Source organism: Manihot esculenta, chromosome 5 (genome assembly GCF_001659605.2).
Source record: "Manihot esculenta cultivar AM560-2 chromosome 5, M.esculenta_v8, whole genome shotgun sequence".
NCBI lineage: Eukaryota > Viridiplantae > Streptophyta > Magnoliopsida > Malpighiales > Euphorbiaceae > Manihot > Manihot esculenta.
In genome coordinates, this window is record NC_035165.2 from 11,825,039 (window position 1) to 11,885,986 (window position 60,948).

The 60,948-nt window shown below is 35.6% G+C and overlaps 2 protein-coding genes across 4 annotated transcripts; one reads left to right on the forward strand and one right to left on the reverse strand.

The window, feature by feature from the left end:
* The first annotated feature begins 29,919 nt into the window (after positions 1–29,919).
* On the forward strand, positions 29,920–37,445 carry LOC110615785 (ceramide synthase 1 LOH3). Of its 3 annotated transcripts, none has more exons than XM_021757882.2 (6): positions 29,920–30,295; positions 30,826–31,055; positions 31,184–31,339; positions 31,676–31,861; positions 35,166–35,350; positions 35,832–36,625. In XM_021757882.2, exons 1-6 carry the CDS (start codon positions 30,158–30,160, stop codon positions 35,846–35,848), a joined length of 912 nt encoding a protein of 303 aa, XP_021613574.1. In that variant the 5' UTR covers positions 29,920–30,157; the 3' UTR covers positions 35,849–36,625. The 3 variants fall into 3 exon arrangements, with proteins under 3 accessions (XP_021613574.1, XP_021613575.1, XP_021613573.1); XM_021757881.2 differs by lacking the exon at positions 35,832–36,625 and adding an exon at positions 37,231–37,445 and having other exon boundaries at positions 29,924–30,295; XM_021757883.2 differs by lacking the exons at positions 35,166–35,350; positions 35,832–36,625 and adding an exon at positions 37,231–37,445.
* A 1,028-nt stretch (positions 37,446–38,473) lies between these two features.
* On the reverse strand, positions 38,474–43,905 carry LOC110615775 (serine/threonine-protein kinase 16). The gene is made up of 6 exons (XM_021757870.2): positions 43,528–43,905; positions 43,140–43,282; positions 42,324–42,467; positions 41,737–41,922; positions 41,252–41,376; positions 38,474–39,063 (listed from the first exon to the last, which is right to left on the reverse strand). The coding sequence occupies exons 1-6, from the start codon at positions 43,748–43,750 to the stop codon at positions 38,838–38,840; spliced, it is 1,047 nt and encodes a 348-aa protein (XP_021613562.1). The 5' UTR covers positions 43,751–43,905; the 3' UTR covers positions 38,474–38,837.
* Positions 43,906–60,948: the final 17,043 nt, after the last annotated feature.

A 60,948-nucleotide genomic window follows, 5' to 3' on the forward strand; every position in this document is an offset into this window, starting at 1 on the left:
GGCATGGAAACTCTCCCTCTCTGCTGACTGTATTAAAGAGGAATACCTGGAGTGCAGCCTCATAATATATCTACTTGACTTCTTTTGATCTGTGTCCAAATTCTGTCCAGCATATGGCAACAACTCCAGGAACCTGTCTGTGTACTCCTCCACACTCATCTGTTCAGTCTGCCTCAACTGTTCGAATTCTATTATCTTCTGCTCTCTAGAGCTCTCAGGGAAAGCCCATCCTGCAAACTCATTTGCGAACTCCTCCCAGGACATACTGTCCGCTCTCGGGTTCACATAGTTCTTGAACCAACCACGTGCCTTCTTGCACTCCAGTGTGAACCCAGCCATCTGAATGGCTCTACTGTCATCAGCCCCTATCTCATCTGTAATAGTCTTGACCCTGCTCAGATACTCAAATGGGTCATCACCTGCTCTGTACTGAGGAGCACCCAACTTCATGTAATCGGTAATCTTGACCTTGCTCCCTCCAGATGAGGTAGGTTTGGGTACTTGTGTTTCCGGGACAGTAGGTACTGGTGGTGGTGGAGGTGCAACTTCCCCTGGGGTAGGGTTTGCTGTACTGGTATAGGGAGGTGGAGGTGGGTACATGGGGTACTGAGAGTATGGTGGGTAGTAAGGTGGGTATGGCATATGTGGAGGATAAGGGCTAAAACTGGGGTAATCCGATGTACCTCCCATCGAATACCCTGGATGGTGCGAATAGGGTGGGTAGTGATGTGGCTGGACATAACTCGAGGCCTGAATGCCTCCTTCTGATTCTCCCATGCCTTCTTCCGGCATGCTCACACCGAGATTGCCATCCCTCCTCTGATCTACTTCCATATCCTCAGACATTCCTCCCTGCACCGTTCCCCTTACTGATCTGCTTCTACCCAGATCCAAATCCCATCGAATACCCTGGATGGTGCGAATAGGGTGGGTAGTGATGTGGCTGGACATAACTCGAGGCCTGAATGCCTCCTTCTGATTCTCCCATGCCTTCTTCCGGCATGCTCACACCGAGACTGCCATCCCTCCTCTGATCTACTTCCATATCCTCAGACATTCCTCCCTGCACTGTTCCCCTTACTGATCTGCTTCTACCCAGATCCAAAGATCTTCTAGGGTCTCTAGCTACTCTGTCTCTGTTGGACCTACTGGACATTGCCCTAGGCAATGCTGGAGGACGGGCATCAGCGCCCTCGTCCTGAGGTGGCACTCCAGTCAATCGTGCAGATCGACGAGTTCCTCTCATACTATCTTCTGAAAAACAGCACATAGTATAAGCAATCATTAGCATCATATGGTTCATGTGGGCACACATGAACCCTCATCACATACATAGCATCACATCATAGCATTTATGCACATGCATATCATCATGGCATATCATATCATCATATAGACAGGACTCTACATCCTATCCTAGTGGACATGATTTTCCTAGTGTGCTTGACCTTCTAGAACATCTATGAGCCCGACACTCTAGGTCCAACCATATGAACCTAGAGCTCTGATACCACTCTGTAACGACCCGGAAATCCGACCCGTTACCGGCGCTAGGATCCAGATCGGCTTAAGGCCGCCGGGACCCGTAGCAAGCCTACATACCTCCTGTAAACCTGTGGAATCCCATACATAACAACATATACATGATCTGTAAAAAAAATTTTTCTTTTCTCTTATCCAAGCAAAACCTGTGCATGCACAAAATCATACATAAACCCCACACTGGAGTCCTCATCAAATACTCCAATGGGGTATCATCATCATACATATCAGCTTGGATAATCATGGTCATTAACATCATTACTCATTAAACACTCTGTACATAATGGGGATTCACACACCTCTAGGTCAAGCACTACTATAATCCTCAATACATCATCAAATCATTCATTACATTACATGGTCATAAATACTCATTACATCATGTTCATGTCCACTACTATCTATTACAACATACATGACTTAACTTCACTCTAGCCGACTTCCCGATCTATCCTTACCTGCAACTCTGGGGATAAAGGGAGTGGGGTGAGCTACTAGAGCCCAGTGAGCAGAATAATAAAACATCAACTTAAATCATGCTTTCATGTATGCGCCATAACACAAACATTTCACAACAAGGATGAACTTGTCACCATTTAGCCCCTACCTTTCTTACTTATACATGCCGGGGGCGTAGAGCCGTAGCAGGCACACCCGGACTTCCATAATCAGTCATAGGGCCAAGGGCGTAGAGCCGTAGCAGGCACACCTGGACTCACATAGGCTATCATGACATACAAGGGCTAATGGATCATTCAACATTCATCCACATCAACAACAAAGTATGCAATGCAACATATTCGTGAATTCTAATGCAAACAACCTAATATATCTCATGGCATTCATGATGCGTGAATCATGCTAAAACATTTCATTAATTTTGCTTTAAAACTTAAAGTTTATTCCACTCACCTCTGGCTAGCTCTGAAGAGACTCTGAAGCAGCTGGCTCACTGCTGGGGGTCTCGGTTCCTCGGGTCCGAACCTACACAGGTGGACTCAAATGAGGGACCAAACATACATGAACATGACTCTAAAATACTCCCCAAAAACCCCCTAAAACATCCTGAAAACATCACATGAAAACATGCAAGGAATGGCTGAACAGGGCACTTTCGGCGGCAGGTTCGGCGGCCGAAAGTCCTTCTGCAGCCGAAAGTCATGCAGGTTCGGCGGCACTTTCGGCGGCCGAACCTCCCAGACAGAGACGAAACTTGAGTTTCGGGGGCAGGCTTCGGCAGCCGAAACTGCCTCCACAAGGGGGTTCGGCGGCCGAAAGTCACTTCGGCGGCCGAACCTGAGTTTCTGCCGAAGGGCAGAAACTTGGCTCCCTTGTGTCCACAGCCTCCAAAACGCCTCAAAACAGGCATAAACTTGTTTCTACACATGCATACACGTCATACATCACACCTAGGGGTCTCAAACTATAATATACCCCAACTACAACACTTCAAACAACACATTTCCAACATACATTGTTCAAATCACAACATAAACCCATAAACCTAACAACAAGCCTAAACATGCATTCTACCCCATCAACTTGCATAAAACTTTCATAAAACATAAAAGAAGCATAGATCGAAGCTTACCTCTTGAAGATCGAGAGGAAGAACGACCCTAGCTCGGAAAATGGAGGGATTTAGCTCCAAGACTTCCAAGCTCCAAACTTGCTTAAAAATACTCAAAAACTTTTGTGGAACCTTAAAACCCAAAGAAAATGGTGGGGATTGAAGGAAAAATACAAGATTTGGGAGAGGGAGGTCGGAAGCTCGCTGTGGTCGAAAATGGGAGAAAACTCTCCCATTTCGGCTAAGTGCCCCTTTTATAGGTGGCTGGCCAGGCCACGTTCGGGGGCCGAAGGTGCCTCCGCATGCATGCAAGGTTCGGCGGCCGAACTTGGAGTTAGGCGGCCGAACCTGCATTTCCCTCACTCAAAATTTTCGGGCGCCTAAAGTCCCTCCGAAAGCATGCATGTTCGGCGGCCGAACCTCAAAGTTCGGCGGCCGAACCTGGGTTTTCCTCCAAAGATTGTTCCTGCAAAAACTTATTTAATTCTTACTTAAAAACATGAAATACATTAAAACATTTCATAAAATCATAGTTTTACCCTTCTAGAGGTTTCCGACATCCGAGGTCCCACCGGACGGTAGGGATTCCGATACCGGAGTCTAGCCGGGTATTACATCTAATATGATTTAACATTGCAAACTTATTCCATGTAAGTGATCATTTGAATTAAAATCAATAAATAATCTTATATATGAATTTTTATATTTTAATTAGGGTTGTAAATGAACCAAACTATTCGTGAGCTACTCGAGACTCAGCTCGATAAAAGCTCGACCGAGTTTGGCTCGTTTTTTAAACGAACCGAGCTCGAACTCAATTTTGAGACTCGTCACCTAAACGAGCCGAGTTTGAGCTCAATAGTATTCAGTTCATTAAGACTCGAGAGCTTGCTCATTTTTAGACTCTCGAGCTGGCTCGTTGAGCAGGCTCGAGAGTAGGCTCGCAAGCAGACTCGTTAAATAGACTTGTGACTAATATTGTTTAAATAAACTGGTGAACTAATTCGTTAAGTAAATTCATGAACAAGTTAATACATTATTAAAAAAATAAAAATAACTATAAGGTTATAAAATTTAAACTAGTATAAATACTTAAAAACTATACTATTGAAAATTACAAATAACTAAGATTAATTATTATAATAAGTATTCCTTAAAGAGTTGTGAAAATTATATACTTTTTAAAATTAAAGTATAACTATAAAAAAAATTTATATAATTAAGCATACAATATAAAAGATGATAATAATTATCAAAGTATATTAATAATAATTAATTAAGTAAGCAATGTATATTAATCAAGCATTATTAGTTAAAAGTTTTAACTAATTATTGGTTAAAGTATCAAAGCATTATTGGTTAAAATTAATAATTATCGACAAGAGTTTTCGATTTCTAACATTTCGTTTTTAAATTTCGTCATAACCAAATATTATTGGTTAAAAGTTTTAAGTTAAAAGAATCTAATAAGTCCTATATCAATACTATAAATAATTAAAAATTATATTTTTAAAAAATTACAAATAATAATAAGTATTCTTTAATATTATTATTCAAGTAGTATTACCTCATAAATTGAGTTGTAAAACTAGATACTTTTTAAAATTAAAGTATAATTATAAAAATCTTTTTAAACTAGATACTACTATAAATATTTAATTAATCATTATTAATATATTTATATAATTATTACTAAAAATTTATAATTTTAATTAAAATAATGTAATTTTAAATGAAATACTCTAATTATATAAAAAAATATTTTTATAACCCATTAATTAAATTATGTAATTAATTAATTATAAATAAATACATTTTCATTAAAAATTTGATAGTTTTAATCAAAACTACATAATTTTGTGTAACTAATAATAACCTAACTAATCATATAACCTAATAATATTAGTTTTAATCAAAACTAATATTATTATTTAATCAATTCAAACCTCTGCTGCAGCATGCCAACACCATCCCACCACTCACCTTCTGCTGTTGCCGCATGCCAGCATTGCACCATTCACCATCGCCTTCTAAAACCCATCACATCGTTGGAGGACATCATTGAATTCATAGCTCCACCGCCAATCGAGCATTTCGACGATGCTCCGCCATCACTGTGAGCCACGCCCCACTATTCCGCCGATCGGGTCTAATGTAAATATAATTTATTATCTTTATTGTTACAATTTGTATTTGATTTTTTTAATTTATGACCGTTACTATTAGTATCTGACTTTTTAATTTCCTATAACTTTAAAATAACATACTAATCACAATATAATAAAAACTTTTAATAAATAATCTCTATACTTTTACCCTGTTAGGATAGGAGCTCCTATAACAATAAAATAAGCAGTGGATTCAACATATATGAAGTTAGGTTAGCCTTACTATCAGAACAGATATGAAGTTAGTCTCAAGACCCTTTTTTTTTATACAAAAGATAGCAAATCTATTAGAAAAATGTTTTCTTAATGCCATGTAGGAAGAGAGAGATTGAAATGCTCTATAGCAACTTTTCCTAAAATTGAAAATTTTGGGTAGGTTTGTTTCTTTTTTAGTTGTATTAATTATCCTGAACAAGGCTCACTGGCATGTGTTTTTTTATATTATATATATTAAAGTATTTTATTTTCAAGATTCCTACTATCCTTTTATTAACTTGTTTGTATACCATTGGATAAAATTATTTTTATTAATTTGAATCATCTATATTTGTTGTATGTTCATTAATTATGAATACATGATTGATATGATATATTATTGTAAAATGGGCTTGTGTATTTAATAAAATTAACATGTAGTTTGTTTTAACAGAATGTCAAACGCAAATTCGAATGAATTAAGTACTCTTATTAATCAAGTGCCTTCTGTTTTTTTTTCTTTCTACTCAAGATTCATCTACAAATCCAGTCATGGATGATGCCACTACAAATATTGATGAATCAAATCAAAATAAAGAAAAAGATGATGAGGAAAATTCATTTTGTCCGAAGAAAAGGAAGCAGACTTCGAAAGTGTGGACTGAGTTTAAGTAAATTTCCTTTTCTGATGGAACAGTGAAGGAAAAATGTATTCATTGCAAGCACCAACTTGGAGTGTGCAAAACTGGTGCCACAACACACTTGCTTAGACATTTAAATAGTTGCCTAAAAAGAAAGGTGAATTTGAAAGGGCAACAACAACACAACATCACAACAACCATAGCTGAGACAGAAAGTGTGACTTCTGTGCAAAATTTTAAATATGACCATGCAAAAGTAAGAGAAGTCATTACTCATATGATTCTTGTTCATGAGTTGTCATTTAGCTTTGTAGAGTATGAGGTCTTCAATTTGTTAATGAGAGCTGCAACTCCATATTATCAGAAGGTTAGTCATGCAACTGCAAGGAAAGATTATTTTTCTGCGTATGAAATTGAGAAGAAGAAAGTGAAAGCATTACTGAAGGACACTGACAAGGTTAGTGTGACCACGGATTTATGGAAGTCTGGGCAGCACATTTCATACATGGTTGTTACTACCCATTTTATGGACTCTGAATGGAAGTTACAAAAATATACTTTGAATTTTTGTGATGTCCCACCACCTCATACAGGTGTTGTTATATGTGATGTGCTACAAAAATGCTTAGTTGAATGGGGCATCGAAGATAAGGTATGGACTATTAGTGTTGATAATGTCAGTTATAATGATGTTGCTGTTAGGATGTTGAAGTATAATCCTGCTTACAATAATAGTCTTGCACTTCATGGTAAATTATTTCATGTGAGATGTTGTGCACATATTTTGAATTTATTGGTACAAGATAGTTTGTCTGAGATTGTAGATATAATTAAAAATGTGCATGAAAGTGTAAAACATCTTGTTGCTTCTGAGTCTCACCGTTTAATTTTTAGTGAAATTGCAAAACAATTGAAATTACCTTCCAAAAAGCTTCTTTTAGATTGTGGCACAAGGTGGAATGCAACTATTTCATGCTATCAGCTGCTTTGGAGTTTAAAGATGTATTTCCTCAATATCAGCAAAGAGATTCAAGTTATACATATTTGCTTAGTGAGGATGATTGGCAAAAGATTAAGGAAGTGTGCTCTTTTCTTGAAGAATTTAATGAAGTTACCAATGTCATTTCAGGTACTGAATAAGCACATGAAAATGGAAATATTTATATGAAAGCCATGGTTGGTAAAATGAAATGTAAATTTGATAAGTATTGGTATGATTGTAATTTGTTGATTTCTCTAGCAGCTATATTAGATCCAAGGAATAAGATGAAATTGATTAAATGGAGTTTTCCAAAAATATATTATGAATTTGATTCTGATGAGCATATTACAACTGTGATGGAGACATTGCGCATGCTTTATAATGAGTACGTAGATGCTCATAAAATAAAAAGTATTGGATCAGAAATTAGTAGTGGTGAAACTCAAAAAGAAGGATCTAGTTGTACTATAAGTGGAAAAGGGAAAATCAGAGGAGGAGCACAATTTTATAGCTATATTAGGAACGTTGATTGTGTGATTGAGCAAGCAAAGTTTGAATTAGATGTGTATTTGGAAGAAGGTGTTCATATTTGTCAAGATGATTCTAACTTTGATGTCCTAGAATGGTGGAAGATGAACAACATGAAATTTATGATATTATCAAAGATTGGTCGTGACATACTATCAATTCCTATAACAACTGTTGATTCAGAATCTGCTTTTAGTGCTGGAGTTAAAATTATTGATCCACATAGAGCATCATTGGGAGCAGAAACTGTTCAAGTTTTAACTTGTAGAGCTAATTGGTTGCGAGCCTTTTATAGCATCAAGAGAAAAAAGAAGGTAAGTTCAATAACACATTATTGTTTTTATTTCCAAATAATAATATGTAATTAACTTTTTTTATTCTTTTATTATTATTAAAGGATAAAGAGGATATTCAAGATGTCATACTACCTAAGAGGTTGGATCCTTAACATTCAACTTTATTGTTATAATTATTTTTCAGATACAAATTAATTTATTTTTTTATTTTTTTAATTTATAGTACTAATTAGATAATGACATATTTGTTTATGTTGCTAATAGAGTTTTTTTTTTGGTGTTATTTTGAAGGTTATATGGACGTTGAAGTTGAAATTCAAGTTAACTAGTTGAACAAACGTGAAAATGATTAAATTATATTAGCTTGTTTCAACCGTTGGAAGTTGGAATCAACTTTATTCGTTTGATATTAAACTTTGTGTGCAATTTTATTATGTCATTGAATTTGTATTTATTTGTGTTATTTTAGTTATGAATTGTGTTATGTGATTTTTTTTTATATGCACTCTTTTTTTATATTATTTATATTAATGATGATTAAAAATTGATTAAAGTGTAATTATTAATTCGAGCTCGAGCCTGAACTAGAGCTCGAGCTGAATTCGAGCTTGAGTCTGAACTTTAGCTCAAACCGAGTTTTTTAATTTCGAGCTCCGTCTCGAGCTTTCTTAACGAGTTTTTTAATCAAACTTTTCGAGTTCGAGCTCGAGTTTTATTAACGAGCTTCTTAATCGAGCTTTTCGAACTCGAGCTGGAATTAGACTCGTTATTAAATTGAATGAGCCAACGAGCCTTTCATGAGTCGAGCTCGAATCGAGCTCGATTATAATATTTAATTCTCGAGCCGAGCTCGAATCAAATATTAGAGCTCGAGTCGATCTCGAGCTTCCAAACTTTTTTAATAAATGAGCCTGAGCTTTACAAAGCTCAGCTCAGCTCAGTTCGATTACACCCCTAATTTTAATTCATTTTATACATTACTTAGTTTATGGGTAATAAATGAGGATGAATTTGATATATTAGGAACTGTATCAAGATATTTATGTGATTGAGATATGACTCATCATCTTAGATTAAATTAGAAAATATCTCATTTGTTCTCTACTAGCATTGATCGTGAAATCTTTGCGCATGGTGAAATGAAATTAGCAAATGAGATTTGAAATTCTATTCAATCGGTCAATGGCTAACAGATGAGATCTAATATGATTTAAGATTGTAGGCACATTTCATGTATTAAATATTAAATCAAAACATTTGTGATGAAAGAATATTAATTACATTGGGAAATCATGCATTGAAAAGTTAAGTCAATCAATTTTTGATATTTCGAACATTTAGTCTTGATATGTTACTAGACAATATTCTTGATTTTTAAATTAATTAATTATATTTACAGCCAATGCATTTGAAATCTAATAGATCATACAATTAAAGAATTGTATGAGAAAATAAAATGAGTAATTAAATCAAATAGGATTTTATTGCATATAAATTGATATTGAGATAAAATTATAATTTAAAAAAATTATGATTTTGATCTAATTAATTAAGTAGGGATTTAATTAAAATTATTTAAAATTTATAGTGTCTTTTTATTAAAGTTTTAGATTATAATTATAATTTATTTATTTAATTAAATAAATAAATATTATTATACTAAAATTCTAAACTTTTAAGTATAAAAAGATCTCTTATGAAATCGCAAGTGATATTTTTTAAAATTTTTAGAATTTATAAAAAAAAATAAAGAATTAATACTTAAAATATCTCTTATTTTTTAAATTCTAAAACGAATTTAAAATATTTCAATCATAATTCTGTCTTAAATATTATTAAAAATTAAATATTTAAACGGATTGTGATTTGCAACAGTTTAAAAAATAATCCTATATTTTTATTATAAAAAATTAATGTTTCACTTTAATATTATTTTTTTATTTAAATATAATTTATAATAATAAAAAATTTTATTTTTCTATTTTTTCTACAACATTCAATCGGATTAAAATTTAACTTTAACGCCCTGAGTACTCAAGGTATAAAGTGGTTAAACAGTGTCAAAACTTACTGATTGAATATTGATGTGACACTAACGTCAATGTTATTATTTATTTTAGAATATAAATATAAAAGATTAAAAGTACTTATATTGAATTTAAAATAATAATAATAAGAAAGAACTCGACCATTTAAATGCTAAAATTTAAAAGCATGTGACAATTAAGAATATTTTTCTTTGAAAAATAAATCCTTAAAAATTATAATTATTGATAGTCCATTTGTCCCCTCTCCCTCCCGCTCTATCTTTCCATTTGCCTCTTTTTATCTCTATCTATCTCCTCATTTTTATAATTCTTTCTTCTCTATTTCTATCATTATCCCTCTCATCTTCACTATCGTTATCTCTTTCTTTAGGGCACGTGAATTAAATTATTTATAAATTATTTAAAATTTAAATCGATAAAAATTTAATTAAATTGGACTCGATTTTTAAATGAATAAAATTCAAATTTAATTATTAATTTCGTTCAAATAAACGATTCAAATTTAAATTCTATAATATCCGACTCGTTAAATTTTATAAATTCAATTCGTTTCTCATTTTATAAATAAATTTATAAATAATTTTTTAAACATAAGTCTTAAACTTACTTGTTCAGTAAGACGAGATTAATATCATAAGAGAACTAAACTCAAATTTTATATAAATTTTCATAAGCTAACTCAATGTTTTTCAAAATTCAATTCTACACAATTTAATTACAATTTGAGTTTATAAATATTAGAATAGTAAAGATTTAAGAATTTATTTTTTATAAATTTACGAGCTAACTTATATTATATTTATTTAACTAAAATTACTTAATTTTAAATTTATTAATTTTAAAATAAAATTCATTATATCGTAAATAAATTAAATTATTTATAAATTATTTGAAACTAAATTAAATAAAAAGCGAAACTCATCTAAATTTATTTTTTAAATGAAATAAACTTAAACTTATCAATTTTTTAGTCGAGTTCGAAATGAATAAAATTTAAATTTTGTTAAATTCAAAAAAATTTTAACAAACTAAACGTAAATTTTTTAAATTTCAGCTCGACTCGAGTAGTTTATCTCCGCTCTTTTTTATCTCATAAAATTTCTAAAATGTATTTCCAAATTCAATATAAGTTTTACAATTCACAAATCCAAAAACAATAAGGGTAAATATAAGCAAAATTATTATGTAATATTGAATTTTAGGATGTTAAGTTAGCCATAAGGCGTTTAGGTAGTGGGTGGTAGAAATGATCAATCTCAAATTGAAAGGGTAAAGTAAAATATATAAATATATATATATATATTCATAAGGACATGTGACAATATCATGTTTGTGCTAATTACAGAATTTTCTCTTTTCGTATTTGCCTTCTATAACTTGATAAGTCTTACTATAATTCTTCATGTATACTTGTTAATTTATTAATATTGTTGAACCTCATATTTTACAATAAACACTTGGCAGGAAAAGAAAAAAAGAAGCCTATTGCAATGGTATAAGAATTTATTTTTAATGATAATAAATATTTGATAAAATATATATTTATACAGCTATATTTTAATATTTTTAATTATCAAATATTTTAATTTTAATCATATTTTAATAAATATCTAAAATTTAAAAATATTATTTTAAACAACTAAATATTAAAAAAAAATCTATTTTTAAATATAATTTTATAATCATGAATTTGAAAAAAATTATAAGTTTAATTACGCCAATTGTATTTTTACTCAATTGGCAAATAGATTCAATTTAAAATTTTGAACCAATTAAACTTTTATTTTATTACTCAATGGTCAAATAAGTTAATATAATATTATTTTTTTAATAGTAAAAATATTTTTTATATGATAAAACTTTATTTTTTTAATTTTAAAAATTATTTATTATATGTGTATATTTTTAAATTTTTATGATAATTAAAATACTAAATTTTTAAAATTTTAAATTATAAAAAATATTTTATTATTAAAAAATTATATTTATTATTAAAAATAATATTATATTATATTAGTACTTATTTCACTCTTAACAAAAGTACATAAATTTAATTAATTTTAAATTTTAAATTAAATTTATTTGACCTTTTTCTCAAAAAGCACATAGCCTAATTTCACTTATTTTCATTTGAAAAAATATTTTTAAATATAATTTTAAAATTATGAATTAAAAAATTAATTTTAAACACAATTTTAAAACCATAAATGTGACAAAATTGTATTTAAAACTTAAAAGTACTTCCTCTGTCATATATAAATATATATATATATGAAAACAATATATATATAAATATAAATACTTGATTTTTTTTATAAACTGTAATATTTAAATAATAAAACCAATAATTACTCAAATATAAATTTAGATATTATGAGTATTTTTGTTGCTAAAAAGATATTTTATAAATTAAATTAATTTTTTTAATTAAAAAGTTCATAGAACGAATTAAGTTAATGAACAATTTAAAAAATAAAGATAATACTATGTTTTATAGTTTAGCAATAATAAATTAGCAAAGATTGTGAAATTTTTATTTTAATATAATATTATTAAGGTAATAATTTAATAACAATTTAAAGTTGTTGTAAAAAAATAATTTTTTTACTATATAAGATATTTTAATAAATGATTTACTCCAAAAATTAATGAGATTATAATTTTAGCAAAGTTTATAGAATAAACTATTACTATTTGATGATCTGAGATCCAATAGAATAGGGTTTTACAAGGGTTTTGTATTACTGAATAAGGCCTAAGCTTTCTGAGGAGGGGACTCCTCTTTTATACATTATCTTGCTTGCTGGTGACGTGTAAAGGTCTCTCCAGGATTGGGCCACGCGTCTCTGCCATGCGGATTCGGAGGTACTAGGGTATCAGCCGCCTGCTCCATGCATAACGGCCTCTGATTCTCCTCGTGCGTACGTTCGAGCGGATCTGCCAAGCTGTCTAGTGAATATTATTCTGGATCCTGGACTGGGCTGAGAGTTGGGCCGGATGCTAAGCCTGAGTGGAGAGGGCCTGCTTCGTGCGGGCCGGGCTGGCTTGAGTGAGGAAGATGGGTCGAGCCCGGCTTTGAAGGTTGGATGAGCCAGGCTTGTTATATATATCAGGTATGTGTGGGCCTCTACGTCATGGGCCTTGGGCTGTGGTCAAGCCCCTGGTCCGGGGTGAAGGAATTCAGCAGTCATCAATTGCCCCTTCACCTTCTCGGCAGTTATTGCTCCAACTGCCGAGGGGGTGAATACCAAGAACTATTATGATCGCGTCTGTTCGGGTTCAGGTGCCTTAATAACATCCTTTCATCTTTCAGTCGTTGCGCAGTTTCTGAATTCTATCTGTTCTTTCCTCTTTCTGTCTTTTCTCTATTCTCCTTGTCCTCTGCCGCCTTTACTTTCTTGTCATCATTATCTGGACATCTCCTTTCTTTCCTTTTCCGTGAATATCTTTTAAGAATCTGATATCGCTGGCTTAGAGTCTAGTGTAGTTCTGCCCCGTACTAAGTCCACAGGCTCCGAGTATATATCAGCGCCAGCTTTTCTTCATTCTTGAGCCTTCTGTTGAAATGAGAAATTCTTGTTTTATCTGTGGCAGGTCTATTCGACACCTTCTTCGAACAGATTGCCTTGTGCCCCAGAGGTTTGCTTTGATTTTGCTCTTATCATCCTAAGGGAGAATTGTTTCTGACTTGTCTCTTTTTTGAAATTTTTTGCAGTTCCTGAAATAAAAATGGGTCAGTATAAAATTCTTGCAAATTTGATGTTACCTCTAAGGCGTCTGGATGGTGCATCGGAGATCCTTCTGGTATGGCAGCCGAAGGATGGGACCATTCGGGAAGCTGCTGAAACTGCTTTACCCAGGTCGTCTGGCCGGCCTCCTCCTCTGCTTGTTGTCCGGGCTCCAGAGAAGTTCTGGGCTGTTGAGGGGTTCGCTCTAACTTCGCCCTTTTCCGCAGAGAAAAAGGGGATTTCCTTGATGCCCCTGTTGTCCTCTTTTGAGATAAATGGGAGTGGCGCCGGCGCTCAGCTCGTTGTTCCTTTTGGTGTGAAGTACCAGTATTATTATTCCCTTTGGTGTGAAGTACCAGTATTACATGAGGCTGGGATCTGCTGCATTCAGTCAGGTCTCCAGCGATTTTTTCGAATGTGTACTTCACGATCTCTTCGGGGCCATAGCCTCGAAGACTTATGTTTTTCAAGCGTGGTGCCCGGTCGGCATACCATATCTGAGCTTGTTCGAATGTACCGTGCATCACATTTGGGTAACCGGATGTTCGCCCAGGGGAACAGTGAGAAATGCTTATGGGAATCAACTTGTTCAGTTCCCCTGTGATAGCGAGACAGATCTTGGCCTTTTCTGAGAAACTCTCATTCCGAGCTACGAGAAGTCCTTCGAGCTGAAGACTAGAATAATAGGATAGGTGATAGTCACAGATGAGGAAGTATCTGGATATGTAAATTCTTTAAGGATAGTCTTTCATCCCGTAGTGTAGGCCTTTGTAACGTGCTGTAATGTGCTTTTCTTTTAATGAAGTTCTTGTTTTGCTCTCATGCTTAAGCTGTTCTCTTTTTATCATGTGTGAAATACTTCAGATTGCTCGCCTTATAATTTTAACCAACTGAGCTCTGTCCTGCTTTTTCCCGAGCTAATCTAACCTATCTGCGAGCTCTGATGGGTTGAACTCCGGATCCACTTAGTCAACTGGGCTTTCAAGTTTTCGAACTGGACCGTCTGACCGACCTGTGAGGTCGGTCTTTATTTCGATGAATTGAGCTTTGAGTCTCCTTCATCCGTCCGGGCTCTTCAGGTTATGTTGTCCGAGCGGAATTGACCGACCTGAGAGTTCTGTCCTTGCTTAGTGAAATGAGCTCGGAGTTTCCTTTAGCTGGCCGAGCTCTCAAGTCGTGCTGTCCGGGCTGGACTAATCCGACCTCTGAGCTCGGCTTCTGATGAGTTAAACTCTAAGCTCTCAGCTTTGTATGACTCCGAGGTGCTTTTGGCGCTCCGTTCCGATCTCCCACCCTTTGTTTAATAGCGGTAAATCAAATCTTGTAATTTTTTAAGTGATGCACAAATCTGACCTTTATCATGCTCCCATTTGCTTGTACTTTTGAGTCTTTTCATAACTTGCCCCTCTGTGTCCTCGGCATTTACCATAGGGATGGTGAAGTAGTAGGCTAAGTTGCTCTGACTGATGGGTTGGGCCAGTATTATGTGGGTGGCAAATGGGCTCTTAAATGATGGACTGTCATCATATACTTGGCCTTTGATAAATGTAAAGAAGCCCAGCGATCATCCTTTTTCCCCTTTACCGTCTCGCCGGTTGTTACCTAACCGTCGAGAGGGTAAACTTCGAGAACAATTAATGATCGCACTGCTCCAAGACAAAACTGTTCAGTATCGACGCTTTGCCTCATAATAGCCTTTCTTTCTTTCTTTTCGAATTCCTTCTGTCCTTTGAAGAACTAGCGCTTGGTTGCTCTCTGTCTCCCTGCAACTCCTTCTACGTTTCTTCTTTCATCCCATCGTGTTCTCAGGTACGCTTCCTTGTTCTTCTATGGCAAGTTTAAAGCTTCCTGATGTTTTTGACCTTGAGTCGCATATTACCCCTTCCAACATAACTAATCACATTTCCCGGAGGCTTTTAGATACTCCGTTGTATCTTATCCGAGCACCTCTTCCAAATGAGAGGATAGTTCTTCCTTACCCTCGCCCTCCTGGTTTAGTAGATCCCCAAGAGGTTCGTAGTATAGTGTTTTTCCTGAAGCAGAGAGAATTTGGTCTACCGCTTCCTTTTACTCCTTTCTTTGTTGAGGTTTTTGAATACTTTTGGGTAACTCCTCGAATGTTGTCTCCAAATTCCATTTTATTCATGTCCTGTTTCGAGTCTATCTGTCTGGGTTGGGGTTTTGCTCCTACGGCCTGTCTGTTTGTCACCTTTTTCCGCCTGGTCAGGGCGAAGCAAAACTTCTATTACTTGTCCCCCCGTAATGGGCTGTCTATTCTTACGGGCTACAAGGATTCTATAAAGGGATGGGTAGAGAATTTCCTTATGGCGGAGTTGAAATTAGGGTCCTGCCGATCGTGGGATGTGGATCTGAGGTGGGGGGAGATCTTTCCGGGCTGCAACGATCTGCCCAAATTGAGTCTTATTGAGCAGGTCGGGTTGCTTCGACTGACTTCCGTTGAGAGGAAGTATGATGTCGAGAAGTGTATGTCTGCGTCAAACCTTAGGGATATCCAGGACACGGGTATAGTGCTTTGTTCGGTTATTCTATTTTTTTCTTTGCCCATGATATTAGGAAGTATGCTGACTCTTTATAACTTCTTGTTTCTCGCAGCTTCCGAGGTTAGAATGGATAGCATCAAATTCCCCAAGAATTTTGAACTGTCTCGAGAGAACATGCATGCGATTTTTGACGCCTTTGGGGATGGGCGCTCTGTAACTGAGGTTGCTGCAGAGCTGGCTCAGGCCGCTTCTTCCAAGAAGATCAGCCGATCTCTTGTCAAAGCCTCTGCTCGGGCTTCCAAGCCGAGCTCTCGCAGCATTAAATCAGCTCGGACATCTGGCCAAGGTGGGTCGAGCTCAACCTCAGAGGTCGTGAGGGAAACTTCCCTAGCTGTTACTGAACAAGGGGGGCAGGGTGCCGTCCATTCTGCTGAGGAAGTGTTAGGGGGGAAACTTAAGTCCCCTGTTGACGAGAAGGAGGCCTCTGGGACAGGGATGGAGGTCATCCTCCTAGAGGATCAAAGCCCAGAGGTTTCTGGTGAAGGTGCCCCTGCCTCTGCGAGGACTGAGCCTGAGGGATCTGAAGGTGTCCCCTCAAGGACTGGGTGCAAGCGTCCGACCTCGTCTGGAACGCCTGTCCCATCTCCTGCTCGGAAAAAATCCCGGACTGCTGTGGGTCCTTCCCCACCTCTTCCTCCCATTGGGAAAGGGAAGGGCGTTTCTGCTGTTCCTTCGTCGTCCCCTACTGACAACATTCTGGACCTGTCAAGCATTTCCTCGGAGTCTCCGGCCTCCGCTGTTGCCGCACTTCTCCGGGAACGGATGTTCGGCGGGATAACAGAGGCTTCGGATCCTCGTCTGCTGGCCCTGACTGGTCAGTTGGCCAGTTCTACCAAGGAACAGGTGTCCTTCCAATCTCGCTCTCGTGAGGAGCTCGGAACCACAATTGGAGAAATGCTGCTGATGGTAAGTTATGTTTTTACCTGTCTTTTGAGTTTGCTTTGTGCCTTTTCTTGACAATTGTTCTTCCGTCCTAGGTGTTAGGCCTGGTTATGGAGGTGGATGCCCGTGATCTCTCTCTCCGGGAGTCCGTGGACCGCCGGATCGAGGAAGCGCGTCGTGATGAGAACCTGACTGCCACCAGCGACGCGAGGGGCCACCTGGCAGCCGCCCGGGAGCAGATCCAAACTCTCCGAGTGGAGTTGCATTCTGCCCAGGAGGCTTCTAAAAGAGCTGAGGACAAAGCAATGGAGGCGGCAGAGCATAGCAAATCCCTGGAGTCAGAGCTATCTCGTACTCGCCGAGTTCTTCAGGAGTCTGATGAGAGGGCAGCTGAAGTGGAGACTCGTTGTGTAGAGGTTGTAAAACAGCTGTCCTCTATGACGACGGCCCTTCAGGAGAGGGATGAGGCTGTTGGCCAAAAAACCGAGGTCCAGCGCCAACATGAGGCCTTAAAGGCTGATTATAAGGGGCTTCAAGCTCACCTGAGTGAGGTGAAGGCTCAGAAGGAAAGTGCCCTAGCCCGGGTGGAGGTCCTTGAGCAGGAGTTGGGCACAAGTTCTGAACGTATCAAAGATCTGTCTTCAACGGCTGAAGAGTTCAACCTTCGCCAACAACAGCTGAAAAATGAAGTCAGGGTTTTGGAACGTAAATGTTTAGCCCTGCTTGAGGTGGTAAAGTATGCCGAAGGGAAGGTTCAGCTGAAGCGTGAACAGTATATAACGGAGTATCAGGAGTCTGATGAGCTGAAGGTGAAAATTGATCAGGCCTGTGAAGCTCATCTTCAGGACTACAAAGACTCTTCTGAGTTTAAGGAATTTGTGGCTGAGGCTTGTGAAGAACACCTTAATGAGTATAAAGCTTCTGGTGAGATGAAAAAGGCTATCCTTGATAAGGCCTACCGCATGTATGTAACTGGCTACAATCGCGGTTTAAGAGAAGCTAGACAGGCTCCTGATGTTCCTTTGGCCGAGCTTCGGAGGCGCGAAGTGGACTCAGATGGCGAGTCAGTGCTATACGGGGAGGATGATTGCCCTTTGCCCCGAGGAGATTCGCGGAGGAACATAGACCGGCCATTTGAGTCGTCGTCAGAGGAATCTGAGGTAGGGTCGGAGGAAGATGATCTTGATTCTGAGAAAGACGGCCTCTACCCTAGGTCAGAAGTGGCCCCTACCATTAATGTTGAGAGCTCTGGCCCCAGGGACACCGAGCTTCCTTCAGGGATGGCTGTAAATAGAGATAATGCGGGCGAGGGTGTACTTACTGATGTAAGTCCTTTAAGGACTATTTATCCTCCTTCCTCGCCGGAGAAATAAATTGTAATAGTCAGTAATGCAATGTTAGTTTCTTTCTTGTTTTTCATATTTCTTGACATTTATCTCTACTCTTTGTATTTGTGATGTAAACTATATAATTTTAGGAGCTCTGAATGTGCGAGCTCAGCTCTTAGCTGATGATTTTGGGAGATCAAGTCTCATACCTTTTTAATGACAATTATCATGTCAGTTTTTGGCTTTTAGTCCTGCTTTCTGCGCTGTGACTTCGTATATTTGTTTTAGATAAACTGATTTAGGCTTTGATGATAGCCTTTTTTATCCTTCTAAGGGTATTTTATGCGTCCTGCTATGGAGGGAGCTCGGCCGTTCTGTTTTGGCCTTCGTATCTAGATCCTTTAAGGATATAAGTCTACCCGAGTTTGAGAGCTCGGTCTTGGGCCTTTGCGAATCATCAGTCCGAGCTGGGAGCTCGACTTTGAGTGTCGTAAGAATATAAGTCTGGTCGAGCTGGGAGCTCGGTCCTTTTTTTTTTTTTTTTTTTTTTTTTCTCTTTCCGAGGTCGGAATTGGATATTTAGGCTCGGGGCCTCGCCGGTTTTTTGTTTCCAGGAGATCTTACGGGATCCTGTTTTGTCTTTGAATTTCCGGGACGACCTCGGGGCCTCGCCGGTTTTTTGTTTCCAGGAGATCTTACGGGATCCTGTCTTTTCTTTGAATTTCCGGGACGACCTCGGGGCCTCGCCGGTTTTTTGTTTCCAGGAGATCTTACGGGATCCTGTTTTTTCTTTGAATTTCCGGGACGACCTCGGGGCCTCGCCGGTTTTTTGTTTCCAGGAGATCTTACGGGATCCTGTTTTGTCTTTGAATTTCCGGGACGACCTCGGGGCCTCGCCGGTTGTTTCTTTGAATTTCCGGGACGACCTCGGGGCCTCGCCGGTTTTTTGTTTCCAGGAGATCTTACGGGATCCTGTTTTGTCTTTGAATTTCAGTGACGACCTCGGGGCCTCGCCGGTTTTTTGTTTCCAGGAGATCTTACGGGATCCTGTTTTGTCTTTGAATTTCCGGGACGACCTCGGGGCCTCGCCGGTTGTTTCTTTGAATTTCCGGGACGACCTCGGGGCCTCGCCGGTTTTTTGTTTCCAGGAGATCTTACGGGATCCTGTTTTGTCTTTGAATTTCCGGGACGACCTCGGGGCCTCGCCGGTTTTTTGTTTCCAGGAGATCTTACGGGATCCTGTCTTTTCTTTATCATGAAAAATGTGTTTTCATAAAGATAATTTCATTGTATAAACAATTTCCATTTATTCATATTTGTCAAAATACGATGCTTTTTCTTTACAAATATTTCAAGGGAAATACCTTTTTAAGTGCTGGATGTTCCAAGCATGGGGCTCGGGGTTTCCTTGCATATCTTCAATTTGGTATACCCCGGGCTTAACCACTTTCGTCACTTTGAATGGACCTTCCCAGGTCGGTGCTAGTTTGCCTGCAGCTGCTCTTTTTCCAGTGGCTTCCAGGTTTCTTAAAGTCAGGTCTCCCACCTTCAAGCTTCTTTCTCTGACCTTTTGATTGTAATATCTTGCTGCTCGTTGTTGGTAAGCGGCAGTTCGGACTTGGGCGTCTTCCCTAACTTCTTCAAGAGCATCTAGGTTGCTCCTTAATTTGTCCCCATTAGCGTTCTCACTAACGAATTGAACTCGATGAGTGGGGATCTGCAATTCAACTGGGACTACAGCCTCTGTGCCATAAGCAAGTGCAAACGGGGTTTCTTGAGTGGGCGCTCTGGGAGTGGTCCGGAGTGCCCATAGAGTGCTATTGAGCTCTTCTGCCCAATTCTCCTTTGCGCCATTCAGCCGTTTCTTTAATCCTTGAAGGATAGCTCTATTAGTGACTTCCGTTTGGCCATTAGTCTGAGGATGAGCCACAGAGGAGAACTTATGCCATATGCCCATGTTCGTTGTGAAGGCTCTGAAAGTGCTGCAGTCAAATTGTCTGCCATTATATGAGATAAGTACTCTTGGTATGCCAAATCTGCAGATGATATGCCCCCATACGAAATCTATCATTTTGCGAGCTGTGATTGTGGCTATTGCTTCTGCCTCTGGCCATTTCGAAAAATATTCCACAGCCACCACTACGAATTTCCTTTGTCCCGTAGTCTTGGGGAAAGGTCCCAGGATGTCAATTCCCCATTGTGAGAAGGGCCATGGACTGGAGATGCTTGCTTGAGGAGTGGCAGGAGTCCTGATGGCATTAGCAAATCTCTGACATACGTCACACCTTCAGACAAATTCTTCTGCTTCTTTTTTAACGGTGGGCCAGTAGTATCCTTGCCTGAATATTTTGTTAGCTAGTGTCCCTGCTCCCTCGTGAGCCCCACATAGGCCTCTATGTATTTCCTCCATTACCTTTGCAGCTTCTTCCGGACTCACACACCGGAGCCATGGGCTGGATTTCCCTTTTCTATATAAAGTTCCCCTTATTACCTGGTAATTGGCAGCTCGAGCTGCTATCTTTTTGGCTTCGACTTTATCTTCGGGGAGTTCGCCCTTTTCCAAGTATCTCAAGTATGGAGTCATCCAAGTTGGGCTCTGCTCCACCTGTAGTACTGTGTTTATCTTCTTGAAAGCAGGTATGCTGACATGCTGTATGTAGAATTCATCAGGGAGCTGCTCTAACTCTTCTTTGGTCAGCCGACTAAGCAGGTCTGCCTCCTCATTTTCATTTCGAGGTATCCGCTGAAATCTCGTCAATATTCCTTTGCTCATGAGGTCGGCTTCCACAGCTTTTACTTTATCAAGATAACTCTGCATGATGGGATCTCTGGCCTGATATATTCCCGTCACCTGGTTGATCACCAGCTGAGAGTCACTATTTATTTCGAGGTCGGTTACCCCTATTTCCAGAGCTACCAACATTCCGTTCACCAAGGCTTCATATTCGGCCACATTATTAGAAGCTTTGAATTCTAGCCTTAAGGCATAACATACTTTGAAGCCTTCCGGCCCCTTAAGTATTATCCCAACGCCACTGCCCTTAGAGCCTGATGCTCCGTCTACATATAGCTTCCAGCTGTACTCTTGGGAAAATCCTCCCTCTCCTTCTTTGCTTGGTATCTCCGAGGATGATCCTTCCTTTTCCTTGTTGAATGAGCATTCTGCTATGAAGTCAGCCAGCACTTGAGATTTTATAGCTGTCCGAGGTCGGTACTCCAGACAGTAAGGGCTGATTTCCACAGACCATGCTAACATCCGTCCGGAAGTTTCCGGCCTTCGTAGGATCTTTTTTAACGGTTGATCTGTCATCACAACTCCTTGATGGCCTTCCAGATAAACTTTGAATTTCCGGACTGCTAACAACAAGGCATACGCCAGTTTTTCAATGTTCGAGTATCTAACCTCAGTATCTCTGAGTACCTTGCTGACGTAGAAAACAGGTTTCTGTTCCCCGTCTTCCACTCTTACTAGTACTGCGCTAACTGCTTGCTCTGAGGCTGCCAAGTATATCAAGAGTTCTTCCCCTTTTGCGGGGCTGCTGAGCACGTGAGGCGAGCTGAGGTATTCCTTAAGCTCTGTGAAGGCTTTTTGGCAGTCTCCTGTCCATTCAAAATTCGGGACCTTCCTCAATTTTTTGAAGAATGGCAAACACTTTTCTGCCGATCTTGACATAAATCGATGAAGCGCCACTACTCTCCCGGTCAATCTCTGAACGTCCCTTACACAGGTCGGCTCTGGCATATTCAATATGGCTTCCACTTTCTCCGGATTGGGTTCAATGCCTTTTCCGCTCACCATGTACCCCAAGAATTTTCCTCCCCTGATGAAGAAAGCGCACTTTGCTGGATTCAGCTTCATCCTGTATTGATCTAACACCCCAAATATCTCCCTTAAATCCGTTATATGTTGTTGAAAGGTTGAACTTTTAACCACCATATCATCCACATATACTTCGACATTCCTGCCGATCTGGTTTTTAAAGATTTTATTCATTAGTCGTTGGTAGGTTGCCCCGGCGTTTCTTAATCCGAAAGGCATAGCTCTGTAGCAGTAAGTCCCGTCTTCAGTTATAAATGAGGTTTTCTCCTCATCCGTTTTTTCCATTGGGATTTGGTGGTAACCAGACATAGCATCCAAAGAAGACATATAATCAAAACCAGCCGTTGAGTCGACCATCTTATTAATATCGGGAAGGGGGTAACAATCTTTAGGGCAGGCCTTATTCAGGTCGGTAAAATCTATACACATCCTGTATTTGCCATTGGCTTTTTTGACTAACACAGGATTTGCCAGCCACTGTGGGTACATAACCTCCCTAATAAAGCCTGCCTCTTCTAGCTTCTGCACCTCTTCCTGGGTTGCCCGCTGCTTCTCTCTTCCCACTACTCTCTTCTTTTGCTTTACTGGTCTGGCTTCGGGGAGGACATTCAATTGGTGTGTCATTACTTTGGGGTCAATTCCCGGCATGTCTGAGGGCTTCCATGCGAAGGTCGGTGAGTGACTTCGGATCAGGGCCATGGCTTCACCTTTTTGTTCTTTGGTGAGGCCGGCATTGAGACTGAAGACCTTACTTGTTTCTTCTTCTGATAGGGAGAAAGTCTCCAGCTCTCCAACGGGCTCTGTCCGGGCTTCCTTTGTCTCATCCCTAACTTCCAAAACTTCCGAATCAAGCGCTTCTCGGGCTGAGTTTGGTTCCGTCACTGTGGCCAAGTATACTGCCCTTGCTTCCTCCTGGCTTCCCCGGACCATTTCTACTCCTCCTCCCGTTGGGAACTTGAGCGCCAGATACCTGATGCTAGTGACAGCCTCGAAACTGAACAACGCCGGCCTCCCCAAAATCGCATTGTAGCTCAGTGGGAGTTTGACCACCAAGAAAACCTCATAATGAGTGCGAGTTTTGGGTGCTTCTCCCAAGGTGAGGGCCAGCTTCACCTTCCCTTCTACAAGTACCGGTGCTCCTCCGATCCCTTTGATAGGTGACTGGTCCCGAACCAGCTGTTCCTCTGGGATTCCCATCTGCTGGAAAACCCGATATGGCAATAAGTTAACCTTACTTCCATCATCCACCAGAACCTTCTTCACCCGAAAATTATGAATGACTGCTTCAATGACAAGCGCGTCATCATGGGGCATCTGAACGCCCTGTGCATCCTCCGAAGAGAAAACGATGGTCATGGGAGAGTGTTCAACGATCTGCATGACCTCGCCATTGTTGGTCTCCCCTTCCCGGTTTCTCTTCTTTCCTCGACGGTTCATCCGTCCTCCAGTTCCTCCAACGATCATGTTAATAGTCCCACTGGACCCATCGTTCACTGGCCCCGTTCCAGTTCTCCTGGGCATCTGGGCTGCCGGACCGGTTTGAGGCCTCTGCCCCTCCGGTTTCTTCACAAAATTTTTGAGATGCCCCATTTTTATCAATCTTTCAATCTCTGCAATTAACTGAAAACAGTTATTTGTGTCGTGGCCATGCGTTCGGTGATACTGACAATACTTATCAGGATTTCTCTGATCTGCTTCCGACTTCAAAGGTTGAGGCCACTGGAGAAACTCTTTATTTTGGACGGCCATGAGCACCTCGGCTCTAGACGCATTTAATGGAGTCGGTTTCTCCGGAACCCAAGGAGGGAGCGTTCTTGGTTCGAGAATCCGAGGAGGAGGAGGCCTGTGATCCCTTCTTTCCCAGGCCTGCTTGTACGGTTCAGGCCTCTTTCCATGCTTCTTCTCGTGCTTCTCCGACCTCCCTTCCTCCGGGGCTTTTTCTTTTCCTTCCGCCCTTTTGGCAAATCTACTCGTTACTAAGGCGTCATCCTGCCTTATATACTTTTCCGCCCTCTTCATCAACTCGGCCAGTGAGGTCGGAGGTTTCCTGCTTAGTGAACCGAAGAACTCGGCAGAGGTTGTTCCCTTCTGCATGGCCTCTACCGCCCTCCCTTCGTCAAGCTCGGGGATCTGCAGGGCCTCCGTATTGAAACGGGCGACGTACTCTCTGAGGGATTCACCGGCTTTTTGTCTCACTGTTTCCAGATAACTTGTCTTCCTATCTGCAGGTACCCCAGCTACGAACCGGCTAATGAAGCGAGTGGCCAGATCTCCGAAACTTTGAATGCTTCCGGCCTCTAGGCTGTTGAACCATGCCCTCGCTGGTCCCGAGAGCGTTGTTGGGAACACCTTGCACATCAGAGCATCTGACAGGGTTTGTAGCTCCATGAAGGTCTTATAGTTCATGACGTGCTCTCTCGGGTTACCAGCGCCATTATAGGCCGCCATCGGTGGCATCATAAACTTTTTGGGAACGGTCTCCTGCTGCATTAACTTTGAGAAGGGAGAAGAAGTAGGCAAGGAGGTTTGACTTTGATCTTTCTTACCTAGCTCGGCTAGGAGCTGCTCCTTCAACCTTTTCAGCTTTTGGTTCATTTTCTCGTCTTCCAGGCTGGATCTTTTGCCCAAACTACATTCTTCCTCCTCTGTTTCAGTTCCCGTTTCCCTGGTTGTTTCAGCAGAATAGTCATTCACCTCTTCGTTTTCTATCCACTCTCTTGCCCTTCTCCCATGGATTCGGGCCTCCGGTTCTTCCTCTTCCCTGGCATTGTGGTTGTTAGTTTGGAGGCGGGCAGAGGTAGGTTGGGGTTCATCGGTTCTGGGTTCCTCCACTACTGGGAGTGCGTTTACTGGGGTGCTAAGTCCCCTTTGTTGCATTATCTGCCCCAACCAGTGGGCAGTGGTTTGTAGCTGGAGAGCCATGGTTTGAATGTCTTGGTTAGACAGGGTCATGGTGGGAGTATTCCCTGCCAGGCTTGGCGAGGGATTCAGAGAGATAGGTGTTTGGTTATTCAACGTTGTAGGGCTAGAAAAGGAGAACTGCTGCCCATCTTGGGCAGAGCTCAAGTCATTTGGAATATTAAGGTTACTGTCTTGGTGGTTTGCCATCGTGGATCTCAGTGGGTTTTGAAAGTGAAAACTCCGGTGATGAAAAGATCTCCTTCGTTTCCCACAGACGGCGCCAATTGATGATCTGAGATCCAATAGAATAGGGTTTTACAAGGGTTTTGTATTACTGAATAAGGCCTAAGCTTTCTGAGGAGGGGACTCCTCTTTTATACATTATCTTGCTTGCTGGTGACGTGTAAAGGTCTCTCCAGGATTGGGCCACGCGTCTCTGCCATGCGGATTCGGAGGTATTAGGGTATCAGCCGCCTGCTCCATGCATAACGGCCTCTGATTCTCCTCGTGCGTACGTTCGAGCGGATCTGCCAAGCTGTCTAGTGAATATTATTCTGGATCCTAGACTGGGCTGAGAGTTGGGCCGGATGCTAAGCCTGAGTGGAGAGGGCCTGCTTCGTGCGGGCCGGGCCGGCTTGAGTGAGGAAGATGGGTCGAGCCCGGCTTTGAAGGTTGGATGAGCCAGGCTTGTTATATATATCAGGTGTGTGTGGGCCTCTACGTCATGGGCCTTGGGCTGTGGTCAAGCCCCTGGTCCGGGGTGAAGGAATTCAGCAGTCATCACTATTAATTTATAATTATAATTTAAAAATATGATGTCGGATTAATTTTTATAGCAGTGATACTAATATATTAATGGGACACAATATTAACAGATTAATATTTTTTTTATCAGATTTTAATTTTTTGATAAAAATATTACAATTCTAGGCATATCATAATTCAACTAAAGAAAAAGTGAAGAAAAATAGTCATCCAAAAGCTTATAAACTCAATATAAAAAAGTCTAAAGTAACCAAACCCTAAGAATTCAACTTAGCTGACTCAGATTACAAACTGGGTGCAAATATCATGCAACATTTCTCTCTGCTTTTGGAGAGATCGGTTGTTGATCCTTGCAGAGAAAAAAATCTTCGACTACATTAACTCTTAAAATCCATGAGAAGCATAGGAAGAAAAAAAAAACTAAGCAAGCCTTCCAAAAACCAGCGAAGACGAGGCCATTTTTATTAGCACATGCAACATAGAGACAAATCAGAAGAGAGAGAAAATAAACTTTCTCAACAATGTCTAATTCGCCGACGCTTGAAATATAGAAAAACAGCACTTAGGAAAGCTAACATCAGAGAGAGAGTTGTGCTTCTAGCGATCCCTTAGGTTTTTTTTAGGTCCCAAATTGCAAGCCACCAACACCACCTTCTCCTTGGAGTTCTAGCCTCAGACAACACAAATCTATAAAGTTCTCAGGACCTTTGCAGGTAAATGAATAACTTACTGAAACTTAAAAGCACCTGTGATGACAAAACCAATATGTAAATTGTAAAATATACAGATACAAAAATAAGAAAAAACAATCAAGGAACCAAAAGAATCCTCTCAACTGAGCACTATCACCCTAGAAAAGCACAAACAAAATCTTATTGCACCACAACCTTACCATGGGGAGAGGGAACTCATGGTTAGGTATCCTACCTCTATCCAGAGACCAGATGAAATTGGCAGACTAAACGCCAATTGCCCATAAACAAAAAAACAAGAAAAAAGAAATTTGTATTTCCACAAAAATAGAGAGAGCCATGCAACTAACAAATAAATATCAATCATTTAAAAGAAATTACTTTTGTTTTTTCACATATAACAATTAATTTGTAAATTAGCGAAATATTTAATTTCACACATTTTAATCTATTCAATTTAGTTTATCTTTAACTTTTGTCTAAATTAATTTAAATTTTATTTAGTTTCAAAACTAAAATTTGTTGGGTAATTTTCATGATTTAGATAAAATAAAGGTTTATATTTTAATATTTAAACTAATTTTTTTATTTAGATTTAAAAGTTAATAAATTTAGTTTTTGAATTTTTATTTTTTAAATTAAATAAAATTAAATTGAAAGTTATATATAAATAAAAAAATTAATTATAAAAATTTAGTAAAATGTAAATAAAAATTTAAAAACGCATACAAATCCGTTTGTACTTGTAAATAACAGTATTTTCTTTATAAATAGATTTTATGTCCATTTTATAAATATATTGGTATCATTTATTTTATAGGCTTATGTGGATTTGTAAATTTATTTATATTTATTTAATTTTATAAATAAATTATACATTTATAAATTTATTTATATTTATTTAATTTTATAAATAAATTATATATTTATTTAAAAATTTATTTATATGTATTTAATTTCATAAATTGATTATATTTTCACTTGAAAAAGTATATAACTTGAACATATTACTATGTGAATCCATTTACACCCATTTAATTTTATAAATATATTATATATCCGTTTGAGAAATCATTTATATCAATTTTTTTATAAACGGATTATATTTATAAATTTATTTATATTTATTTAATTTTATAAATAAATTATAAATTTATTTAATTTATAAATAAATTTATATATTTATTTAATTTTTAAAAATAGATTTTATATCCGTTTGTTTTATCTATTTAATTTTATAAATAAATTAAATATTTATTTATAAATTTATTTAATTTTAATTTTATATTAATAAATTACGAGAGAGGAGCTCTACTTTCTCGTAATTCCTCTTTCTTTTAACATTAATATATGATTTTTATTAATTATAAAATCGTTTTATAAGACTTATGAAAAAAATTTAAGTATTTTAATTTTAAATTATTTTTATTAATTTTATTTTTGAATTATTTTTAAACTCTAGGCTAATAATTGAGTTTGACTATGAATTGAGCTGAAATCAAAGTTACGTTGATTAAATATTTTACGAATCGTAGGCGAGAAGCTCTTTGTTCGAGTTGACCGTGTGATTGATTCGGGTTTTGTGATTTTATGGCAACCGGAAACCTTTTCCTGAATTGAGAATGCGTAGAAGCGCCTTTTACAGGGGTTCATGGAATAGATGCGGGAAAGAAAGAACTCCCCGCAAGGTTTCACCCTCTGATTAATGCTTAGCTCGATTACCCATAATCATTTAAATTACAAATAGATTTATAAATGAGTAAATCGTTTGAATTATAAATAAATTATAAATTAATTAATTATTTATATAAAAAAATAATTTTTATTATAAATAAATTTATAAACGTATCGTTCAATTTCATATAAATAAATAAATAAATAAATATTAAATTTATTTGTATCACAACCATGAATCCGTTTATAAAATAAATAAATTTATTTTCATATAAATAAATATTAAATTTTTTTAATGATAAATATGAATTCGTTTATAAAATAAGCAGATTTATTTTTTGTTTGAAAAAAATTATAAATAAAATTTATATAAATAAATAAAAATATATTTGTGATCGGTTTGTAAAATAAAATAATTTTTTTATAATTAATTATATTAAAAAATATGATATTAATGAAAACACAATAGTAATCCAAAATGATATATAAACAAAATATTTTTTTATATTTCTTTAAAGAAATTAAAGTCTGTATCATTTGTAATTATTTATAAATTTATAAAATACAATATATATTTTATAAAGTAATTAATTTTTATGAAGAATTATTAAATTATTAAAAAAAATAGTGACGTTTTCAGAAATCTAAAAATATATTAAGCTACTTACAAGTAATAACATATAGAAAAAGTATTTGTAATTATAATAATTTTATTAAATTAATAAAAATATTTTATTTTTTAATAACTTTCTATTACTTTAGCATATTTTCATAAAATAAAAATTAATATCTCTTTAAATAAATATATAATTTTTGTAAAAAATTATAATTATAATTTAGATTTTAATAAAAAATTTAAATATTTATTTTAATTCATATTTATATCTAAAATTTTAAATAATAAAACAAAATCTTTTCAAAATCTGTGAAAATTATAGTTAGACGAAATTTAATTTTAAAAATTTAAAAATTTAAAAATAAATTATAATATAATTATTAAAATTTTATTTGACTAATAAAATAATTTTTAAAATACATAATTTTTATTTTAACAATATCATATTTTATCTATTACTTTATTTACTCCTCATTACTACTTTTATATGCATATTATAAAGCAATAAAATTTTAAAATATAAAAAAAATTATAAATTAAAATATATAATATTTTATTTTATTTAATATTTTTAACATAAAATTTAGTTTTTTTATATATGAAAAATATATAAATAATTTATTATATTATTAAATATAAATATTTTAATATATAGTAGCTATATATGATATTTTATATAATAAGAATTGATTTATAATAAATATTTATTATATTTACTATTATATATAATAAATATAAAACGTATTTTATTTTTAATATAAAATTTAAATTAGAGTATTATATATTTTATTAATATATAATTTTAAAAATTATATTATAATTTATCATTAAATTTTAAATTTAATTTAATATCTCGATTATAATTATGAGATATTTAGTTTTATTATTCAACATTTAAAGTTTTATATATAAAAATAAATTTATATATATATTTTGCAATACATAAGTTACCCATGGGAATTTCTGTTCTGTATCTTTGGCGCCCTGGTAACAAGGACGGACGCAGAAGGATTGATCCCGACCGGATTGTTCGGTTTCCGGTTGGGTGAGACTGTACGGCAATATGAGAATGGTCAAAGTCCATGAATTTCAGTCAACCAATTTGATTTTCTTCCAAGAAAACATGATGAACGGTGTAATTTTGCTATCAGCAGTTTTTCATTTCTTTGATTCTCTTTGAATCTCTCTGATTACTGAGGGATTCCTTCGAAGAGAACCAAATGGGCCTTTTAGGAACCGAAGATTTTACCAATTGGGAGTTTGAGTCATACCCAGTTGCTAGCGACTTCAAGTTCGTTCCCTTCTTCGCTCTCTTCTTCTTTTCTCTTAGGCTTTTTCTTGACACATACGTTTTTGAGGTATCTTTCACTATTACTACTGATTTTCACCGCTTTTTGTTGACCTGATTATTGGGTTTGCTTTGGTTTCTAGTTGTGGTGTGCTTACAGACATTGATGGATTATATCATACTGTGTTGTGCTTACAGACATTGATGGATTATTGATTTTGCTTTGGTTTCTAGTTGTGGTGCGCCCTGGTGACAAGGACGGATTGTAATTAAGCCTTTTGCCTGCTGCTTATCGAATTATTATTGAATTAGTAATATTGTTTAAATATGAGCATCTGGAAGTACGGGGTGGCGATTTAGGAACAACAAGTGTTTGTTAATTTGCCTTTGAATTCTGGGTGTTTATGGGAGGGATTTGACACTGGATGAATGCTAAAATTATTGAATTATCAGGTTGACTAGGGACTGCATTCTGGATATGTATTTTGATAGTTCCTATTTGAATTCTATGAAATCTTATATAGTTAGTTAAATGCTAAAACCAAAGTAGACTTAAATCTTACCAGCTTGTGTCAACATGGCTGTTTGTTTTTCTTGCAGAATTTAGCCAAGAGATTGATTTTTGGGAAGGCATCTGCATCAGTGGATGTTGGGACACATGAAAACAGAAAGAAAATTAATAAATTCAAGGAGGCAGCTTGGAAATTTGTTTATTTTCTTTCTGCTGAGCTTTTTGCTCTTTATGTCTCGTATCATGAGCCCTGGTTCACTAATACTAAGTATTTTTGGGTGGGACCTGCTGATCAAATTTGGCCTGATCAAAAACTTAAGTGAGTTCATCAATAGCCATGTTAGGATAATTTATTGTTTAATCTTCCTTTCCTGCTGTTAGATTTATAGATATGCACATCTGTTAAGCACTTCAGCTTTTATTGACTTGCTATATTGTGGTGGTCAGATTGAAATTGAAGGGACTTTACATGTATGCTGCTGGATTCTACACATACTCCATATTTGCTTTGGTTTTCTGGGAAACAAGGCGATCAGATTTTTTGGTTTCAATGGCTCATCATGTGGCAACTATCATTCTTCTTGTTATGTCTTACGTGTTTAGGTTTGTTTGGAAAGGGCTTACGCTTCAAGTTTGGTTTCCATTTTGTATAGTGCTGAGAAGAATTGGTTTCTCTACTTATTAGTAACCAATAAATGAATAGTTAATAGAAGTAGACAATATATGAGGGGATGCTTCATGGTACATCCATGCACACAATCATTTTCATTCATATAAAGATATGTGTGAAAAAAAAAAAATCATTCAATTGCTACAAATTATTACATAGGTTACCTTTCATACTCTCATTCTCAAGAGGTGCATGATGTGACATGTTAATATTCTGATATTATATTTAAGATGCTTTCTCATTATCTTTAGTTGTGCTGCCTATCACAGATTTGCTCGTGTTGGTTCTATTATTTTAGCCCTGCATGATGCAACCGATGTTTTCATGGAAATTGCAAAGATGTCCAGATATAGCGGTTATGAATCGATTTCTAGCATTTTTTTTGTTGGATTTGTTCTGGCCTGGACAATACTCCGCATCATCTACTTTCCTTTCTGGGTAATACGGAGTACATGGTAAGTTAGCATTTTAGTTGTTTGATTTCCACTATATCTGATGCAGTTGTCTTTCAATTTCTCATAGGCTTGGAAACAATAAATTTTCATTATGTGTGAGTTTTACTTTTGGAATCTACAGATGTTGCTTGTAAACAATTAAGTCTTCTTCATCTTGTCCTTTGTCTTCTTAATTAAAATACCTTACTCCCAAAAAATTACTAAAAAGTAAAAACACTAGTACAATGTTAGAAAGATTATAAAATTAACTCTATAATCTTCGTGCTAATTTTTAATAAATCTTTTGCATAACCTGTTCTCTGACTTCTCAAGTTGTAATCTAGCTGTCTTCTTCTTTTGGTTTTTTGTGTTGTTTTTAATGTCAAGTTCTAGTTATTATTCGAATGCAGTTTTCAGTTTTTTTTTTCAAACAGTTTAAATTTATTTACCTCCTTAGGATTTTCAATTCATAAATGAAGTTCAATCAGAATTATGGCCTGGCCTGGATTTGACATAAAACTGATTGGGTCTTTACAGAACCCTTTATGGTTTTTAAGGAATCTTATATGCACAATTGCACATCTTAGTCTGTCAGATGCTAGTCTAACATTTCTTGTTCAGACAAGTACATTTGAAGGTTTTCCATTCTTGCTTGTATTGTCTATTTAGGTGAACCTGGTTGGTCTATCTAAATGAAAATAACACAAAATATCAAACTATAAGAAATGGATTGAAATAAACTATAGCAAATTTTCTGTAATAAATATAAGAATTAAAAAATTATAGTTTTGATTGTTATATTATTTAAAAAAGGTTTTATGGCCAAAAAGACACCCCAACTTTTGACTTTTAATAGTTCTACTCTAAGCTTTTTTTTTTTTAACAAATCTACTTAAATTATGTCACTTGAGCTTGAAATCTACTCAATACTTTTTTTTTAAACAAATTTACCTTAAATTATGGCACTTGAGCTTCAAATCTACTCTACACTTTCTTTTTTTAACAAATCTATCCTAAATTGACCCCCACCTCTGCCACATAAGCATCCTAATCATCACTTCGAACACTAATTTAATATACTCCCCAACCCCCCAAATTAAATACCGTAACCTGGAAAACTCTTAACCCCCAAATTTATCATAACCCAAAATTAAACACTACTCTTTCTGAAATATAAAACCCCAAATTCTTCCTTCTTTTCTCTTTGTTTTGTCACCTGAGCTATCGCACTCGTCCTCCTTTGAGAAGAAACTACAGGCTCACATGTCCCTTTGGGTTCGGGACTCTTCTTTCTTTTAATTTCAACCTTGGAACCAAGCTTACCATTATCTACATAATCCAATGCTTAGGCCACCATTTCAGTCCATTTGCAAACATTGCTTCACCATCTACAACAGAGTGTCAGTAAGAAAAAACATAGCAGAGCATCAACCATCGCTTTTCCTTCAGCAATTTACAGGCAATTGCTCCAACCAAAATCTGCCAATCACCCATTCCAATTTACAAAGAAAATTTCATAATCCCATATTTGATACAAAGAAAATTAGAAAAAAAAATAATTCAACAATCAACCCTGCGAAGAATAACTAGGTGAAGCTGTTAAGGTATGGTGGTGCTAGTCAATGACGAGGTGAGGCTCATGCAAGCTTCACATCAGAGACAGCAAGATGGAGGTGAAATCTGATGCTGTGATGGTCAAGGATAAGGGCAAGGAGGTAGGAGTTGGTGTGAGTTTGGCAAGACACTATTGCTGCTGCGATGGTGAAGGAGGAAAAGGGATGGTGTTGGGTTGGGCTAATGGAAATGGGAGTATTGCGCGGTGAAGGAAATGAGATGCTGTGATGAAGGAAAAGGGAGGCTTTGTGAGAGAAAGAGTCAATGGATATGGTGCCACAAAATGGGAAAGTGCAAAAGAGAGCCTATGATAAATTTGGTTTTTATTTAATGGTTAAAGTTAATTAGAGTAGATTGTAATTTGAGAGTTAGAGTTTATTAGAGTTTAATTTAGAGGTAGATGGTGATTAGGATGCTTACGCGACAAAGATGTTAAGTTTAACACAATAAATTATAGGTAGGGTACAAGTAAATTAAGTGTCAAAGTTTAGGGTAGATTTGTTTAAAAAAAAGTTTAAATTTAATTTTTAAAGGTTGAAAAGTTTAGAGTTTTCTTGGCCATTGTCCCTTAAAAAAAAAATTCAACGTTAACAACTTGTATCAAAACCTCATATAAAAATTATAGATTCAAAAGCCATAATATAAATCCCAAATAAATATACTATGTGGAATAATAGCATAGTATTTAAAAAAAATAATTATCATTAAAATTAAAGTGACATGAAGATTTAGAGATTTGTAAACAATAAAGACAATATGTCATAAAAATAAATGTATATTTTAAGTTGATTAATCTAAAATTTGCAATTGAAATATTACTGATTTTATCCATTTGCACATATGTAAATAAACGTTTTTTTTTTTCTCAATTTGAATGAAATAAAAAAGAGAGCAATATGAGAGGGCAGATAAAGAAAAGATATTTATATTTACCATAGAAGGAGATACATAAATAAAATTATATATATATATATATATATATATATATATATATATATATATATGAAATCCCTTCTCATTTTAGATTGTATAATAAAAAATTATTGGATTAACTTATGTTTATTTTCAAATAACAATTTAATTTGTAAATACAAAAGTTTGAGCAATTAATTTTTAATTGAACTTCGTCACTTATTTAATATAACATTCGAGTAATTTTAATGTTTCAATTCAAATCATAATATATAATTTATAAGTTTTAGGGACCAATAGAAAATTTGGAGAGGATAAATAATGAAAAAAAAAAGTTACTATGACTATTAAGATTTTTTATAAATATTTAAAGAGACTAGAAAAAATTTTGAAAGATCAAGTATTAATAAAATTTGATGAAAACTATTAAAATATTTTTTAAAGTTTTCTGGGGGGCTAACACTAACCCTAGCCCTCCCCTGCCCACCTTCACCTCAGCTATTGTAAGTTTTCAGCATCCTTATTAAGCCATACTGTTTTAATTGTATAAAACTGTAGATTTACACTTTCCTCATGACCACCCAAGAATAATAAAGATGATTACAAGCAATAGAAGAATTAGAAGAAGAAAAAATCAAATCAAGTGACAAATGACTGCCCATTATCATGTTTCTAACTATAACAAATGGTTGACCAAGGTAGCACATCTTACTTGTTTGCCCTAACTCTTGCTTCTTCTTCATCAATTTAATGCTTGTCTTTCTTTATGATTTTCTTTTCTTTTTTTTTTTCTTCATAGCTATGAAGTTGTTTTGACCTTGGACATGGAGAAGTACACGGTTGTTGGACCTCTGTGTTATTATATCTTTAACACACTTCTATTCTCCTTGGTCGTTTTCAACATATATTGGTGGTTTTTGATGCTTGGCATGGTTGTGAAGCAAATCCAGGCAAAAGGCATAGTCAGCGATGATGTTCGATCAGGTAAACAGCACGATTTTCAAATATGAATCTCTAGTCACCTATACTCGGACACAAGCACAACCTAGGGAAAGAAAAATGAAATGAAACTATTACATATAGGAGAATCAGGTCTAACGAGAAATAAATGTGGAGAGTTAAAGTGAACAACAGCTGTGTTAGGGGTGGTGCAAGGAATGTAATTGTCTAAAAATGGTGTAGCGAAGTTAGGGTGGATTGATTAGTTAATAAGTGAGCTGTAGGTTGTTGAGAGTAGCTGTAATGGTCAGGAAGAGTTATAGTGGTGGGAATAAACTGTATAACTAACAACTATGTATTTTCAAAAAAAAAAAAAGAAAAATGAAGCTAACAACTGTGTAGTTTAGAAGGGACCATCCAAGAAACATCAACAATCCTATCATTTCTCTCTATCTTCTTCTGTTTCTTTTATCTCTAAGATTCTATTTTCCTTATTTTTTTTACCTTCTATTTCTTTGAAATTCAGCACTGTCAGGGTTCTAAACCCTAACATTTGGTATCAGAGCACAGAATCGAGTGGTTATGGCTTGGTTGAGTCTCAACTATATCCATATCAGTTGTGAGTTCCGGAGGCTGTGAGTTTAGCAGAACTGGAAGAGCAAGTGAAGATTCTTCATGAGAATCTGAGAAAGGGAATGAGGAGCTGAGAGCGGAAGTTAAGATCATTAGAAATGAGATTAAACAGTCATCTCAGAAGTCCATAGAAGCAATTTTTGAGAGCCCTCACATCCAGTGAAAAATGATAAAGGCAAGGGAGTAAGCAGTAAGGATGAAAATGTAGCATGAACTGAGGTTAGGGAAAATTTTCAACCTCTAACCAGAGTTGAAGATAAGGGAATCCTCCCTACTCCTGATGAATTAATGATCTTTCGTCAAAGAGAGTCAGGAATTACTGTGATAGTGTCCTGAAAATGTGCAGTAAATGTTGCCTAAATAGAGTTACTTTGAATTCTACAAGGCCTCCTAAAGATGAAATGGTGGTGTTGGCAAGTCTTTTTCTGGTGGAAAGGACTGGTGCTTGCTTCCACAACTCGTGTAGAAAGGGCAGCGAGTGTTCTTGGAAAGAATTTGAGCAAGGGCCGCATGGTAGATTTATAGAACAGGGATTTAATAGAAGAATTTATAAATATGGACAAACAGGGAGTGTGGATAACTATCAAGATAGGTTTTTGAAGACTTGAGAATAACAATGATTCCCAAGCAAATTTTTGACAAGTTGGTATTGAAATAATTTACCCAGTATCAAATATTTTGCTCTAACCAACAACATGGATTATTACAGAAAGTTAACTCATCTCTACTGCATATTTGTTATGCCAATGTGTTTTGACGCTTTCTTATGCATATTAGATGCTTTTGCAACACCAAATTTTCGAAATAGAATTTCCGATTCCAGGGCTAATCTAATACAAATGTATAAATCTATATACCATATACTTGTAACTTGTATTCCAAGTTTTAGAGAAAAACAAAATTTGTATTCCAAGTTTTAGAGAAAAACAAAATCATAATGTATTTGCATGCCCATATATCTATGGTTTCAAGGCTCCACATAATGTGTAAAATTAGGATGATACAGAATTGCAATTTAATGATACTTTGCAAATCATGAGGCACCCTTCACCAAGTGATTCTTATATAATGCCAAGCCACATCTCTTTTCCATTTTGTAATATAATATATCTTCCTGTATTGTTGTCTTTTGTAGCCTGTTTCATCGTTAGGATGATATTTCAGTCATTTTCATGTTCTTTAACATTTTTCATTAGGAAGAAAATGATTTTCCAAGTTTTTTTACTATAATGGCATTGTTTTCATCTTGAATATAATTATTAAAAAAGATATGTCCAACTTTGATTGTACAGATTCTGAAGGTGAAGATGAGCATGATGATTGACTGACAAATTAGACAAGCACCTATTATAAACTCATGCCAATGTAATATCAAAACAGAGAAGTATAACTTCACCACATTGATTCAAGTATTATGCTTAAATCTTCCATGTTTTCTCTTTTCTCATATGAGATGTACGTTGTCTTGTTCTCGTGGAGATGGACCCTTATCAAAACATGTTCAACCATCTTTCATGCTCTCTTTTCCATGTGTGATCTGGTATTGTAAGTTATTGTTGATGATTAGGAAAAAAAAAAAAGAAAGAAGAAGCTTATGTTGTTCAAAGGGTAGTTGTGCTCGATACTATGAGATGGATTAGGAGATTGAGCGAAAATACAGTAAATTGCAGAGGAACTTCATGTTGGTTCAAGATTTGGCCAATGTAAAATGTTGCCTTAGCTTCTCTCCTCCTAGACCTTAACAAATTTGCTGCGTATTTCATAGATCATAACAATTTATTGCAAGGGAAAATTTTCCCACTAGCCTCTAACATTGAATTCTTTTGCACTGTGAGAAGTATGAATGAATGGATTTTTTTTTTTTTTTCTGGAGATTTGGAAAATTGTTATCGTTGTGTTTTCATGCTTTCTTTTGCTATCCACGGTCAATTTTGATATGTAGCCTAGTTAACAATTTTTTTTAATCAGAAGTCTAATACTTTAGCAATAATTGCATCAGATATATAGTCAGCATTTCTTAGGGGCTAGACTGGGTTGGATCTTTCCCTTTGTCACTTAGAAATGTTCAGCTACATTTTAATTCTTGAGTTCTCGGAATATGCGGTTTATTTTGAGATAGTTAAATGATTCTAGTTTGTTTATTTAATAAATAAGTAAATAAATAAATAACTCAAATTAAAATTAAAAAGATAGTTAAATGATTCTAGTTTAAAAAAAAAGAAAATGAGATATTTCTAAACGATAGTTAATTTTGGACAGAAATTTGATGAAAAGTAAGGTATAACAATATAAAACTTCCTAATCTAAGAAAATTAAACTGAATTGTTGCTCGATCATTAAAATTATTTAATGTTAAATACCGTTACATAGCAGTTACAACGACCATTATGAAAAACAAAATTTTCTTGCCGTTTAAAAATGTGTAAGGGTCACAAAAAGGCTAAAAACATATAAGTAACGGTCCTTACATTATGTAAAGGCCTTTACATGTTTGGAACCAATAGAAAACAGTAACCCAAGTCCGTGCACAAAATATGGAATAAAATGAATGCGTCCTGTAAACATAAATGGGCAACCATCGCCAATTATTATGGTTCAACTAAGAGATTGAATTTTGGGCTGCTACAGGATGATCTTTTAATAAATTACAGAACAGAACTAGATAGTTGTGACAACACAGTGACAAGGAAGAAGAAAAAAAAAATAGGAAAAGAAAGAAGGACGAAGAAGCAACCATCTCTATAACTGTAACTCTTTTTAACAAGTAACTTCCTATTTTCTTTCACTGCCATTTTCAAGTATTTAGAACATCTGCATCCACTTCTGCGCAACCAAATTGCTGAAAGTGGACGGCCAGTTGCTGCATTGTCAATGCAGTCCATTTTTGTCCCATTTCATGTCACTGTGAGAACTTCGAGATCAACTTGTCAACATGAATTATAATATCATCAATGCAAGGGCGAACTGCTGCCTGTGGCTGAAGCATCCAGGTCACGAACTTATGTAGAGCTTCTGGATATGGAGGGTTAGGTCCAGCCGGCCACTTTACTTGAGCATTTACTATGGCCAATTGTAAGCTCCCTCCAGACTCTCCAAGTGCATACTCGAATGGGGATACCCCATACCTGTCCAATCAGCCAAAATTAATAGGTAAACTATAGCAGCGAGCTTGAGAAATCAAGGCAGTTGAGATTCATGTTTACGAGACTCCAATTTCCAGAATACTATTAATAGTAACTGGAGAAAATTACATCATTCAGTCCAGCTTATTCATAGCAATTAAAAGGCACATACATATGCTCCAAAAGAAAGGCCACTACTGATGGATCTGATTGAAGCAGATCATAAAAGCATCATGCAAAAGCACAATATCAAAAACAACAGAGTCTTAATCTCGAATTAGTTGAGGTTGGCTTTATGGATCCTTTTTGCCATTCAGCTCTAAGCATAAGCACACAAATGGACATAAAAAAGGTACCTTAGACAAGAAAATCAAAGTAGGAAAGTGGGGAAAAAGGGTGACATACTACTCATATATGATCCCAGCAATTAACTCTTTTACTCCATTTTCTTTGTTGTGGGGGAAGAGTAAAACAAAAGTCTAAATAAATAACATTCAATCCTAAATATGAAGCAAGACAGTGGGCAGAATTTGGTTCCATGTGTATGGCAGCAAGGAGACCAGTGATTGGTCACAAGCTCATTATGCTTTTTATTAGGTTCAACAAAAGAATTTGGAAAGAAAAAAAAAAAAAAGAAATTTAGGCTCATTTAACAAATGAAGTAATTACTAGCAAAGGTGAGCTAAACACAATTATGTTTTTGTTAGTTGCTCAATCACAAGTTCACAGAAGCTTATTAATCACCAACTTTAGGCTGCCAACCAGTCTTCCAGTGATAAATTAGCTTAGAAACTGATTCCAGATTTCAGCATGCTGCAAGATTTTCATGACAATTGGCCATTTCCCTAAAGTGGATCTGTTATGGTCCCGGGTCACCAAATTGCATCACGGGATGATAGTTGCGGATGACTCAGGCTATGAGAGTCTTAAATCTCACAATTTTGAGAATAAATTCTGTTTATTTTATTGAATAAAACTAAACCTCTTATATAGTGGAGGTTCATACAATCATAGTATTTCTAATTAGAGTAAAAGTTTAATATAGGCAATTATTAGATAAAGAACTCTTAAGATGAGATAACAAAAATCTAATAACAAACAAATAAGATAAAATACTAAGATAAGATAAGATAAGATAGTAGACATAAAAAAAAACTAATATACAAACATAATCTATTTGTTGTAGATTTAGTCTATATCCATAATAGGATTCCTAGAATGAAAAACGTTAAATTTGCAATGAAGACACAAAGAAAAATGGAAAAAGGGAAGAAGAGGAAGAGGATGATGTAGGACTTCCCACATCAAGGAGCAGCATAGCACATGGTGCACCCATGACCAAATATCAGGTGGCAGCCCCAACAAATTTATGAGAATTGGGGTTGTTGGCCTTTTCAAAATGACCTACCAGTACCAAGCAGTGCGCCTGTCAAAATTTAATGATATTTGACTATTTATGTTATTTTAAAGACAAGTTCAGATTTAAAAGCCCATATATTTGTACCCAGTCAAGCTTGAAGGTCAAATGTAATTGGATATCAATTAGAATCTGTCAAGCTGAAGGCTGAAGCTTTCAGACTACAATATAAAAGAAACACAATAATGATATCCTAAAATAATTAGTTTCAATTGCCAAAGCTAACTGCATTAATACCTGACAGAGCTCAACTCAAATAAGCCTTCGCCCAATCTAGTTGGGTTAACTATCTATCTTTTCCTCAACTCTACTCAGTTTAGATATCATTTTCTTTCTCCAGCATTTCACACTTATTCATCCCAGGTCCATCTCAATGCCATCTAAAATCAAAATTATCCAAATCCCAGAATTTAAAGCAGTTTAACACAATGCCCCTACTAATGGTATAAATGATAACTGAGAAATTTGCTACTCTACCTATTATTCATGTTGCAATATTGATTTCAATGTCCATACACCAATTATAAATGATCCAGATCATGTGATTCAGATCAGTAATCACTATGCGTGTAGTGATTTCTGATATATCTAGCTTGAGAATGCTATAACTTGGCCCAGCCTATAAGTTTACATGCTCTGTGAATAATGGTATTGTAAAAGTATGAACCACCAAAAAGCTGACAAACAATTTTTTTTCTAGAAAAAGAAAAAGAATGCAAATGACAAAAAAAAAGGTTGACAAATAAACAATCGAAAGAGAAGATTGCTCCTTACATTATTGCATATAGCGTGCACCCTAATGACCAAATATCTGATCTCTCATCAATGTCTGCATGGCTTGGGCAATCCCACAACTCAGGAGCTCTAAACGGTGCTGAACAATGTTCAGATGCCCATTCCTACACAAAAGGCAGCTAAAATCTAGTCATAATCACAGTTCACTTGTATTTTCATAATAAATTAAAAACATTAAAAAAAAAAACTTTATTGGAAAAGCAGAGCTAGGGTTGCCAATGCCATATTAAATTTTGGATTAAAATAATATTTGAACATAATTGATGTTAAGAACAAAGGAAGTAAAATTCTAAAATAATAAAGCTTTAAAGATCAGGTACATACAGGAGAGAAGATATTACAGATAAGGGAATGCAGCATGCTGACAGTAATATTGGTAAAAAATAAAATAATTAAGTACAATATAAGTTATAGAAAAAAAGAAACGAAAAGAAAAAATAAAAGGAAAGAGCAAAAATGTGCACCTGTAACTTTAGGGCATCTGATCGAGATCGGATTTGCCTCCTTGCTGGTCGAGCACTCCCAAAATCCATCAATATGGCAAGAGGTGGTTGTCCTTTCCTACGTGTTAGAAGTATATTACCAGGTTTTACGTCATTGTGTGCATATGGAGGATCAAGACTGTGCATATGTTTCAGTCCAGCACAAAGCTGCAAACCCGATATGTTTTTAGTAACAATGCCAACAACATATTAAAACAATAACATGAATGTCAGTAGAGTGCTATTGATGCAAAAGAAAAAGGAAGCATATCGAACACATTCTGCCTATTCAACAATAAAAGGAAACTATGCATCATTTCCACCACGAGTAGAAAACAGCAGATTGTAATCTTCAAGTGCTCAATCAATACCGATGGTCATTGAAAAGATATCTGACTACATAGTTTATTGATAATCAATTGTGATTGAAAATAACTACATCTAATCAATGCCAAGTACAGTTTTCTTCTTCAGCTAAGGTTGTAGCATTTAAAAGAAGGTAGTTTCAAGCCCATAAAACTGCACTGCATAAAAGAAAAGGCATCAGATCAGTAGCTGATTCTTTTCACCTGACGAAATATTTGAAGAACATCTGAAGTAGAAAAGAACTCCTTTTTAGCCTTCATGAATTTTGAATTGTCCAGTAATGTTCCATCCAAGTGAACTGGAAATAACAAATAAGCCTCATGGTTCCAAGAGCCCTCTTGATTAGTCTAGCAAATAAAAGATATTCTGGCATAAAATCAATTCTGTGAAATAGAAGAGCACAAAAGCTTCACTAATGAAATAAAGGTGGCATAAGATCACTATTGGAACTTCAGGATGCTCTCTTTAGTTCTTGCCACCAAACACTTTATCTTTGCAACCAATGTGTTCAGGATCAGCCATCAAGAAATTTTGATATTCTAGCTGACCATCAGGCTCATAATGGTTGATAATTAAATCTACATTTGAGTAAAATACAAGTTCTCTTGAAAGGTAGGTGCATCATGTGCAAACGCCAATCATCTTCAGACATTATATTTCAAAAGATATTCAGCACCATAAGTTGCTAATTAATGAACTAAATCGCAACTTTGCATGTCAAAATCTCAAGAGAACAATATTAAACTTACAAAAGCATGTAATCCTATGTATCCATGCCAATAAAGAAACATAATTATGGTCTTTTGCTTTATGCCCTATGGTGTCCCTCCTAACTTCACTGAGTTTGTACTTCTAATGGATGAGGGATCAGTTCTAACTGGAAGTTGACTCCATGTTATACACTAAACAGTTCAACCAATTTTAGACCACACATGCCAGCAAGCAGACATGTCTAATAACAAAAACAAAATAAAATAAAATAGCCAAGAAATTGAACATGAACATGGGGAGGTCATTACCTTTACAGCAATAATAGCATGATCAAGAAGAGGAAGCAGGTTGGAGTGGCTGAACAGGGACGAGACGCGAATCTCTTCACGAACCAACTCCAATTGCTCATTGTTCTGAATGAGAACTTTCTTCATTGCATAAGTTCCATCATCTGCATAATGATTCCAGTCACACTAGAGCAACCATTACAATCAAATGCTAAATCAAAGCATATCATCTCACGATAAGAGATCAAATTAGATTAGAGATTCAGACTATTGAATATTCAATCACCTAAAATCCACAACAAAATAACAGAATTTGCAGCCAAATTCAAGGATCAGGGATAAATTACCAAGTGACACTTGAGAAAGAGGAAGATCAAGAAAAAGAGAAACGATAAACAGGAAGACGTACCAGAGAGATGAGAAGTGTCCTTGACTTTCTTGGCAAGTCCACTACCGCCACCACCGGCGGAAGCAGAAGAGTCGGTGACCACCTCCTTGACTAAGTAGACGTAGGCGAAACCACCTTCACCAAGCTGCCTGACGATTCGGAACCTGTTCTCATTGATCCAAACATCTGCTCCTCCGTTAACGGCGTCGTACAGAGCATTCAGACCGGAAAACGTGCACCCCATCACTCTGCCTGTCTGTATCTCTCTCTCTCTAAAAATCGCGTGATTCTCGGGTCAAACGGATGGATAGATCTTTAGGTTCGCATTTCTCTGAGGAAATGCGAAGAGCAGCGGAGTGGATCTAGCAGAGCTCTCTCTGTATAGAAATGAAATTAAGTTCTCGTCAAATTTACTTAACTCTTATTTTTCTTGGGATTTTTTTAATTATTTTTATTTTGCCGTTGGATCTCTCAAATTAAATCTCCTCCGGACACATGGACTGTCCAATAAGTATCTACTACAACTCCTCTTATATACATACATACATTACACTTATGCTCAATTTGACGTAATTTTATAATTATTTATTTTATATTATGAAAAAAATTAATTAATTAATCAATATTTCAATTTTTTTACCAGCTTACAATGCATTACACCACGCAACAAGTTTTAAAAAACAAGTTAGTTTTAAAGGCCAGCTATAAGTCAAGTAAATGGCAAAAAATTTCTCAAATAAAGTTTGATAATTGTATCACCAACTCTATTTCTCTTATGATGTACAGGTTTAAAGGAAACATCATCTAACGGATAGCGCAAAGATTAAATAGTTATAATAATAATTATAATATTAGAAAGTAGTAAGAAAATTATATTAGTAAATATTGGAAATAGAATTTCTGAGTCGATGATATAAATAATAGATCGTAAATCTTGAGCCAAAATTATCTTAAGGGTCTCAAATACCATATGAGCATTTATAGCTAATGGAGAATAACTCTAAACATAGTAGTTGCTCCATCTATTCAAATATTATTATTATTTTGAACCACCACATAAATAGCAGACGGAGAAAACTAACCTTTCCAAACTGCATTAGTGTTATATTTTAGAGTTTCATGAGAAGGAGGTAACAAAATCTCATTCTAAAATTGGCGCGAAGAGCTGGGCGATGAAAAAGTAGCAAAAATTCTATACTGCTTAAGCTTCACAATACTAAGAGCAATGCAAGATAAAGTAGCTAAAGTATCTAGATAAATTTAAACACTCTCTTATTTTATGCCTTTCATATATATTACAAAGTAAGAGAGAGAAGCTAAATGATAGCATTACAGTCCGGCTCAGCCTTAAATTGATTCCGGAGGATCTCCCACTAAATAGAAAAACTTAAAAAACCGATAAGTATATGTTTATAAGTATAAGGACTCAAAAACCATGTAGCTCTAATATGAGAAAAAGAGCATGTTCTAGCGTTTCTACTTGTGTAAGACAGAAGGGATACATAGGAGAAGCTTGTATGCCAAGTAAAATTAAATTATGCATTACAAGAATCGCATTATGAAGTAAAAATCAGAAAAATTTTAATTTTAGACTGCACTTGAAGAGCCTATGTCTTTTACCAAATCGATTACATGAGAATAGTTGAAGAGAAATGATGCGATATAGAAGCTTGGATAGAGGATCGTTGGGTGAGATACTTGTAGCTTGATTTAACTCTATACTATTCATTCTGCTCAAAATACTAAACAAATAAATCTGGAGTGCCCACAAGAGCTATTATAATAGAGATAATACCATTCTAATCCATCAAATCTGCCAATAAATTAATATAAAGAGGGCAATGAGGCGGCTTGATCACATGAAAATTAGCCACACCAGAAATCCATAGATCATTCCAAATAAGAGTACGACAACCGTCTCCAATATTCATCCGGATGTCTTCTTTAAGTATATTTCTACTAGCTAAAATTCAATGCCAAACACAAGAACTTTACCTTCTAATTAGTGCATCCTATATAGAACAGCGAAGAAAGTATAAACCTTTAAGAAGTCAAACTCATAGGCTGGATGGATTCTGGACAAGGCACCAACATTACTTAGCTAAGCATGCAAGATTAAATTTTTCACCATCCTTGAACCCCATAACTCCATTAAATTTAGATAGATAGGATCGCTGCCAGTTCAGCTAATGTATTTTTTTGGTTCTCTCTATCTCCTCCCTACCAGAAGTTTGCTAAAATATCGTTCAACTTAGTACGTGATTGCTTAGGATACTTAAAAAGAGCAATAGAATAAGAAGGAACAACCGTAAGGACTGATTGAATTAAAGTAACTCAACTAGTCTGAAATAAAAGTTTTTGTTTCCACGATTGAATTTTAGAATGAATGTGATTCTCAATTTAATGCAAGGTCTGCTATTTAGATTTGTCCAATACTACAAGTAAACTCAAATACTTATCACCTTGGCGCATTTTCTGCATATAAAAAAGCTATAAAATCTCTTGTTTCTAGAAAAAGAGAGTCATCTGGTTAAAAAAATTAAGAGACCTAAAAAAACTAATACATTGACTAAATATTGAAGAGTAGTCCCTAAAAATTTATAGCAAATGGTTAGCCTCACATCTTCAAACCAGCAAAAAGTAAATTATTATAAGGAAAAAAGAACATTAGTAATGGTTGGAGTTAAACGAGAAATGCATAAGTTTTAAAGTCGACTATCAGCTTTAACAGCTCTAAACAAAGAGGAAAGAGTCAGATACAAACAAAATACGGAGAATAATCATTCTATTAAATGTATAGAGAATATTAATTTTGGAAGAATTTTTTTTTACCATTTAATATTAAAAGTACAGAAATAATGTGTCAGCATAAATTTTTTAACAAAATTTTTAAAATCATAAAAACGTTTTAATATAATTTTTAAATTTCAATGATTAATTAATTAATTTGTTATATCATAAGAGCTACATAATATTTTTTCTCTTTATTAAATATGTCCAATTTAATCTTTTTTTTATTCTAGGTTAAATTAATTTAAAACTTTCAATGTAAGTTTAAATTATATTATAACTACTGTTCAATTTTTTTCATGAACTTATTGAATAAGTCTAGTTTGGCTCAATTTTAATTGCTAAAAAAAATTAAACGTTTTTATTATGAAAAAGATATAATATTCTAATTTAAATAATCATATGAAAAAATAAAATAATATTTATGTATTATTAATATAATAAATTTAAATATTTAATTTAACTTTTAATTTTAGTTGAATATATGAAAAGATGAAAATAATATTTATTAATTTAATTTATTATTATATGAAAATGAGTTAAATTGAATAGCATGGGCAAATTGAATATGATTTATGATTTATTGAAGTATCTACTATCTCCTCGTTTGGTATGAATAATTTTATAAGAAAAAAAATTTAAATGAATTCTTATAAAATCATTTATGATTTTATTTTTATATATAATGAAAAAATTTTAAATAATTTTTTTTTTAAATTTTAAAAGAATTTTTTTTATAAAATTGTTGATTCTAAACGGAGGATATAAGTTTATGAAAATTAAGGAATCATGAGCCCTTGAGAGCTAATTAACAAACCTTTTAACTTATAAAAATTACCTTTAGAAATTATTAGGAACTACAGGATTGACTTAAAATGTTTATAAGTGACCAATAACAAATTAACATGTTTTCTAATAAGTATTTTCTCTGATTCAAAATTATTATTTATTTTTTTAGTTAATTTAAAATTACTTTTTATTTTTTATTTTTACACTATACTAATATATAAATTAACTATTATAATCCTATTTAATTTTATCTTATTTTCAATAAACTTTTTAAAATATTTTTTAGTATTTAATAAAATTTAATATTTTTAAAATAAATATAATTAAAAATTTAATAAAAAAAATTTCTTTCTTAATATATGTGAAAAATAAAATGAAAGAAAATGATGGGATAGAGAGGGAGTAGTCTATAAGCATTTTTATTATTAAAAATAATAAAATTATTAAATAAGATATATAGTGAATTTTTAAAATTGAGCAAGTCAGTTTACTTTTAGAATTTACATATAAAAATTTAATTTTATTAAGGCTAAATTTAAACCAAAATGTATTAATATCTAAAATTGGTTACTGACCCTCAGTTTGTTACCCAAAAAATATTTTGTGGAAAATATTTTCATATTTTTTTACTTTTGGAATAATTAAAAAAATTAATCAAAAAAAATATTTTTTTACAAAATACTCATTTCAAAATGAGAAACTCGTTTTTTACATTTTGATAATTTTATTAATATTTATATATAAAAATTTATTAATATATTTGTATTTTTAAATTAAAATTAAATAATAGAAATAAATATTTTTAAAAAATATTTTATTTTAATTTTTTTAAAATATAAATTATTTTTCACAAACAAAACAGGGATTATTGCAAACACTTGTTTATTTAAGCCATAAAAGTCATTTGTCTATTTAAAAATGACTATGCCAAACATTTTACTTCTGGAATATCTACTTTTATAATGACATAAGGAAAGGCACCCCTCGCAATGTCCCACTCACTTTACAATAATCCTACACATTACAAAGCTTATTTGTTTCCATCTCAATTTGAAGTACAATATATAATTTTAGTGCCTTTTGAGTTATCGAATATAGTTATTAAAATTGTGAGCCACCTTATACAATTTCATGAGTTAAAATTATTAAAATAAATATATTTATATGGTTCGGCCTAAGTTTACGTCCACGGGTAAAAAAGAGAAGAAAAATCTAGTAATAATTAAAATAAGAGAATCTTTAAATCCAAATACACTCAATAGGCTTATAAAACTCTCTTTATAACATTCTTTAGCTTCAACTTCGTCACAAAAATTTTATTTATAAAAATATATAAAGTAAAGAGAGAAAAATTTTCTTTAAAAAAGATTTCACAGATATTAGACAACCAAAACTTGTCAAATAAATTGGTCAAAACTTGATGGGTAATTTGCACTTGGTGAAGCTCCAAACTTGATGGTCAATTTGTATTCAATAAAACTTAATGAAAAAAATTTTATACGAGATATATAATTTTATACATGTGGGTATACCCTAAAGGAAAAAATCAATAATTATGATACCAATCAAGTCCAAACAATACTTGAACTTGCTTACTGAAAAAGGCTTAGTCATTATGTCAGCTGGATTATTTGTAGTACTAATTTTTTTAACTATAATGTTGTCTTAGTCATCATGTCAGCTGGATTATTTGCAGTACTAATTTTTTTTAACTATAATGTTGTCTTGACAAATAACATCTCGAACAAAATGATATTTTACATCAATGTGCTTTGTCCTTTCATGAAACATATGATCCTTTATTAAATGAATAGCACTCTGGCTATCATAATGGACAATGATCACTTGTAAATCTAAACTTGGCTTCCCATCTAATAGCATAATTACTAAGGGTAAATACATAACCAGTGATAGATCTTCTTCTATCAAAATCACTTGCATAGTCTGAATCAACAAAACCAACCATACTTTCCTTACTTCTACTAAATTCTAAACAATTGTTAGTAATGCCTCTCAAATATCTTAAAATTCATTTCACATCTTGTCAGTGCTCTTTACCCGGATTAGTCATATATCTACTAACTACACTGACTACATGTGCAATATTTGGACATGTACAAATTATAGTATACAAAATACTACCAACAACACTTGAATAAGGAGCATGTGACATATACTCAATATCTTTCTTAGATTGTGTTGATAAAGCTGCTGAAAGCCTAAAATGAGCAACAAGTGGAGTACTTATAGACTTAGCATTTTTCATCATAAATTACTCTATCTCGACAAAACTTTTTTCAGTTAAATAAAGTTTGCATAAAATTATGTTCCTCTGAATCTCTATTGTTGTCCCTTGAAGCAACCCAAGAGGGGGGGTGAATTGGGTTTATAAAAAATTTAAAGGAAAAAGCACAAATTAGAAGGCAATAAAGAAAAAGATAATCAACACAAGAATTTATAGAGGTTCAGCTATCCCAAGCCTACGTCCTCTCCTCAAGGTCCACCTTGAGAGTTCAACTCCACTATCAACTCTTCTTTGGGTGAAGAATAAAACCCTTACAATCTTAGAGCAAGCCTTTGCTCTTTACAAATCTCTTTTTCACTCAAGAGCAATTCTTTGCTCAATGCCACACTCACAACAACAGAATCTCTCAACAACAGAATCTCTCAACAACCTTTACTCACTCTGAAAAGCCAACCAATTACAACTCAAAATAAGCTTTCAAGAAATCAATGCTTTGGCTCAAGGTTTTGAGAGAGAGAGAATGAAAAATGCTGTGATCTCAATAAATATTTGCTTAGATGGTTGTTGTAACCTCTTCACATCAAAAACTCATTGTATTTATAGTTCAGTCATAAATATGGTCGTTGGGGGTGCATTAAATGCAAATAGAGCCATTTATGTTCAGAAATAACGGTTATATCATTCTCAGAAAAATTCAGGTTCGGCGGCCTAAGCTAAAGTTCGGCGGCCGAACCTCTTGAGGTGAAGAACATCATCCTTTGAAAAAGGACTTTCGGCGGCCTAAAGTCAGAGTTCGGAGGCCGAACATGTGGGACTTTCGTCTCTGTCCCTCTCTTTCGGAAGCCGAACTTTAGGCTTCGGAGGCTGACTTAAAAGCACACTTTCGGCGGCCGAAAGTAATGTTCGACGGCCGAACATAGATGACTTTAGCCTCTGTCCTTCACTTTCAGAAGCCAAACATTTTGCTTAGGGAGCAAACCACCTTCGGCGGCCGAAAGCCAATGTTCGGCGGCCGAACATACAGGACTTTCGTCTCTGTTCCTCACTTTCGGAAGCCGAAGGATGTACTTTAGGGGGCAAGCTGAAAACACACTTTCGGCGGCCGAAAGTCAATGTTCGGCGGCCGAACATGTGAGACTTTCGTCTCTGTCCCTGACTTTCGGAAGCCGAAGGTTGGCTTTAGGGGGCAAAAAATATTTCATTAAATTCTTTGAAAAATCATAACTTAGGCTATAAAAATCCATTTTTCAATCCGTTTGAATTTTTGTAACCCATATTTTTAGATCTTTGATTTTGATAAAAAATAATTTCAAAATCATTACTTTTGGAAAATATCATTTTAGTCCCTAAAAGACAATTTCTTAAAATTTGGCCATATCTAAAAAAAACTTTTAGAGATGAAAGCAACCTTGAGCCATCACAATTAATTAATTGAAATTCACAATGAATAGAATTAAACAAAGTATAAATAAAAATACTTTCTTACCCCTTTCTTGTGGTATGCTTCCAAAATAGGCACTTTTCTCTTTTGAGATAGAAGCAATTTCATTCTTGTTGGTAAGGGACCTACAAGCTCAACACAAACACCTTTGAAGATAATTAGTAGCATACCAATTGTTTATTAATCATCAAAACAAGGATTAGAACATTTAGGTTCAACAATCTCCCCCTTTTTTATGATGACAAACAATTGGTAGACAATAAAATAATAATCATAAGTGTAGTGTGTGCATTTTAAAATTTCTCACCCTTAATGTGCTCCCCCTGTTAAAAATAATTTATGCCGTATTTAAAATGAGAGAAGGCACATAAGGGAGGTTTTGACTCAATGCAATGAGATGCAATGGATCCTATATGAGTGAATGAGTGGATCCTATATGAATGAATGAGTGCTAACAAGGAATGCATCTCAAGAAGAGCTATAATTAAGCACAATAATCATGAGTCAAATAGATCCATAAAACCAAAATCCATAAAACCAAAAGAGTTAAACTAATATAGCCAATATCCAAAACATCAAATATATACATATATGATACCATTATACCATTCTCCCCCTTTTGACATCATCAAAAACAAAAAAACATCATAATACCAAAAGAGGAGAAAAAAATAAGAGCAACTATATAAACAAAAAGATCACTGAGGAGGCTGGGGAGGTGGCACTCCAGATGACTGCTGAAAGAAGTGCAAAATCTGTCTCTGCTGCTCGATCAGAGTCTGCTGCTGGTCTGTGAGTCGTCCCACCTGCTGCTCCAACTGAGTCTGGCGCTCAAACATCTGAGTCTGGCGATCAGACATCTGAGCAACCTGCAGCTCCAGATGACCCATGGCATCATACAAATCAGATGCAGTCCATGAAGATGTACCCTGCTCGGTGGACTGCCCGGTACTAGCATCGCCTCTGGGAGCTCGCTCTGTCTCAAGATCAGTAGGAGAAGCATCATCTGACTCCTCATCAGAACCATCATGTGCCTGTGCTGCTGCATGTGCTGCTCTGCGGGCTACAAAATCTCTCCTAGAATTATAAAATTCATTGCCTCTCCTAGTCAAACCCATGTGGTGGAGGGTAGCCTCAGTGTAGGGGGTATACTCACTGGACAAGGGTAAAGCAGACTCGGTACCTGGGTCAACCCCTAGAGCTCGAAAAAGAAGAGTGAGATGACGGCCAAAGGGGAGACAACCTCGACTCAGCCTAAGGGAGTCTGCTATAGAGTGAATCATAATATGTGGCAGGTTAAGGGCTCGACCCTCTAGCAGACAAGATACTACAAACATGTCAGAGTAGGAGAGTGCAGTCCTATGACCCGATCTAGGGAGAATCTCATAGGTGACTATGTGGTGAACAACTTTAGGGAGAGTGTTGAGGTCACAGGCCTTAAGCCTAGAGGGCTCCTCACGATCTACGTCTTCTAAAATGATCCTAGTCTGGTGAAGGGAAGAGACCTCACCAGTGATCCACTTATGAGTGGTAGAGACAACAGCCCCAGAGTTGGAGACACCTAGATGCCGAGCAATGATGTCAGGAGTGAGGAAAACTCTCTGACCATTTACAAAACTGACCAGGTGGGGGGGAGTGTGACGGGTAAAGGTGTGTAGGTTTGCATAGAACTCCCTAACAATCCTAGGATGGGTGTCTGATGGAGTGATAAGAAGGTGCTCCCAACCCTGGACTCTGAAGGGCTGAAGGAATCCCTGAGAGCGAAAGAGCTGAACACTACTAGCATGAACTGTTCTCCTAGGATGAACAAACCTGAGAGAAAAAAGCTCAAAAGCTGGATCCTCCTCTCTAACTACAGGAAACTCAAATGGTGGAGAGGCAGGAGGGTCTGGAGAGGGGGACCTAGGAGGCTCAGACTGCCTACTAGACTGACCTCTAAAGTACGGGTGTCTACGGGCTGTGGATTTTCTACCCATTTTACCCAAACAACAACTACAGAGGCAAATGATAAAAACAGAAAAGATACCCATAAGCAACACATTACCACAAACTCAACCCATAATCAACAAAAACACAAACCATAGTTAACTGTTATTGCACCATAACAACACTCAAAACCAATAAGTACCACAAACTCACATAACAACTAAACATTCATCATTGCACCATATGTAATATAAAGAGAGCGAACAAAACAACAAAAAAAAAAAAACAGGCAGTTTTTACATATACCCAGCTATCAATCACATAACCCAGCTAACCAGTTATTGCATCATGCCCATATTCAAAAACAGAGCAAAAAAAATCTGAGTGCTTCATAATATGCAAAAACACAAACAAATCAACCCAGCTACCAAAATGCATTATAAAGAGAGCCAGAAAAAAATTTTTTTTTTTTACATAAACATAGCCGTCAATAAAATAACCAAGCTAACAGAGAGCAACAATCACAAAAAAAAAATCCAGCAGATTTTACATACCCATATCAATAAAACCCAATAAAAAAAAAACAATCCTAATCATATTAGGAGCTGAAAACAGGATAAAATCAACAGATAATAAATAAAAAACGTATAAAAAAAAAGAGAGAAAACAGAAAACTTACACAAATGGAAAAAGCTCGAAATGGGTTCTATGTGGAGAAAAGAAACTGTTTTTGTGCGTTTGAGTGAAGAGAAGGAAGAAAAATGGAGGTTTTGGGGGGGAAAAGAGGCTCAAAAATGCAGATTTTTGAGAGGGAGACGAAGGGAGCTTCGGGGAGAGAGAGAAAGCTTCAGGGAGGGAGAATGTTGCGCGAGGAAGACGATGAGCTGTCGCGGGGGGTTTTTAAGGGACGCGCATTTTCGGCGGCCGAACTTATCTTCGGCGGCCGAAACTGGGCAAGTTTAGGAGACCGAACTTAAACTTCGGCGGCCGAAACTTCATAAAGTTCGGCAGCCGAATAAAGTGTTAGGCGGCCGAAAAAGAGAAAAGAAAAAGGCAAGAAAATTCCCGCTTTTCATATTGCCCTTGAAATTGAAGGTTAGGGGGCCGAATGTGCCTCCGAACCTGGAATTTTTGGGCTTCCCTCTCCCTTTTTTTTTTTTTAAAAAAAAAAAATAAAGAATTAAAACTATATCAAACAATCTAACAAACTTTCAAAGAGATAATCACAGAATAATAATAAAATAAAAACACTCAACAAACAACACCATCTAGCATTCCCAATTCCCTTTTAATGAAATTAAATCTTTCTTCATTTAAGGGTTTAGTGAAAATATCAGCTAATTGGTTGTTTGTATCCACAAATTCAAGAACAACATCACCATTTAACACATGATCACGAATGAAATGATGTCTAATGTCAATATGCTTAGTTCTAGAATGTTGAATGGGGTTATTGGTTAAATTGATTGCACTTGTATTATCACATTTAATATGAATGTGATCAAGAGACACTTCAAAGTCTCTTAATTGTTGCTTAATCCAAAGGATTTGACTACAACAAAGACCCGCCGCCACATATTCAGCTTCGACGGTTGAAAGTGCAACCGAATTTTGTTTCTTGCTACACCAAGAAACAAGAGATTGTCCTAGAAGTTGACAAGTACTCGAGGTACTTTTCCTATCAAGAATGCTTCCGGCAAAGTCGGCATCCGAGTAGGAACATAAACTAAAGGATGTACTTCTAGGATACCATAACCCCAAATGCAATGAACCATTTAAATATCTAAGAATGCGTTTAACGGCATGCAAATGAGACTCTTTAGGACATGATTGAAAACGTGCACATAAGCATACGGAAAACATGATATCCGGTCTAGATGCGGTGAGATATAAAAGGCTTCCGATCATACCTCTATAGAGCTTTTCATCAATAGGCTTACCCTTTTCATCCTTGTCAAGCTTGGTGTTTGTGCTCATTGGAGTTCTACTTGGCTTGCTATTCTCCATTCCAAACCTTTTGATTAGCTCCTTTGTGTATTTGGCTTGGTTGATGAAGATGCCATCCTTAGCTTGCTTGATTTGAAGCCCAAGGAAGAATTTGAGTTCTCCCATCATGCTCATCTCAAACTCACTTTTCATAACTTTTGAGAACTCTTCACACAAACACACATTAGTAGCACCAAATATAATATCATCAACATATATTTGTACTACAAGGATGTCATTTTCATGATTTTTTACAAAGAGTGTTGTATTCACTTTGCCTTTTGAAAAACCATTTTGCAAAAGAAAATTGCTTAGTCTTTCATACCAAGCTCTTGGAGCTTGTTTTAAACCATATAAAGCTTTAGACAATTTAAAAACATGATTTGGAAGGTCATGATTTTCAAACCCCGGAGGTTGCTCAACATAAACCTCCTCCTCAATAAAACCATTTAAAAAAGCACTTTTCACATCCATTTGAAAGAGATTAAAATTCATGTATGATGCATATGCAAGCAAGATTCTAATGGCTTCTAATCTAGCTACGGGGGCAAAAGTTTCATCATAGTCTATGCCCTCCTCTTGGTTATAGCCTTTAGCTACCAACCTAGCTTTGTTTCTAATGATATTGCCATCTTCATCAAGCTTATTTATAAACACCCATTTGGTGCCTATGGTGGGGTGATGTTTTGGTCTAGAAACTAAAGTCCAAACCTTGTTTCTTTCAAATTGGTTGAGTTCTTCTTGCATAGCAAGAACCCAACTCTCATCACTAATAGCCTCATCTATAGATTTAGGTTCTATATGAGATATGAATGCAATATTATTACATACATGTCTAATAGAAGATCTAGTAGTTACCCATTGTGATGCATCACCAATTATTTGATCCTTGGGATGATCCTTCTTGTAGGCCCAATCCCTTGGCAAGTCATGTTGGACTCCTTGACTTTGTGTAATTTGCATTTGTTGCTCTTGAAGTCCAACTTCATCTTCCCTTGCCTCTATTGAATCCTCCTTGGGTTGACTTTGATCTCCATGATGTTGAGGATCTTCAAAGGTCAACTCATCAAGGTTACCTACAAGATCATCATCACAAGATACCTCCTTTCTAGGAGCAAAGGGATTAGATTCATCAAAAACAACATGCATTGACTCTTCAACTATCAAGGTTCTTTTATTAAATATTCTATATGATTTACTAGAAATAGAGTATCCTAAGAAGATACATTCATCGGTTTTGGAGTCAAATTTGCCTAGATTATCCTTATTATTTAATATGAAGCATTTACAACCAAAAACTCTAAAATAACTAACTTTAGGTTTCCTTCCATTTCAAAGCTCATAAGGAGTCTTATTTAAGAGAGGTCTAATTAAAACTCTATTTGAAACATAACAAGCCGTATTTATGGCTTCCGCCCAAAAATAAGTAGGTAAATTATACTCTCTTAACATAGTCCTCCCCATATCTAAAAGAGTTCTATTTTTTCTTTCAACAACACCATTTTGTTGGGGAGTCCTAGGAGATGAAAAATTATGAGTGATCCCTAACTTATTACAAAAGACTTCAAATTTTTCATTTTCAAATTCTCTACCATGATCACTCCTTATTGAAGAGATTTGAAAACCCTTTTCATTTTGAACTTTCTTTGTAAAACTTTTAAAAGCATCAAAACAATCATCCTTATGAGCAAAGAACACAACCCAAGTATACCTAGAGTAGTCATCAACTATAACAAAACCATAATGCATGCCACCAAGACTAGCTACTCTAGTTGGACCAAATAAATCCATATGCAAGAGTTGCAAAGGTCTAGAAGAGATTACCTTATTAATAGCTTTAAAAGAACTCTTAACTTGCTTACCCATTTGACATGCATCACATACTTTGTCCTTTTCATATTTGATCTTGGGAAGGCCATCAACTAGCTCATCTTTGCTTAAATTTTTGAGGAGATCTATGCTAGCATGAGAAAGCCTTCTATGCCAAATCCAAGAGTTATCACTAATAGACACAAAGCACTTCATATCTAGGTTAGTCATAGCTTGTAAATCAATAAGATAAATATTTTCAACTCTTTCACCAATAAACAATATTTTGTTATCCGACATTCTAGAAACAAAACATGATTTAGGTTCAAAGATAACTCTACAACCTTTATCACATAATTGACTTACACTTAATAAATTATGCTTCAAACCATCAACTAAGAGAACTTTATCAAGAATAGGAGAGTTTTCCTTACCGACTTTACCTATGCCAACAATTTTACCTTTTCCATTGTCTCCAAAAGTTACTTGTCCACTTCCGTCTTTCTTTTCAAGAGAGATGAAGTGGCTTGAATTTCCGGTCATGTGCCTTGAACATCCACTATCTAGATACCATTTGCTTTCAATTTTTGAGGATTTCAAGCACACCTAGAAAAAAAATTCAAACACTTTTAGGTACCCAAATGTACTTGGGTTCTTGGGGGTTAGTCATTCCACTATCCAATTTTCATATGCTACCATATCCAAGATGCAATTTTCTAATAGTGCACTTATAATTGGTATGACCAAACTTGCCACAATAGTGACAATGACCATTGAACCTTCTTATTCTTGGTCCATAAGTGAGTGAGTGTGTTTGAGTTCTCATGTGGCCATTTCTCCTTTGTTTATTAAAAACATGTGAGCAAGAGATATGATTAGAGTGGTGATTTTGTGAACTAGAAGTGTGTGTTCTATAATGATCATTTCTCTTATATGCAAATTGCCTAGGTGTGTGTCTTATATGAGTGTTGTAACTAGTGGATTGGTGTACATGTGCATTTCTCATAGACATATTACTAGTAGAGGCTTTAGGCACATTTGCATTTGAGCTAGAAACCTTAGGTTCATGTGAGTTAGTAGCTTTAACAAAAACGGTTTTAGAAAAGTTTGCTTGAGTTGATTTATCATAGCCAAGGCCATACTTGATGCTAGGAGACCTTTGAGAGTCTAAAATTTCATCAAGTTTGTCCTTGCCTTTTAAAAATTTTGAAAGAGAATTTTTCAACTCAAGGACTTCATTTTTCAACTTTTTATTTTCTAATGAGAGCTCATCTAAGGATTTTTGTAAAGGATCATTTAAGGGTAAAGGTTCCTTAGGTGAGTTCTCACTTTCCTTTTTCAAGCTAGCTAACTCACATTTCAAAAACTTGTTTTTCTTATGACTCTTTTCAAGCTCATCATTCATCAATTTTAAAGCACCTACAAGTTCATCATATGAAAACTCAACAACATCATCACATAAAGTAGAGTCATCAAGTATAGTTACCTCATCGGAGCTTTCCTCTAGAGCCATGAAGCACATGTTGGCAATTTCATCACCAACCTCCTCCTCTTCGGTATCACTTGACTCATCCCATGTTGCTTTGAAGGCCTTCTTCTTGAACTTCTTGATAGGCTTCTTCAACTTGGGACAATCCACTTTGTAGTGACCCGGCTTATTACACTCATAGCAAATGACAACTTCCTTTTTGCTTGATTCACCCTTTTCCTTTCTAAAATTCTTCCTTGGGATGAACTTTTTATTTTGAAGAAGCAACTTCCTTATTCTCCTAGTTACCAAGGCTAGTTCTTCCTCACTTATCTCTTCTTCTTCCTCACTAGTATCTTCAGAGGCTACCCTTAGAGCAATGTTCTTTTTCATCTTGCTAGGTTCCTCCACTTGCTCTCTCTTTAGAGTCATCTCATAATCAATGAGATTTCCCAAGAGTTCATCCAATTGCACTTTGCTCTAGTCTTTGGCATCCTTTAAAGAAGTTACCTTTGGTAGCCATTCTTTAGGTAGACATCTAAGGATTTTCTTCACCAACTCTTCATTTGTGAATGTCTTCCCAAGAGATTTCATCCCTCCAATGATCTCAATGAATCTATCATACATTTGACTAATAGTTTCATTAGATTTCATCTTGAACAACTCATATTGATAGATGAGGGATTCCATCTTGTTTTCCTTGACTTGATTGGTGCCTTCATGAGTGACAACCAAAGCATCCCAAATTTCCTTGGCGGTGGATTCATGCATACTTTGTTGTACTCACTTCTACTAAGAGCACAAAACAAGATGTGAATGGCTTTGTCATTGAGGGCTACTATTCTCTTCTCTAGCTCACTCCATTCACTCTTAGGTTTTTGCTATTGGTTTCCATCTATCACTCTTGTGGGAAAGAAGGGGCCATTCTCCACAATGTCCCACAAATCAACTCCTTCCGATTTAAGGAAATAATACATTCTATTTTTCCAATATAGAAAGTCATTTCCATCAAAGAAAGGTGGTCTCACAACCGATTGACCTTCTTGAGAATTGAGGGTTGCCATTCGATCTTTACTCCAAGATAGTTATATCTTCAAGATGGGGAGACTTAGCTTTGATACCACTTGTTGTCCCTTGAAGCAACCCAAGAGGGGGGGTGAATTGGGTTTATAAAAAATTTAAAGGAAAAAGCACAAATTAGAAGGCAATAAAGAAAAAGATAATCAACACAAGAATTTATAGAGGTTCAGCTATCCTAAGCCTACGTCCTCTCCTCAAGGTCCACCTTGAGAGTTCAACTCCACTATCAACTCTTCTTTGGGTGAAGAATAAAACCCTTACAATCTTAGAGCAAGCCTTTGCTCTTTATAAATCTCTTTTTCACTCAAGAGCAATTCTTTGCTCAATGCCACACTCACAACAACAGAATCTCTCAACAACAGAATCTCTCAACAACCTTTACTCACTCTGAAAAGCCAACCAATTACAACTCAAAATAAGCTTTCAAGAAATCAATGCTTTGGCTGAAGGTTTTGAGAGAGAGAGAATGAAAAATGTTGTGATCTCAATAAATATTTGCTTAGATGGTTGTTGTAACCTCTTCACATCAAAAACTCATTGTATTTATAGTTCAGTCATAAATATGGCCGTTGGGGGTGCATTAAATGCAAATAGAGCCGTTTATGTTCAGAAATAACGGTTATATCATTCTTAGAAAAATTCAGGTTCGGCGGCCTAAGCTAAAGTTTGGCGGCCGAACCTCTTGAGGTGAAGAACATCATCCTTTGAAAAAGGACTTTCGACGGCCTAAAGTCAGAGTTCGGCGGCCGAACATGTGGGACTTTCGTCTCTGTCCCTCTCTTTCGGAAGCCGAACTTTAGGCTTCGGAGGCTGACTTAAAAGCACACTTTCGGCGGCCGAACATAGGTGACTTTAGCCTCTGTCCTTCACTTTCGGAAGCCAAACATTTTGCTTAGGGAGCAAACCACCTTCGGCGGCCGAAAGCCCATGTTCGGCGGCCGAACATACAGGACTTTCGTCTCTGTTCCTCACTTTCGGAAGCCGAAGGATGCACTTTAGGGGGCAAGCTGAAAACACACTTTCGGAAATATACACAACTATCATGTTGGCTCCTAAAATAGCCATGCCCAACCATAAAGGAATCAAACAGCTTATACTACTGTCGAGGTGACTGCTTCAACCCATGCAATGATTTCTTCAATAAGCAAATATGGTCTTTTTTGCCTTCAATCTCAAAACCATCAGGCTGTTGCATGTAAATTGTCTCTTTAAGTTCACCATACAAGAAGGTTATCTTGACATCCAATTGTTCTAACTCAAAATCATGCATAACAACTAGAGAAAGCAAGACACGAATAGAGATATATTTAATAACAGAAGAGAAAATATCATTAAAGTCCACTCTTTGTACCTTACTATAGCCCCTATCGACCAATCATGTCTTATATTTATCATCTTGTACACCTGAAATGTCATCTTTCCTTTAAAAGACCCATTTGCAACCAATAATGATATTTTTGTCTTTTGGCGCAATTTCACCAAATCCCAAGTTTTGTTCTTATAGAGAGATTCCATCTCCTCTTGCATTGCTATCAACCACTTGGCAAAATTATCACAAGAAATAACTTCTGAATATGTTGAAGAATCACTGGTTCCTTTATTTTCTTATGCAGCAACATAAGAAAAAGTGACATAATCTGCTAACCTTGTAGACATTTTTCTCTCCCTTTGCGGTCTGTTTCTGGCAAAAGACTACTCCTCTTCTAGTGACTCTTGTACATCTGTAGTAGGAGATAATTAAACTGAGTCTAGAGTGAAATCATTTTGTGAAGATGTATTCTCCACCTGAATTTCAACCTCCACCTACTTATCTGAATTTTGCACCCCTGTATCAGAAAAATAATAGACTCCTTTATTGAGTGAAGCATGGTAGATTCATCAAATATAATATCCCTATTAATAACAGCT

Coding starts and splice junctions, on each gene's coding strand:
- LOC110615785 (XM_021757881.2), top strand. CDS start 30,158: ATGGGCCTTTTAGGAACCGAAGATTTTACCAATTGGGAGTTTGAGTCA. Junction 31,340..31,675: donor GTTATGTCTTACGTGTTTAG/GTTTGTTTGGAA, acceptor TGCCTATCACAG/ATTTGCTCGTGTTGGTTCTA. Junction 31,862..35,165: donor TGGGTAATACGGAGTACATG/GTAAGTTAGCAT, acceptor TTTTCTTCATAG/CTATGAAGTTGTTTTGACCT.
- LOC110615775 (XM_021757870.2), bottom strand. CDS start 43,750: ATGGGGTGCACGTTTTCCGGTCTGAATGCTCTGTACGACGCCGTTAAC. Junction 41,377..41,736: donor CAGATGCCCTAAAGTTACAG/GTGCACATTTTT, acceptor CCTTTTGTGTAG/GAATGGGCATCTGAACATTG. Junction 39,064..41,251: donor TGCACGCTATATGCAATAAT/GTAAGGAGCAAT, acceptor CTGATTGGACAG/GTATGGGGTATCCCCATTCG.